General features: G+C 47.0%; 2 protein-coding genes and 1 pseudogene across 4 annotated transcripts; all 3 read left to right on the top strand.

Annotated features, from left to right (window-relative positions):
• Positions 1–14,971: 14,971 nt before the first annotated feature.
• Positions 14,972–24,888, top strand: LOC136466815 (sterol 3-beta-glucosyltransferase UGT80B1-like). Its single transcript, XM_066465334.1, has 15 exons — positions 14,972–15,116; positions 15,300–15,371; positions 15,451–15,544; positions 15,635–15,795; positions 16,089–16,159; positions 16,328–16,409; positions 16,916–17,017; positions 17,112–17,167; positions 17,386–17,420; positions 17,527–17,737; positions 18,335–18,556; positions 18,632–18,691; positions 18,800–18,839; positions 24,238–24,459; positions 24,584–24,888. Exons 1-15 carry the CDS (start codon positions 15,078–15,080, stop codon positions 24,644–24,646), a joined length of 1,530 nt encoding a protein of 509 aa, XP_066321431.1. The 5' UTR covers positions 14,972–15,077; the 3' UTR covers positions 24,647–24,888.
• A 782-nt stretch (positions 24,889–25,670) lies between these two features.
• On the top strand, positions 25,671–26,159 carry LOC136466821 (uncharacterized; annotated as a pseudogene).
• A 1,183-nt stretch (positions 26,160–27,342) lies between these two features.
• On the top strand, positions 27,343–67,038 carry LOC136466808 (ABC transporter A family member 10-like). Of its 3 annotated transcripts, XM_066465326.1 has the most exons (19): positions 27,343–27,502; positions 27,824–28,217; positions 28,317–28,399; positions 28,479–28,572; positions 28,828–28,947; positions 29,036–29,205; positions 29,420–29,447; positions 29,547–29,587; positions 29,734–29,896; positions 30,230–30,355; positions 30,456–30,539; positions 30,673–31,040; positions 31,729–31,929; positions 32,175–32,284; positions 32,395–32,479; positions 59,814–59,942; positions 60,040–60,145; positions 60,227–60,315; positions 66,403–67,038. In XM_066465326.1, the coding sequence occupies exons 1-19, from the start codon at positions 27,443–27,445 to the stop codon at positions 66,697–66,699; spliced, it is 2,748 nt and encodes a 915-aa protein (XP_066321423.1). In that variant the 5' UTR covers positions 27,343–27,442; the 3' UTR covers positions 66,700–67,038. The 3 variants fall into 3 exon arrangements, with proteins under 3 accessions (XP_066321423.1, XP_066321422.1, XP_066321424.1); XM_066465325.1 differs by having other exon boundaries at positions 29,420–29,587; XM_066465327.1 differs by lacking the exon at positions 30,230–30,355 and having other exon boundaries at positions 29,420–29,587.
• Positions 67,039–71,107: the final 4,069 nt, after the last annotated feature.

Here is a 71,107-nt window from a genome sequence, read left to right as displayed (position 1 = left end):
CGCTAATTGGCATCACACGCCAAACCCTCAATAGGGTGCCACACAACCAACACAAGATGAGGATCACACAAGCAACGAGCAATCCACTAGAGTACATTTTGGCTCTCCACTGGGAAAAGATCAAGAACCCCTCATAATCATCACGATCGGAGCCGGAGACAATCACCAACCTCCGCTCAACGATCCTCGCTGCTCTAAGCCGTCTAGGTGGCGGCAACCACCAAAAGTAACAAGCGAATCCCGCAGCGAAACACGAACACCAAGTGCCTCTAGATGCAAACACTCAAGCAATGCACTTGGATTCTCTCCCAATCTCACAAAGATGTTGAATCAATGATGGAGATGAGTGGGAGGGCTTTGGCTAAGCTCACAAGGTTGCTATATCAATGCAAATGACCAAGAGGGTGAGCTTGAGCCGACCATAGGGCTTAAATAGAAGCCCTAACGAAATAGAGCCGTTGTACCCCTTCACTGGGCACTGCTCAGGGTGATTAGACGCTCCGGTCAGATCGACCAGATGCATGACCCCAGTGTCCGGTCGTGCGATGCACGCCACATGTCCCCTCTCTTCAAATACCGAGCGCCCGATCCCAATGGTCAAGTGATGACTGGACGTGCTGCTGCGAAGTGACTGGATGCTGGACCTCAGCGTCCGGTCATTTCTAGTAAGCATCTAGAAGCGAGAAATCATGACCGGACGCGTCCGGTCATGCTCGACCAGACTCACCCAGTGTCCGATCACTCGACGTCTCCTCTGTACGATACCACGTTAGCAGGATCGGACGCACCCCATCAGCGTCCGGTCACTAAGTGACCCAGCGTCCGGTCGCGGACTGACGCCAGCGTCTTCACGCATCCACTGATCGGACGTGCCGGTTCTACCGAGACCAGTGTCCGGTCACTTACAGTGACCTTCGTCTTTTCTGTATAGAGCGTCGGTGGCACCGTCGAACTGTCCGCACTCTATGGGCAGACACTCCACCGGTAAAGTTCCTAACCCTTGCTCAAATGTGCCAACCACCAAGTGTATCACCTTGTGCACATGTGTTAGCATATTTTTACAAAAATTTTCAAGGGTGCTAGTACTCCACTAGATCCTAAATGCATATGCAATGAGTTAGAGCATCTAGTGGCATTTTGATAACCGCATTTCGATACAAGTTTCACCCCTCTTGATAGTACGGCTATCGATCCTAAATGTGATAACACTCACTAAGTGTCTCGATCACCAAAACAAAATAGCTCCTACCATTTATACCTTTGCCTAGAGCCTTTTGTTTTTCTCTTTCTTCTTTTCAAGTCCAAGCACTTGATCATCACCATGGCATCACCATCATCATGTCATGATCTTCATTTGCTTCGCCACTTGGAATGTGCTACCTATGTCATGATGACTTGATAAACTAGGTTAGCACTTAGGGTTTCATCAATTCACCAAAATTAAACTAGAGCTTTCAATCTCCCCCATTTTGGTAATTGATGACAACCCTTTCACAAGATATGAATTGAAATTCAATTCAATCCATGTTGCTTGTCCAAGCATATTTACCATGTGTAAAGGATATAGACAAGTTTTATGAACCCTAAATGGTAGCAATTGCTCCCCCTACATATGTGCTAAGAGTTTGGATTGTAGCTTGCACATATGCTTGGATAGAAAATATAGGAGACAATGTCTACCAAATGGTGCTAAGGTATAAAAGATGGACCTTTGAAGCGTGATACCAATCGGAGTGCACCAATATACCATCTTTAGCACCATGGTTAGCTTGATACCACTTGGAAATAAAATCACTAGATAACGTATGCATGCTAGTTTTTCATTTCATCATTTAAACCTACAACTAGCATATACCACACAAGCATGGATATTAAAATTTAAAACTTGTGCCATGTAAGTAAACATATAAAATGCATATTCAAATACACCATACAAGTTCATGAGATTGCTCCCCCTACTTGTGTGCTCAAAATTTTAATTGATTCCTTTCCTTCGTCATATCTCTCCCCCTATGTCAAGTTTTCCCCCTTTGTTGTCTTTTCATAATCTTAATACACTAATATCTTTGTTTTTCTCCCCACGTACTAATATCTTTGTTTTTCTCCCCCTTTAAAATCAATGACCACAAAGGTTCAAAATATAGATAGGTTGAGATTATTGATGTCAATCAATGGGGTGAGGATCATTTTCCCAAATTTGGTCCAATCTAGATCAATTGCCAAAGATATTTAACTCAGTTTGATCCAAGGACAAGCTTCTTCACATATCCAAATAAGGGTTATCTTGTACCATGTTGAGTTAAACACTTAGAGCTCATTTTCTAGATCAAACACTAGGTTATAGGCCCACAAACATGTCATATGCTACCACTAGATCAAAATAAGCATAGAAGCATTAGTGGTACTATACAATCATCAAAATCATTTGATTTTCATAAATGAGCTTATTAAATGTGAAAGATGTCTAGATACACTAAACATGTCCTTAGTAAGGATGTATGCCATGCCAATCAACTTTTACCTTAGATTGCTCGAAGGAGAGGCATGTCATAAACATGTGGGGGGGTGCATCAACACATATTTGAGAAATCCAATATGTTCAACTCATTCCTTAGCTTGTAAAATCTTTTCTCATCCAATGGCTTGGTAAATATATCGGCAAGTTGATCCTCGGTGCCTACACTCTCAATGTAAATGTTCCTTTTTTATTGGTGATCTCTTATGAAATGGTGGCGGACATCAATATGTTTTGTTCTTACATGTTGAACCGGATTGTTGGTCAACTTGATTAAACTCTCATTATCATATAGCAATGGCACTTTCTTGAACTTGATTCCAAAGTCACTCAAAGTGGCCTTCATCCAAAGTATTTGTGCACAACAACTACCGGTGGATATGTATTCGACTTCGACGGTTGATAATGCAATACTATTTTGCTTTTTTGATGACCATGAAACAAGTGATCTTCTCAACAATTGACATGTGCCCGAGGTGCTCTTCCTTTCAACCTTGCATCCCGTATAATCTGAGTTGGAGTAACCAACTAGCTCAAACTTTGCTCCTTTGGGATACCATAAACCAATATTTGGTGTATGCTTCAAGTATCTCAATATTCTCTTTGTAGCCTTCAAATGACTTTCTATTGGCGAGGCTTGAAATCTTGCACACATGCATACACTAAACATGACATCCGGCCTTGATGCGGTCACATAGAGTAGGCTTCCAATCATAGACCGATACAATTTTTGATCTATCATATTTCCACTTGCATCACAATCCAAGTTGTCATTTGTTCTCATTGGTGTGCTAATGGCTTTACTATCATTCATGCCAAACTTCTTAATCATATCCTTGATATACTTGCCTTGACTCACAAATGTATCATTCTTCAATTGCTTGATTTAAAGACTAATGAAGTAACTTAACTCTTCAATCATGGACATCTCAAACTCATTAGCCATCATTTTTCTAAACTCTTCACAAAAGTCTTGATTGGTTGATCCAAATATGATGTCATTAATATAGATTTGCAACACAAAAAAGTCTTTGCCAATCTTCTTGATGAAAAGAGTGATGTCAACTTTGCCCATTATGAACCCTTTAGAGAGGAGGAAGTCCCTCAATCTCTCATACCATGATCTAGGTGCTTACTTCAAGCCATACAATGCCTTCTTCAACTTGTACACAAGGTCGGGGTTCTTGTCATCTTCAAAACCGGAAGGTTGCTCAATATATACTTCTTCATTGACGTAACCATTGAGAAATGCACTCTTGACATCCATTTTGTAGAGTTTGATGTTGTGGGCACAAGCATAGGCTAGCAAGATTCTAATTGCTTTCAATCTAGCAACCGGAGCATATGTTTCTCCAAAGTCAAGACCTTCAACTTGTATATATCCTTAAGCTACCAATCTTGCTTTGTTTCTTACTACTATCTCATCTTGATCTTGCTTGTTTCTAAAGACTCATTTGGTTCCAATCACATTGTCTCTTTGGTCTCTCTATTAATTTCCATACTTGATTTCTTGTGAAGTTATTCAATTCTTCATGCATAGTATTTACCCAATCAATATCCTTCAATGCTTCATCTATCTTTTTTGGTTCAATGGATGACATAAATAATAAATGCTCACAAAATGAAGCTAATCTTGATCTAGTTTGCACACATCTTGAAATATCACCAATGATAGTGTCCAATGGATGATCCCTTACAACATTAGTTGGTTGGAGGATTGAAACTTGATTGCTTGCACTTGCTTGATCATTGGATTGTAATGATGTACTAGCCATTTGATCTTGTTCATTATCATGAGAGCCACTTGTACTAGCTTGATTTGTATCATCTTACACATTTGAGTTAGAGAATACTATTACTTGATCATCTTCATCATAATTTAGTTGCCTAGGCCTCAATTCACCAACATCTATGTTTTTCATGGCATTTGAAAGTTGAATGCCTCTAACATCTTCTAAGTTCTCATTCTCTTCTTGTGAACCCTTGGTTTCATCAAATTCAACATCATGAACTTCCTCAAGAGTACCACTATCTAAATTCCAAACTCTATATGCTTTGCTTGTAGTGGAATAACCAAGTAGGAATCCTTCATCATATTTCTTGTCAAACTTACCCAATCTAGTGCTTTTCTTCAAGATATAGCATTTGCAACCAAAAACCCAAAAATATGCAATGTTAGGCTTTCTTCCATTCAAGAGTTCATATGGTGTCTTCTCTTTCAATGGGTGATAATAGAGGCGGTTGCTACAATAGCAAGCCGTATTGATAGCTTCGGCCCAAAAAGATTGACTCACATTGTACTCACTAAACATAGACCTTGCCATATCAATGAGTGTTCTATTCTTTCTCACAATAAGGTCATTTGATTATGGAGTGTACATGGCCGAGAATTAATGTCTAATTCTAAATTCATCACATAACTCATCAATTCTAGTGTTTTTGAACTCACTACCATTGTCACTTCTAACTCTCTTGATGGTTATTTCAAACTCATTGTGAATGCCCTTAACAAATAATTTGAATGTTGCAAACACATTACTTTTGTCCACTAAAAAGAATACACATGTGTATCTAGTATAATCATCCACTATCACAAAGCCATATTTATTTCCACCAATGCTAGTGTATTGTGTTGGCCCAAACAAGTCCATATGCAATAACTCAAATGCTTTACTAGTGCTCATCATGCTTTTCTTAGGATGGATGTTTCCAACTTGTTTTCTGGCTTGACAAGAGCTACAAAGCTTATCCTTTTCAAACACATCTTTCAAACCTCTAACCAAGTCATGCTTAACCAATCTATTCAATTGTTTCATTCCAACATGACCAAGCCTTCTATGCCATAACCAACCCATGCTAGACTTAGTGAACAAGCATGTAGATAATTTAGCTTCACTAGCATTAAAATCAACTAAGTATAGATTCTCATATCTAAAGCCTTTGAAAATCAAATTAGAGTCATCTACACTTATGATCTCTACATCATCTACCCCAAATATGTATTTAAATCCAAGATCACACAATTGAGTCATGGATAGCAAGTTGAAATTTAAGCTCTCTACTAGCAACACATTGGAAATGCTCATGTCATTGAATATTGCAATCTTACCGAGCCCTTTGACCTTGCCTTTGCCATTGTCACCAAATGTGATACTATCATAACCATCATTTCCATTGGTGTTGATTGAGTTGAACATTCTTGCATCACTGATCATGTGTTGAGTGCACCCACTATCAAGAACCCAATGCCTTCCTCCGGCTTTGTAATTTACCTACAAAAGAAGATAAATTCTTTTTAGGTACCCAAACTTGCTTAGGTCCTTAAAGGTTAGTGACCAAGCTCTTTGGCACCCAAATAGCTTTCTTCTTTGAGCCTATCCATGGTTTACCAATGAACTTAGCCTTTACACCATTTGCACCCTTGGTAAGCATATAGAAAGAATCAAGTTTAATGGAGGATACATTAGCATTTTTCTCTTGTTTTTTGCATTCATGCTCTTTATGACCAACTTGCTTGCAACTAGTGCAAAACCGATCATTGTTCTTCATAAAACTAGTTTTGTGAGAAGCAAAGGCTGTCTTGCCTTTTTTGAGGGTATAATCCAATCCCTCTTTATAGAGAGAAACTCTTTGGCTACCTAAGCATATAAGCAAGCGGTCCTCACCACCATAGGTCTTAGCCAAGGTGTGAGTGAGCTTATTGACCTCCTTCTTGAGGGTCTCATTCTCAACCATTAGTGAGGCATCACAAGTAAAACCATCACTACTAGATGAGGTGGGAGTAGAAGTAATACAAGAAGGGCTAGCGGGAGGAATAATGATAGGCATAGATAATGATTCATCAATTATATCACAATTTAAGCCTACATTGCAAGTTTCAACATGCTTCTTTTTATTTTGCTCATCAAGCAAAGAGGAATGAGACTTTTCAAGCTTTTTATGAGCCTTGCCAAGCTTCTCATGGGCTTCCTCTAGCCTCTTATGAGATGCATTGAGCTCATCAAAGGTTTGCTTAAGGGCTTTTAGTTCCTTACGCAAGCTTTTGCATTCCCTTCTTTTAATGTTAAAGTGTTTTTTGTATCTTCTAGCATGTCAAATAGTTCATCCTTAGTAGGTTTATCATCATCACTATCACTTTCATTTTTATTTTTATTTTCATTATCATGTTCTTCATCACTTCCATCATCATAAATTTGTACCTTAGTGGCATTAGCCATGAAGCATGATGGAGTGTCGAAGAGAGAAGGCTTCTTATTGATAGCAATGCTTGCAAGTGCCTTCTTCTTGGTGGTCTTGTCATCATCACTATCATCATCATCATCACTTGAGGAAGCATCACTATCCCAAGTGACCACATATGAATCACCTTTCTTCTTCTTGAAGGTCATCTTGTCCTTCTTCTCTTTCTTTTCCTTCTTGTCCTTCTTCTTGTCATCATCTTTGTTGCTATTGTATGGGCATTGAGCAACAAGATGATCTTTGCTTCCACAATTGAAGCACCTTCTTGACTCTTCCTTATTCTTGGATGAAGACTTCTTTCTTCTAGCATGATAGCCCTTCTTCATCATGAGCTTGCCAAATCTCTTGACAAAGAGAGCCATCTTCTCATCATCATCATCATCATTCCATGAACCATCATCTTCACTTGATGTATCTTGCTTTGCCTTGCCCTTGGATGATGTGGCCTTGAATGCCACACTCTTCTTCTTCTCATCCTTCTTCTCATCTTTCTTCTCCTTTTTTTCTTCCTTCTCATCATCATCTCTATATGTATCATCGGTCATTATATCTCCTAATGCTTGGTTTGGTGTCATGGTGTCCAAACCACTCCTCACTAGAATAGTGACCAATGTGCCAAATCTTGAAGGCAAGCATCTCAAGAACTTGTGGGAGAAGTTCTTGTCCTTCACCTCTTCTCCAAGTGCTTTGAGATCATTGACAAGCACTTGAAGCCTATAAAACATCTCTGACATACTCTCATCCTCCTTCATCTTGAAGCTTGCAAACTTCTCTTTGAGAATATATGCCTTTGCACCTTTCACGGCTTGAGTGTCCTTAAATGAGTCTTCCAACTTCTTCCAAGCCTCATGAGCCATCTCAATGTTCTTCATTTGCTCAAATGTTCTCTCATCTAAAGCATCATGGATGGCACTAAGAGCAATATCATTATTTTGGAGTAGTATTTCTTCGGCGGCGGTGGGAGCCTCTTCATCTTCAATCTCAATCTTTGTCTCTACCACCTTCCAAACTTTTCTATTGATTGACTTAATATAAGTTGTCATCTTAGCTTTCCAATAGGGATAATTTAAGCCATCGAATTAGGGTGGCTTCTTGGTATTGTTGATTTGAGCTATTTTTACACCGAAGGTTGTTATGCCTCAAATCGCGGTGACCTCAGCTCTGAAACCACTTGAAAGATCCTAATGCCTAGAGGGGGTGAATAGCCTATTAAAAATTTCTACAACAATACTTAACAAACTGGTTAGACAATTTTGAGGCGAAGCAAGTATTGCGCTAGCCTACTAAAATAGCAAGTCACCTACCACAATTCTAGTTTATATAGTTTCTACCCACACAACAGCTATGACACTACACTAAGTTAGTGTGCTCTCAAAAACTAACTAAAGAGCCACACTAACCAAACTAACAAGCTCTCACAACTAGCTACACTAAAGAGCTTGACAACTAGTTTACGGTAATGTAAAGAGAGTGAGCAAGATGGTTATACCGTCGTGTCGAGGAAGGAGCCAATCAATCACAAGAATGAATAACAATGAAGACCAGTCACCTCAGAATCAAATGATGACACAATGATTTTTTACCGAGGTTCACTTGCTTGTCGGTAAGCTAGTCCTCGTTGTGGCGATTCACTCACTTAGAGGTTCACGCGTTAATTGGCATCACACACCAAACCCTCAATAGGGTGCCGCACAACCAACATAAGATAAGGATCACATAAGCCACGAGCAATCCACTAGAGTACATTTTGGCTCTCCACCGGGGAAAGGTCAAGAACCCCTCACAATCACCACGATCGGAGCCAGAGATAATCACCAACCTCCGCTCAATGATCCTTGCTGCTCTAAGCCATTTAGGTGACGGCAACCACCAAGAGTAACAAGCGAATCCTATAGTAAAATACGAACACCAAGTGCCTCTAGATGCAAACACTCAAGCAATGCACTTGGATTCTCTCCCAATCTCACAAAGATATTAAATCAATGATGGAGATAAGTGGGAGAGTTTTGGCTAAGCTCACAAGGTTGCTATATCAATGCAAATGGCCAAGAGAGTGAGCTTCAGCCGGCCATAGGGCTTAAATAGAAGCCCTAATGAAATAGAGCCGTTGTACCCCTTCACTAGTCACTGCTCAGGGTGACCGGATGCTCTGGTCAGATCGACCGGACACATGACCCTAGCGTCTGGTCGTGCGATGCACGCCACATGTCCCCTCTCTTCAAATACTGAGCACCCGATCCCAACGGTCAAGTGATGACTGGATGCGCTGCTGTGAAGTGACCGGACACTCCGGTCATTTCCAGTAAGCATCTAGAAGCGAGAAATCATGACCAGATGTGTCCGGTCATGCTCAACCAGACTCACCCAGCGTCCGATCACTCGACGTCTCCTCTGTGTGTTGCCACGTCAGCAGGACCGGATGCACCCCGTCAACATCTGGTCACTAAGTGACCTAGCGTCTGGTCGCGGACTGACGCCAGCGTCTTCACGCATCCACTGACTAGACACGCTGGTCCTATTGAGACCAGTGTCTGGTCACTTATAGTGATCTCTGTTTTTTCTGTATAGAGCGCCGGTGGCACCGTCGAACTGTTCGCACTCTACAGGCAGACACTCCACCGGTGAAGTTCCTAACCCTTGCTCAAATGTGCCAACCACCAAGTGTATCACCTTGTGCACATGTGTTAGCATATTTTCACAAAAGTTTTCAAGGGTGTTAGCACTCCACTAGATCCTAAATGCATATGCAATGAGTTAGAGCATCTAGTGGCACTTTGATAACCGCATTTCGATACAAGTTTCACCCCTCTTGATAGTATGACTATCGATCCTAAATGTGATAACACTCACTAAGTGTCTCGATCACCAAAATAAAATAGCTCCTACCATTTATATATTTGCCTTGAGCCTTTTGTTTTTCTCTTTCTTCTTTTCAAGTCCAAGCACTTGATCATCACCATGGCAGCACCATCATCATGTCATGATCTTCATTTGCTTTGCCACTTGAAATGTGCTACCTATGTCATGATCACTTGGTAAACTTGGTTAGCACTTAGGGTTTCATCAATTCACCAAAACCAAACTAGAGCTTTTAGCACCTACGCGGTGGTGCTCTTGGAGTTCGCTGGCGGCATGTGGCAGAAGGTGGTTACGATGCCACCATTCATGTCGCACGCCTCTGGTGGTGCAGGGTGCCAATTGCGGCGCTCGATGATGTGCAGGGTCCGCTGATGCCAATGCACAATGTCACCGCGTCGATGTTGCACACCTCCATGCTCGGGCTTAAGCCAGTATGAGCCAGGGCTCCCTATGGGACGACCAATCATGGAGAAGCCAGCGCACGCCTCTGTCGGTACGAGCTGTCGACGGCGCTAGCACACGCCTCCGCCCGCCTAGATTCTCTGCGTGGGGGAACGAAGACACGCGCATCTTTACGCGGAAGGAGGCTTTTTTCCTAAGTCCTAAAAAAGATTAGGAGGTGGTATTGGAAGTTGTTGGAGATGGTTTTTTCCTTATCCTGCTAAAAATCCTAGATAAGGAGAGTGTTTTGGGTACTCTTGGAGATGCTCTTAGGCACGTAGAAGTAGCAGACGCGTGTAGTAGGCGAGGCAGGCAGCAACATCATGCGCATTAGGTAGGCAAACATAAGCGTACCAACAGGGGCCAATATCCGGCTATCTGGATGGTAGCCACAGATGTGCATTATTCTATTTTCCTTCCACTCCTATAGGTGGACTAGGCAGACACACATCTTCCACCTCTCCTTACACTCCCATCTCTCACAATTTTGAGGAGAGATTTGCTAATATGACAAGCTCAAAGCAAATAAAGCATGCTGCTGTTGCCTACCCCTGCATGTTGCATGCGCCTGCATGCTCCTGCTACACGTGCCACATTCTCTTGCTACATGCGCCCACATGCGCTGTTGCTGCGCGCCTACGCATGCCTGTTGCTGTGCATGCACTCCATGTTGTTGGGCATGCACATGGGGACTACCTCTGTCTACGCTTGCTTTCTATGACTACTAATGAAAATACTTGCAACATGAAACACTTACAACAATATACGTCTAAAATAGATGAAACATTTAGAATCATAAGCTTGCAACATATGTGTATATGCACTGCAACATCTAGATAAAATACTTACAACATACTTCTGCCTGCGCTCGCTTCCTATGCCTGCTATTGAAAACACTTGCAACATAAAGCACTTGCCGCAACATACGTCTAAAACAAATGAAATATTTGAAAACATATGCTTGCAACATATATGTATAGGCACTACAACATATGCAACATTTAGATAAAATACTTGCAACATACTTCTGAAAACAACTGTAACATTTGAAACATACACTTGAACATACATGTATAGCCATTGCAATATATGCAACTTCTAGATAAATACTTACAACTTGCAACATGAAAACAACTGCTGCAATATAAGGCTGAAATATTTAGAACATACTCTTGCAACATATGTGTGCATATGCAACATCCAGATCAAAATGCTTGCAAACATACGTCTAAAATAAATAAAACATTTTAAACAAATGCTTGCAACATTCACCTGAAACACTTACAACATATAGCAATATGTGCAACATCCCGATTTACTTTTGCAACATCCATATGAAGCACTTGTAACATACCTCTGAAACATCTAAAACACTTAAAATATTACGCTTACAACATGCGTTTTTAGCGCAACGCAACATCTCCATGCTGCTTGGGAGAATAGAGGCTCGTTGACGTATGGAGTTCACCTGAGGCAGCGCCCGCACGACATGGAGAGGGAGCCAGATCCACCGGGGAGCCCCTTGTGCTGGCCCTGTGAAAGCTCTAGTTTGGTTTTGGTGAATTGATGAAACCCTTAGTGCTAACCTAGTTCATCAAGTGATCATGAGATAGGTAGCACACTTCAAATAGAGAAGCAAATGAAGATCATAACATGACAATGGTGATAGCATGGAGATGATCAAGGGCTTAAACTTGAAAAGAAGAAAGAGAAAAACAAAAAGCTCAAGGCAAAGGTATAACTTGTAGGAGCTATTTTGTTTTGGTGATCAAGACACTTAGAGAGTGTGATCATATTTAGGTTTGATAGCCATACTATTAAGAGGGGTGAAACTCGTATCAGAACGCGGTTATCAAAGTGCCACTAGATGCTCTAACTTATTGCATATGCATTTATGATCTAGTGGAGTGCTAACACCCTTGAAAATATTTGTGAAAATATGCTAACACATGTGCACAAGGTGTGAAAATTCGGTGCTTTTGGAAAAATGAAATGTCTATTTTCTATTGCGCCGGATGCAAAATTCTTGGTGATTGGCACATTTGAAAAAGGGTGAAGAAGTTAGAGTTGAAATAGAGTTGGTCGAAATGATGCTGGCGTCGGTCTACTGACTAGACGCTGGGTCACTCAGCAACCGGACGCTGAAAGGCTGCGTCCGGTCGAGCTGTCAGACGACACAGTAGGCTAGGGTTGAGCATCGGACGCTGGTCTGCGTCCGGTCAAGGTGGACCGGACGTGTCTGGTCGAAAAAACATGCCTCGGGGAGCTTACTGGAAACGACCGGACGCTGGGGCTTCAGCGTCCGGTCAGTTTTGACCGGAGCGTCCGGTCAGCTTCGTAGCCGTTGGAATCTGACGTACAGCGTTTGAAGCTGATGACGCGTGGCGTCCATCGGGCAATCGGACGCTGAGAGCCAGCGTCTGGTCAGTATGACCGGAGCGTCCGGTCAGAGCGTGTTTTGCCCAGTGAAGGGGTATAACGGCTCTATTTGATTGGGGCTCTATTTATAGCCCCATGGCCGGCTGTGGCTCACATCTTTGGCCATTTTCATTGACATAGCAACCTTGTGAGCTAAGCCAAAGCCCTCCCACTCATCTACATCATTGATTCATCATTGTAGTGAGATTGGAAGTGATCCAAGTGCATTGCTTGAGTGATTGCATCTAGAGGCACTTAGTGATCATATTTCGCTGCGGGTTTTGCTTGTTACTCTTGGTGGTTGCCGCCACCTAGACGGCTTGGAGCAGCGAGGATCGTCGAGCAGAGGTGGTGATTGTCTCCGGCTCTGATCGTGGTGATTGTGAGGGGTTCTTGACATTTCTCCGGCGGAACGCCAAAAGGTACTCTAGTGGATTGCTCGTGGCTTGTGTGATCCTCATCTTGTGTTGGTTGTGCGGCACCCTATTGAGGGTTTGGCGTGTGAAGCCAATTAGCGCGTGAACCTCCAAGTGAGTGAATCGCCACAACGAGGACTAGCTTGTCGGCAAGCAAGTGAACCTCGGTAAAAATCATTGTGTTCATCATTGATTCCGAGGTGATTGGTCATCATTGTTATTCATCTTCGTGATTGATTGGTTCATTCATCTACATGGCGGTATAACCCTCTTGATCACTCTCTTTACTCTACCGCAAACTAGTTGACAAGCTCTTTAGTATAGCTAGTTGTGAGAGCTTGCATGCTTGGTTGGTGTGTCTCTTTAGTTAGCCTTTGAGAGCACACTAACATAGGGTAGTGTCATTGATCTTGTGTGAATTGACACTATCTAAATTAGAATTGTGGTAGGTGGCTTGCATTTTGAGTAGGCTAGCGCAACACTCGCTTCGCCTCATAATTATCTAACCATTTGGTTAAGTGTTGTTGTAGAAATTTTTATTAGGCTATTCACCCCCCTCTAGCCATTAGGACCTTTCACCCTGCTGCGTTGGTCCACCCGTGACTAGGGCCATCGGTGTCGTTGCACCGCCGTATCGAGGGCTGCTCGAGCCTGCCTCCTCGTCATGGCCCGCTCACGACGAGGCCGTTGCGCCACCATATCGAGACGCTCGCCTACACCGCAGAGAGGGGGGAGGGAGGGAGTGGCGCTGGAGGCATTATAGAGGAGTGCTGGGCTGATAAGGCACTCATACTGGCGCAGATGTGTCAGGGTCGGGGTAAAGGCGTGGGCATGTCGAGTCTAGGTACAAGCGTGGCGCGGGTTGGGGTCCGTCCGGATGTCCTCTCATCCTATCATTATCGCTATTGTTAGGGGCATATGCCGATCCTCCCACATGGATGACCCCTTGCATTTTCCGTAGTAGGAAAGATTGTTGTTATAATAATTTGTAATTTTTTCACTTCTATATTTTAGTCAAGCATTTGCAGTTTTGCATACGACTCCTTTTTTCTCGAGCAGAAGGCCAATTAAGGCTTTTGGTTGGGTTTTTTATTTAAGGAAAATGTCCACATTACCTTTCTCAAATTTTGTGAAAGTCTGTTTTTCTCCTGAACTCTAAAATCGGATAAACCACCTCCTTAAACTTTTAAAACCGTTCATTTTACCTCCCTGACAGGTTATAAGCGGTTTTCAACGGCGGTTTTGTCTTTTTTCTTTTTTATTTATTTCGGTTGAATCTTTGAAAATCATAGTAAATAAAAAATTATAAAATAGAAAATCTAATTTTGTTGGACTCCACATGTGTAGATCTATACAATGAGCATATAATATGGTATGTATTAGTATATATTTTTTGCTATAGCTTTAGATCTGTGCTATTCTGTAATTAATTCGTAGCTGTAGTTTCTATGGTCCAACTGTGGTAAAATTTTTATGGTGGACTAATTACTGTATGTTTAAACTATAGTAAAATTTCATACTCATTGAATTAGATTTATAAATAAATCTATAACTAAGTTCTACATGATCCAATGAGTATAAAATTTTTACTATAGTTCAAGCATACAATAATTAGCCCACTATAACAATTTCACCACAATTGAACTATAGAAACTGCAGTTATGAATTAATTATAGAAAAATATAGATCTAAGCTACAACAAAAAATTTGTATTAAAACATACTATATCATATATTCTATGTGTAGATCTACTCATATGGAGTCCAAAAAAATTGAATTTTTCATTTTATAATTTTTCTGTGATTTACTATGATTTTTCAATGATTCAGCCAAAATAAATAAAAAAGAAAAAGACAAAACTGCCTTTGAAAATCGCTTATAACTTGTCAGGGAGGTAAAACGAACAGTTTTAAAAGCTTAGGGAGATAATTTATCTGATTGTAGAGTTTGGAGAGGGAAGTTGACTTTCGCAAAAGTTAAGACAACTAACCTGGACTTTTTTTCTTTATTTAATAAAAAAATTCAAATTCGGCTGAAAGGTGGATCGGCCCATCAGTAGCCCACAGACAGCGCCCGCCTACGGCCTATCCGCGTCAGCCCGCCGGCGAGGCAACGCACGAGACCCCCAAATTCGCGAGACGACCAAGGCAGGCCGCGCCGGCGGCGGCCGCCGGCCACGCGCCGTCTTCATGGCGTTCGGCACTCAAGGCGACGTCTTCCCCATCGCAGTATGCTTCTCTTCCTTCACCTCCCCCGCTCCCCCTCTCGCAGCTGACTTCTGGAGACAATTTTGCTTCCTTTTGCTCCACCTGTTACTAAGCCGTCAGAATACACCAGAATTAAGCTCAGGGACTCGATTTAGTTTGGAGGGCTGTGCTTTCAATTTGATTCCATCCGCATTCGTTCTGTAGGCGCTTGCTGCAGCTTTTGGGCGTGACCAGCAGGAGTATGCTGTGGTGTTCATCACTCATTCCGCGCACCGGGTAAGAAGGATTGCTAAAGGGGAACAGTTTTCATACTCCGGTTTACTTCATGTGCCATAATGTAATGAACTTGGTGCAGAGTTTGTCAGCACATCTAGCGCCCAGCAATGTCAGATACATGCCTGTGTCAAGCCCGCCTGTCCTCGCTGCCGAACAGGTAGAGAATATCTCAAGTAAGTGCCACTGCCAGGAGGCTAATTGAATCACATGTGGTCCAGTTATTTCCTGGAAAAAACGATTATTCATGCAACTATCTTTCTTAGGCGATTCTATTCAATCAAATCATGAGCGTGAGTCCTTTTCAATGCGGAAAAAAGCCATTCAGATGGAGCACAGGAAAGAATGCTTGTCTTCAATTGAAGAAGTTTTTGGAAACGATCCAAGCATCAGTGGGGATTTTATTGTGATCAATTTCTTTGCTTTGGTAAGTAACTAAGTAGTATCTTTGTTCATGTATAAGTTAGAACTTGGTTTTGTTATTTTCTTCAAAATATTCTGTTCAGTTATTAAAAGTGGTGGTAATGATATGAAAACCCTGATTCACAACACATGTTGAAAATTGAAATAATGGATTTTATCACACATGACAGAGGACATATCCACGATATTTTTAACCAATCAGTTCTATATTTAGGAAATCAGAATCATTTCTAATAACCTAATTCAGCAACAAAATGCTTTTTATGCTATCATAATATGGGTCATCTCATGATTTAGGAAGGTTGGCACCTCGCAGAACTATTCCAAGTAAAGTGTGTCATTGCTGCTCCCTATTTTGTTCCGTATAGGTACTTGGGCTATATTGATTTCGATTTCACATATGCATTTTAAATTATTTCATTAGGGGGTTATCTAATCTTCTACAGTATTACTCTATTAGATATGTATCAGTAATTTTAGTGTGTTTATGCCTCATTTTCAATAATTTAATATTCTGGCACTTGTTTTTTTTTCAGTGCTCCTACATCATTTGAACGTCAATTTAAACAAAATTTTCCTCTACTGTACAAGTACTTCCAAGAAGCTCCTGCAAACATGGTACAGAATAATGCCTCATAACAATGTTTTCTCTCTCAAATCTTCTTTGTCATTGGATTTATCAGTTTCGGATTGGCAAACATATCTTTTAAAGTAGCTACTCTATTTAACTTATCTGCATGGCGTGCAGATAAATTGGGTCGTCTTCTAGAGACATAGTCTCATGACTATTACCATTTTATGTATTTCACACAGTGCCCATTATTATTATTATATAAGAGGAAACAATAGAGCACTTCATTCTGTAGACACCAAGCCCTGTAGAGCAGTTGGGATATCCGTTAGATCCTTGAGGCTGAACACTTTTACCATTCTATGTAATTATCAGGTTTGCCATAGTGCCATACACCATACTTATGCTATGTGATTTTTATTCTATCTCTACCTCTGTGACACAGACATTGCAGATTCTCATATGTTAGCATCTGAAATGTATGAGAAATGTTGTATGCCTCTTAAGCATTGAGGGGGAAAAATGCTACATTAATGTTGTAAAGCAATGGTAGGTCTGCTGGACTGACATTATCGACTGGATGTGGGCACTCTTCACGGAAAGTTGGGGATCATGGAGAAATGATTGTCTGAATCTTAGCCCTATTCCTTTCACAGTGGGTATTATCTATAATTGTTTTTGTTTGTATGTTTGCAGTCCTGTTTAAGCTGTTGGAACATTACTGAGGTCAGGTTTTCTGATAACTGCAGGATCCAGTAACCAATCTTCCTTTGTGGCATGTGCGAGAGGAGTCACCTTTATTACTGTTAGTATCATGCCTTTGATATATGAAGCCTATGCCTTATATGAGAACAATCAAGTTAATACACCTTCATATTCTATATTCTGTGAGCTACTGCTTTGACAACGGAAAACTTAGGAAATGAAATATTGTGATTGATTGATGGTAATTAATTGTACAATGATAAACCACCCTTGTATTAGTTTATACTGGATAAATGATTATTAGTTTTGTTTTTCCAGGTATGGTTTTAGCAAAGAAATTGTGGAGTGCCCAGGTGAGCTCTGGTGCCCCCACATTTTTTTAAAATCATTTTAGATGTTTATATTTCTTCACATTTCATGTACCTAATTTCAGTAATACTTTACATAACATCATGGTAGGATATTGGCCATTCAATGCTCATGCTTGTGGCTTTTGGTTTCTTCCTATGGCTTGGCAATTTTCTTGTGACAAATGCATGGAGTTGTCTGGAAATACCAATTCTTCATCTAGCGGTATGTTGTGTGCAAACCATTTTTCCCTGGAACACTTCCTGACAAGGAATGCTTATTCATCAAGACCTATATTTGTAGGATTAAGTTCCATTGGTAGGTGTGTTCTCATCCAATATTACTCGTATTGTTATTTTTACTCTTTCTATCCTGGTGCTTGTGCATTGCAATGGATCTCCAACAAATATTGAAATTATGTCTCTACTCATGGAGCTATTCATCGTTCACAAATATTATTTTTTAACCTTGAAGCTACATAGATTTTCTGACCTATCATTAATCCATAACCTCAAAGAAATTCAGTACAGCTGTGCACAAAGGATTCACTGAGCATACACATATGCATGAACAAATCAATGCACAAAAGTCCTCGGAGTTAAGGCATAGTAGAACTTTAGAACTAACCACCACCACCAACTAATCTTTTTAAGTAGTGTATATCAGAGTATGTAGATTGTAGAACCTAAGTTGATCAGCTCTCATTGCCTTATTTTGCTCTAAATGTAGCTGTTAGTAGAAAGTTATGGACATGGCTTTGCACTTTGCAAAACATTCTACGTTCTAGGTCTAGCTTCATTTTACATATCTATGTTCTATGTTTTTAGGAGTTTTTTTTCCTCTTGTCATTCCAAATCTTCTTAGAAATTTGCCAGATTTTTTTTCTTACATATTTTCTTTTATGACCAATCTGGTGCAGAATGGGCTTTCTTAGAAATCCTAAAGTGTTTTTAATGGTGCTTAAGGCTGCCATAGAGTCATCAGACTATAGATTCATCCTTTTTTCATCTGGATACAAGCCATTGGATTCTGCAATCCAATCCATTGCTTCATCAGAAAATGAATCAAGAGGTGTGGAGTCACCTTCTCTTGGTGGTGACAGCACTCTCCTTTTTAATGGCCATCTTTTCTGCTTTTTAGGGTGAGTACTAGATTGATGTTATATATGCTTGTCCTGCCATGTGGAATTGGTTGTGAGTAATATTACAATTTTCAGATCAATACCGTACAGTTGGCTTTTTCCTAGATGTGCAGCTGCTATTCACCATGCTGGCAGGTAAGAGAGCACTCATTTTTTCTCTCATTGGCAAGTGTCTGATTCATAATCTTGCACGATACTGGTACTTCCGCAAACGATTTTATGTTTTTACTGCTTTGATAACAGTGGATCTACAGCTGCAGCACTACTTGCTGGAATCCCTCAGGTGACAGCAGTTTCTATAGCTTCGTCATGTTTGAGGCTGTCTTTCTGCTGCTCTTTTCTTGTCCTTTACTAAACTTGTGATACTTGGATGTGTAAGAAGCATCGAGCCTAGTAATTCTATAACAAAAAATTGAAGTTCTGATACCGATTCAAACAAATACGTCATCTGTCAAGGGCACTGTAGTTTAAGGTAGCTGGCCCTCGACTACGAAGCTCGTAGTCTCCGGCTGAGTCTTCCAGGGCGGAGGTTATACCCCTCTCAACCGGCTGGGCTTAGAAGGCGTGGAGGAAGAAGAGAATAGGAGATTAATCTTGCTTAATTCATTCTTCCCTGCTTACAGGAATAAATAGCCAATGGCTCAACCAACTATGGAAGGAATTCCCCTAATTATAGGACTAACCAAAACAGCCTCTAATCCAATCCCTGATTTCTAGCCACTGGAAGTTGCCCCTTCGGGCTGGTGGACCGCGCGCTCTGCGCGCTCAGCCGCGCGGCGTACGTCGCGGGCGCGCCTGTGCCTTGCGTACGTCCGTCCACACATGACATCTCTCCCCGCCTCGAAGTCCAGCTCGTCCTCGAGCTGAAAAGCCGAAAACCGAGAGCGGAAGTCATCCAGATCCTCCCAGGTAGCAGCAGATGGTGGCTCGCCCTGCCATTCGACGAGCAGCTGGCGCACGCCCCTGGCGATCCGGGCCTTGGCGACCTTGGCTGGTGCAGGAACAGCAGCCCCGTGCCGTAGTGGGGGTAGTGGTGGAGGGGTAGCCGGCGGTGTGCCGACGAACTTCCTGAGGACGCCGATGTGGAACACGTCGTGCAGCCGTGCTCCGGGGGGCAGCTGGAGGCGGACAGCCACCTCGTTGATCAACTCCAGGACCTGATACGGCCCGATATAGCGAGGCTTGAGCTTCCCCTTGGGCGCGTTGGGGAGGGACGCCGCAGCGCGTTGCCGAAGGCGCAGCCAAGCCCAGTCGCCGACCTGGAAGGACACCGGGCGATGGTGCCGGTCGTAGATGCGCTTCTGTGCCGCCTGAGCCTGCTCCAGGCGATAGCGGACGTCGTCGAGGAAGGCAGCGCGCTCCTCCATCTCCTGAGCCACCGCGGCCACCCGGGTCTCGCCCGGCTCATAGGAGCGAATGGCCGGGGGATCCCAGCCGTAGACCACCCGGAACGGCGTGTCGCGGAGAGAGGACTGGTAGGCGGTGTTGTAGATGTACTCCGCCCATGGCAGCCACCTGAGCCACTGGCGCGGACAGTCACCGGAGAAACAGCGCAAGTACATGACGATGACGCGGTTGGCGGCCTCGGTCTGTCCGTTCGTCTGCGGATGGAAGGCGGATGACATGAAGAGCTTTGTCCCGGTGAGCCGCATAAGCTCCTGCCAGAACGCCGACGTAAACACCGGATCGTGGTCCGAGACAATGGACTGTGGGACACCATAGAGGCGAACGATGTCGGCGAAGAAAGCCTGGGCGACGGACTCCGCGGTGTAGGGGTGTGCCAACGGGATGAAGTGGCAGTACTTGCTGAAACGGTCCACCACGGAGAGGATGACTGTCTTGCCCTGCACCTTGGGTAGCGCCTCGGGCAGCGCCTCGATGAAGTCGATGCCGATGTCGGCCCAGACCGCGGATGGCAATGGTAGCGGCTGCAGCAGCCCCGTCGGCCGGAGGTGGTCCGACTTGAACTGCTGGCAGGTACGGCAGGCCTGCACGAACTCCTGCACGATGCGGCGCATGTTGGGGAAGTGGAAATCTCGCCGAAGGCGATGGAGAGTGCGGTGGATGCCTTCGTGGCCATCGTTGTGGACGGCTGCCATGACCTCCTGGAGTAGCGGCGACGCGGGTGGGATGTAGAGGCGGCCGTCGTAGGTGACCATGCCATCCACCAGTGCCCAGGGGGCAGCGCGGGCGCCCGCACGGACCTCGGTGTAGAGGGCGACCAGGGCCGGGTCGGTGGCCTGGGCATGGCGCAGACGGTCGACGAGGTCGAAGCGGGGCGCCGAGATCGCCATGACCTCCCCCTGTTCGGTGTAGCGGCGGGAGAGGGCGTCAGCGACGATGTTTGTGGCGCCGGAGCGGTACTCCACCGAGAAATCGAAGCCCAAGAGCTTGCCGACCCAGTGGTGCTGAGGGATCGTGGCGAGGCGCTGGTCGAGGAGATACTTCAGGCTGTAGTGGTCCGTCTTGACGATGAAGCGCCGCCCCCAGAGATACGGCCGCCAGTGCCGTACGGCCTGGACGAGGCCGATAAGTTCGCGCTCGTAGGCGGCCAGCGCGCGGTGGCGGGGCGCCACTGGTCGGCTGAAGAAGGCGACCGGGTGGCCTTCCTGAGTCAGGACCACCCCAAACCCGACGGTCGACGCGTCGCACTCGACGGTGAACAGCTTGGTGAAGTCCGGCATGGCGAGGACGGGGGGCGGCCGTGATGGCGGCTTTGAGAGCCGCGAACGCCGAGGCTGCCGCGTCGTCCCAGGAGAAGCCCTCCTTCTTGAGGAGCGCCGACAGTGGTGCAGCAAGTGCCCCGTAGCTGTGGACGAACTTGCGGTAGTAGCCTGCCAGACCGAGGAAGCCGCGTACTGCCCGCACCGAGCGCGGAGCCGGCCAGTCGTGGATCGCCTGCACCTTGGCCGGGTCCATGGCCACCCCCTGCGCGGAGATGATGTGGCCGAGGTAGGCGACGGAGGGGGCTCCAAAGGAACATTTGGAGCGCTTGACGAAGAGCTGGTGGCGTCGCAGTTCGTCGAGGACGGCCCGAAGATGACGGAGGTGATCTGCCCATGTCCTGCTGTAGATGAGAATATCATCAAAAAATACCAGGACGAAACGACGGAGAAACGGCCGGAGCACGTCATTCATCAGGCTCTGGAACGTTGCCGGAGCATTGCATAGCCCGAATGCCATCACCAGGAACTCGTAGAGGCCATCGTGGGTGCGGAACGCCGTCTTGTGAACATCTTCCGGCCGCATCCGCACCTGATGGTACCCGGACCTGAGGTCCAGCTTGGTGAAGAACTTAGCGCCATGGAGCTCGTCGAGGAGCTCGTCAACCACCAGAATCGGAAAGGCGTCCTTGACGGTGAGCGCATTGAGCGCCCTGTAGTCGACGCAGAAACGCCACGAACCGTTCGGCTTTTTGACGAGGAGGACCGGCGACGAGAAGGGCGAGTCGCTGCGGCGGACGATCCCCTGCTCGATCATAGCGGCGCACTGCCGCTCCAACTCGTCCTTGTGTGCCGCCGGGTACCGATAGGGCCGTACGGCGACGGGCTGGGCGCCGGGCTTCAGGGTGATGCGGTGGTCGTGCGCGCGTTTGGGGGGTAGACCCGCCGGGTCCGCGAAGAGTCCCCCGTACGCGTGCAGCGGTGCGTCGAGGAGAGGGGCGGCCTCCGAGGTGGCGCCTAGGGACGGTGCTGAGGGGCAGGCGACGCCTGTCCAGGAGACTGGGCGCCCCTGGTGCTGGAACGTCATGCGCCGGCGGCCGAGGTACCAGACGATGGCCCCCCGCGTGCCCAGCCACCGTGTCCCCAGGACGACGTCGTACCCTGCCAGCGGCATGACGAAGAGGTCAGCCGGGAACGCGACGCCGTCGATGAGCAGGGGGGCGTCGCGGATGACGCCGTCGCAGGTGACGCGCTCGCCGTTCGCGACCAAGGCGGTGAGGCGGGGGCGCTGGCGCAGAGGAAGGCCGGAACGCCGGGCCGCTGCCTCCGAGATGAAATTATGCGTGCTGCCGGAGTCGAGGAGAGCGACGAGGGCTGTGGCGCCGAGGGCCACGCGGATCTGCATGGTACCCGCCACAGGGACCCCAGCCACGGCCTGAAGGGAAAAGCAGGGGGCCTCGGCGTCGGGCGCGGCCGTCGCCGCCTCGTTCGCGACGTCGTCAATCTCGACACCCTCCAGGAAGAAGATGCGCCTGCAAAAACGGTTATGGCCGCGAGTGTATTTCTCGTTGCAGTTGAAACAGAGACCGAGACGGCGGCGCTCAGCCATCTCCTCGGGCGAGAGGCGGCGATTTCCGTCACCGCGGCCCGGCTGCGCGGCCGCCGGGGGTGCAGGCAGTGCCAGCGGCTGTGGTGGTGGCGGCAGGGCGGCCCGGGGAGCGGGCGCAGGAAGGATGCCCCGCGCAGGCGCGCGTGGCGCAGGCGGCGTCGGGCGCTCGGCCTCCATCAGCTCGATCTGGCGTGCGATGCTCATGGCAGCGGCGAGCGAGTCGGGGTTGTGGAGGCGAACGGCATGGCTGAACGGTGCCAGCAGACCGCCGGTGTAGAGCTGGACGCGCTGCTCCTCGTCCAGCCGACCCGCACGAGGCAGGAGCGCCTGAAAACGGTTGGAGTACTCCTCGACGGTGCCCGTGCGCCGGCACTCGGTGAGTTCGAACAGCGGCGCCGACCGGAGCGGCGGCCCGAACCGCAGGTTGAGGAACTCCTTGAAGCGCGCCCAGGTGGGCGTGCCGGAGTTCTCCTCGAGCTGGGTATACCACAGCTGCGCGACGCCGTCGAGGTGGTAGGAAGCCTGCCACACGCGTTCCTCCGCCATGGTACGGTGTTGGCGGAAGTAGGAGCCTCATTTGTTGAGGAAGAGCATGGGGTCGGTGGTGCCGTCGAAGCGTGGGAAATCCCACTTCTTATGCTTTGGCGGGTAGTCAGGGTGCTGACCTTCCGCGCGCCGATCGCCACCGCCGCCGCCGGCGGACGACTCGGACTTCTCCTTCTTCAGCGAGGCCATATCGGCCTTCATGGTAGCCATGTCGTCGGTGAGGGCCTTGATGGCTGCCATGAGGTCGGCTGCGGAGGGCTCGGCCATGATTGGCGCGAGGGAGACGGACGCGGCTGAGGAGGGCGATGGGGGTGCGGCGGAATCGGGCTGGGCGGCTGCGGAAGAGGAACGGGAGGAGCGGGTGGGAGAGGATCGACGAGACCGTGATACCAGGTTGTCAAGGGCACTGTAGTTTAAGGTAGCTGGCCCTCGACTACGAAGCTCGTAGTCTCCGGCTGAGTCTTCCAGGGCGGAGGTTATACCCCTCTCAACCGGCTGGGCTTAGGAGGCGTGGAGGAAGAAGAGAATAGGAGATTAATCTTGCTTAATTCATTCTTCCCTGCTTATAGGAATAAATAGCCAATGGCTCAACCAACTATGGAAGGAATTCCCCTAATTATAGGACTAACCAAAACAGCCTCTAATCCATCCCTGATTTCTAGCCACTGGAAGTTGCCCCTTCGGGCTGGTGGACCGCGCGCTCTGCGCGCTCAGCCGCGCGGCGTACGTCGCGGGCGCGCCTGCGCCTTGCGTACGTCCGTCCACACATGACATCATCTTCAAGATTCTGCATTTTCTTGACCATTTAATGATATGGCTACCTGCTTTGGGATTGACCCATTGTACTAAATCTTTTCATGCAGGTAACATGTCCTTTCCTGCTGGACCAATTTTACTGGGCAGAGAGGCTACATTGGTTAGGAGTGGTGCCTGAACCCCTACAAAGACAAAATCTAGTCCCAGATAATGATGACGCCTTGAGCATCCACAATGCTGCCGATGTGCTAGTTGGAGCTATCAGATCAGCTTTATCACCGGAAATCAAAACTCAGGCGGCCAAAATTGCTGATAGGCTTTCTTTTGAGGTGCGTTGTCTCGATGGAACTCTACAATCATTGTATCAAGGGTATAGCCATATAGACCAATGCTTATTATTTTCAAAAAAAGATTGAAAACTTACTACTTTTCACTTTGTTATATTGTGCACAGGATGGGATTGGAGAAGCCCTCAGGATCTTGAAGGATAGAGTGTTGACTCAGAACAAAACCTGAGCCATGATATCTGTGTGGCAGTAGGAATCAGGACCAGAAACATCTAAAATTACTGATCATAATACTCTTAGAAAACAATGCACGCAATTATTGTGTCAGTTTTTGTGTGTGTTTGTGTGTTGGGGTTGGGGGTTGGGGGATTGAGTTGCTTTGTTTCTTGATGGGAAGACGGAATAAAAGGCTGATGCCTCTGCCAATAGAGATTGTAAAAAGAAAGAAAAAAAAATGCAATTCTCAATTCCCAAAGAGAGAAACAATTTTAACTTTGACCACCTCTATAGGAAAAAAGTATTAATCAAATAAGTATCGTTATATTGATTATGAAATATATTTTCATAGTAAAACTATTTAGAGACATAAATATTGATATTTTTTCTATAAAATAAGTCAAACTTGAGAAAATTGCATTGTTTTTGGGACAGAGGGAGTAGTAGCATAATTGGCAACATATTGTTTTATCTCGTCATGTAAAGTGACCCAAACTGAGATATTTTCCATCCTTACATATCACAAACAAAAACATAATAAATATTGATTTGAGCAATATGTCTGTTAGAAGCTGCAGTCAATTTTTTAGGCCTTTTAAAGCTTCAAATTACTACTTTAAAATAGCTGAATTTTGGAAAGGTTCGAAACAGAATGGTTCAGTTAGCACTCAAGAGTCAATGCCTGGGCAAGTTGGAACATGCAGAGCTAGCAAACCACTCTCCAGTCTTGGCTCCACCACCAGCCCCATGCAGCTCTTTCACAGGCAGAGCAAGCAAACTACTCCACGCACGAAAAAGCACGGCAAATCTGGCTTCGGTGGCTTGCCGCTATAAATTCATAAAATCCAGCGCGCTCCAACGCCGCAGGATTTAGCCATTCACCACGTTCGTTTCGCTTTTCGGCTAATTTGTTGTGAGAGAAAAATACTATGAAAAAACAAGTTGAAAAAGACGAATTACAAGAGAAACGAACAGAGTTTCCACTCCAGAAAAAACAAGCTAAAAAAGAAAAAAGACGGATTATAAGGAGCCAGCACACCACACCTGACCGAGTGACCGCTCAGAGTCAGAGAAAACACTTCTGGATTCCACTCCAGAAATTAATGCAAGCATGCCGCGCCACCTCGCGCTCCACGCGATCGCCGCCGCGCTGCCGGCGGCGTCAGGGCCAGGCAGCCACCTCGGCCCTGCGGTGTCCGCCGCGGCAGCTTTCCTGGCCGTGTGCGCGCTGGCGCTGGCGCTGTGCGCGTCGCACTCGGCGCCGGGGCCTGGCGGGCGGCTGCGGCGCGCCCTGGCCAGCGTGAGCCGGCGGCGGACGGAGCCAGCCATCGCGGCCGTGCACCAGGTGCAGCCCGGCGGCCTGGAGGCGTCGCCGTGCGTCTGGCAGAAGGGCATCCTCATGGGCGGCAAGTGCCAGCTCCCCGACTTCTCCGGCGTCATCAACTACGACCCCGCCGGCAACCTCGTCGCGCCCGCCCGCCCGCCCTGGCCGCCCCGTGCCCGCCGCCATTGGGCTTGGCTGGTGAAAGACTGAAGAGGATTGATCGATCAAGCAGTATATTATAGGAGTCCAAAAAATTCGTGTGTCCATTTCTGTTTGGAGTTCGAATTTCACTGTTCCTGATATTTTGCACTACATTTTGGTGGCTAATAACTGAAGTTGCCACCTGAATCTTGTTCTTCAGTTTGACACATCTGGTGTGCCAACATGTACGTGTTGCACTGCTCCGTAATAAAGAAAAAGTTTGGTAAACCGACATTGTTCACCCATCAAACTTCTTAACTGGGATTATCAATATATAAAATGTTACGTAGGTTGATAACACATGATTGACGTTGCTAGATTAATCACATATGGAAAATCCTTTCATAGCATACAATACAACTTGATCTATAGTACTAACTCTGTTCCAAATTATAATTCGTTTGATTTTTTTTTGGCTCCAAGTTTGACCACTTGTCTTATTAAAAAATTTATGCAAAATATCACATCTTTTGTTGTGGCTTGCTTTATTAACAAAAGTTCTTCAAGAATAACTTAAATTTTTTACTATGTTTGCACAAATTTTTTGAATAAGACGAGTGATCAAACTTGGGGTTAAAAAAGTCAAACGAATTATAATTTGGAATTGAGGGAGTATATATTTATACAAGTTGCATGTTAAATGTCGTATTCGAGATCATGCCAATGTCCTAAAAATGACTTATATTTAGGATAAGAGACAATGCGAAGAGAATGTTCTCTTAATTTGCGACAAATGCCAAAAGTTATTTGACAATGTGATGCGATGTGGTTCTTGCGGCTGCGGTGGCACGCCTGCAGGTGGAAGAATCGGGTGTTCGCGTCTCCCTCGGCGAGGAACAGCAGACGTGAGCGCTGACGGGCGATTGCCAGGCAAGGACGTCAAGAATCCAAGACATTTGCGTTTTAGCTCTTTGCGAAGCGCCACTTCCTCAGGTGACAGCGACCTGGTTTCCTGCGTGTTAAATGTCGTCTTGGAGATCAGGTCAATGTCCTACATTTGTACTGTGGTTTGCAGGACAGAAAAAAAATCACTCCAGCCTAATCTTAAGTAGGAGTTGGTCTACGAGTCCACGGGAAGACCGAAGGCGAGTGTCCTGTCCGTGACGGCCACGACAAACTCCAATCGCAAATAAAAGCTGGCATATTCCATACGCTCGGTGCTAATACTGCTAGTGCTAGCTTTTTAAACCGCCAAGCTCAAAACCAGTATCCTCCGCAGAGGAGAGTGCAGCATCAGAGCATCTCTTCTCGGCTTCTCCAAGGGCAAACAAGAACAAGAGAGCCATGGGCGCGAGCCATCTTGAGCAAACCAATGCTCTCTTCAGGAAAAATCTTGTAATCCAGGTGACCCCCGCCTTGATCTCCCTCTTGTTTTGGATTTTTTCCAATCAAGGTTGCATCTTTCAAGTTCTTGCGTCGAATGGATGAAATTGATCCTTTGGTGATTCCATCACTGACTGACAGAATTTGGTGCAGTTGCAGCATGAATAATATACCAAGATTCAATTTTGCTCTCACTAGTCACTAGTATAGATGCAAATTCCCTGCACTGACGCTACTTTGAATTTCGACTCGTTTTTGAATCTGCGGCTCCATGAACAATACACCAAGATCACTCATCATGACACTGAATTTCAACTCGTTTATTTCACTCCCGATCCGCAGAGGCGCGCCTGCAAGACGAACTGCTGTCTGATCTCGTTCCCGCTGCTCCTCTGCTCCGTCATCGGCGGCCTACAGATCGCCATCAACCACGCATCGTCGTCGCAGGGAGAGGGAGGTGCTATTCCTGCTACCCATCTCGACTGCAGCTGCAGCAACGTCAGCGTAGACGAGAACGCGATGGGAGGCATAGAATGCCCTTACCAGTACGAGTACGAGTGCCCGTTGCCTCGCGCGCCCAAACAGCCCCCTTTCCTCAAGATCCCAAATCCCAAGTACAGCGCGGTTCAAGATGGCCTCTTCCCGTACACTGATCTCCCAGATGCGTCGTGCAGAGTCAATGGGTCTTGCGCGGCAACATTCCTTGTCACTGGCGACAACCACTCTTTTGTAGAAAGTAGGTTTTTTTTGCTGTTCAATTGTCCATTCTGACAGAGTGCAGTGCAGTGCGAGCTTTCTGTGAGTGGTTTCTGAAATAGCCTTTTTCTCCTTGCAGGTGTGATAGATAACATTTTCACTGCTCATAGTTCTTCAGTGAACTTGTCGGCAGATGTTTCTGCGTTGTCTGATTTTGTTCTGGTAGGCTGCTTCATTCTTTGAGTTCTCTGTGTATGATCCTTATTGGCAGGGCAATTTTGTGATGTTTGAATATCTGCAGGCAGATTATGGAGAATCTTTTCTTCAGAACAAGTGCTTCCCTAACTTGACACTTTCTTATCCAGTTCAACATGGCAATCGTACCGTGAGTCAAGGTAACTATTATCCCCATGTAAGATCAAATGCTGCATTGCTCACTGACGATAAAAATTTCGGTTCAACTAAATAAAAGGTCGCAGTGCCAATGGCTTCAGCTGTTGCTGACACTGGTAAAGATATTTGGGATTAGTACGGTCTTTTAGCACATGGCAAAATGATAAATAAATCCACAAGCAATTCTCCTGTCTTACTATTTAGCAATGTTACTACATTTTGCCTATTACTCATGCTTACCGGAACTCTTGGAGTAGATGTACAATGCACAGAAGGATTAGTGCTCTGGCGTGACAGTTCAAGGCTAATTAATGATGAATTATATAGAGGTTATTACCAAGGGAATAATAACCATAAGACCGACGCAATTGCTGCAGGTCATATTTTTGAATCTTTGTGCTTTCAATCAGCTATTCTAACTGCTGCTCATTGGCATCTAATATGTGGTTCATCTACGTGATGCAGCATATGATTTCTTAAGTTCTGATCAGGGCGAATTCAACCTGATCATCTCATACAACTCCACAAACTATGGTTTTTATGATGAATCAGAACAATCTGTCCCTGTGCTTAATAATCAAGAACGTCCAGTGCAAAAAGCTAATTCGGATCAAGTCCCACGATTAGCTAATATGGTATCGCTTTTCCTAGTTGAGATAAATAATAGTATATCTCTTTGGAAAACTTTTCTTTAGTTTCTTTCATTGGAACCCCTTTGTTCTCTAAACATTTTGTTCATTCTCATATGCTTCTTGATTGACTTCGTTCATGCACTACTACTCTCTTTGTTGTCAAACTATTTGTGGCACCCTTTCATCATTGTTTTACACTTCAGTTTCAATTTTTCAGGCCTCAAATGCATACCTTCATTTAAAGGGTAATGGTCTCAAGGTGTCATTTCAATTTGTTAAAGACATGCCTAGAGCAGCTATACCAGCTGTACACAATGACCGGTTTGATCTGGCTCCATATATAGGGCAGCTACCTTTTGTATGGACTATGGAGCTTCTTTTTCCGGTACGACAAGCCTTTGTAGATTCCTTTTGTATAGCCAATATGAATTGGATGATCTGATATGTTTTGGTGTCACTAGAAGAAGCATACAAATGTGGTTACATTATAAATATTTTCATATCTCGTGAACCGGTGAGTTGGTTCTGCAGGTAATTTTGACAAACCTTGTATATGAGAGACAAAATAGGCTAAAGATAATGATGAAGATGCATGGTCTTGGAGATTTACCGTATTGGACTATATCCTATTGCTATTTTCTACTATTGTCGCTGCTTTATGTGCTGTCCTTCATGCTATTTGGTTCTGCCCTTGGTAAGATACATTACTTTTAATACTAGGAATGTACTTTATAATAATCAAAATGAGGGAAGGGTGTCAGGCTTGCCACTAACACCCTTCCCCAGACTCCGCACAGAGCGGGAGCTCTCTGCACTGGGTACGCCCTTTAAACATAGGATGAACTTATAGTGGTTCTGATCATGAGGGAATTGACGCAAGCACCGATATAATTGCAGTTAGATCTTGGCTTCTCTTTATACGAAATTATTTTACTTTTTATGCTAATTTTAATGAAAGGGAAAGGAGCCTCATGGTACTATTATAAATTGGAAGCAAACCTAATGATACTTCAATTTCTATGTTCAGGATTAACATTCTTCCGCCAGAACAACTATGGCGTGCAGTTTGTATTCTTTTTTGCTTACATGAACTTGCAAATTTCATTTGCATTTCTTATGACAACATACTTCTCTAGTGTGAGGACAGCTACTGGTATGCTTCTGTTAATGTGTGCATTATATCCATTTTATCAGATAGTATGAAGTATCTGTAGTTCTTTACTGAACTGATTATCTGGCATCTCTTCATGCAGTGACAGGATATTTGTACATATTTGTGTCTGGCCTTTTGTCACAATTTATATTCAGATCCTATGTTGAAGATGCTAACATCTCAAGTATGTACAAAGTTCACTAGCTATATCTTTAATGAAGTCGATAAGCACGATGTTAGTCATCTTCTTTTTTATGTAAGTTTTTTTCGTTAATTCTAATAAGTTGCTTGGAAATTTTGTGTTTTCTCATTTCAAGGAAGCTGGATCACACTTATGGAACTTTTACCTGCATTTTCCTTATACCGCATTGTCTATGAATTCTCACGATTTGAACTGCTTGGAAATTATATGGCCTTCTCGGGGATTCAGTGGACTGATATGACTAATCCAGAAAATGGATTGGCAGGTGTGCTTACCATTATGGTACTAGAATGGTTCGTATTCCTTTTACTTACATTCTATTTGGACCGTTTTCATTCCTTCAAAGACGGAATGAAAAAAGCAGCAGTATTTGTTCGCTCCCGCATAAATGGGAACCATGTTGAAACTGCTCAGCAGCAGAACATACAACTTCAGGAATTCAGAGCTTCCGTTGAATTGGAGAGAACAGATGTCATCAAAGAGGTGTGCTCTGCTCTATTCTTTGGTACACTCCCATCCTTTTTTCTTGTTTTTTTAGAAAGAGCTTCAGGAGTCTGTTTAGATAATTAGAGAGGAGTTTAAACTACACAATGTACTACCTAAAAAGTTACACTAAACATTATTTTCAGGTTAGTTATTATTAAAGTAACCTTATGAAGCATTGGATTTTAGCAAGTCCCATATTTTTTTGAACATACCTGGTATTTTAATGAGTTCTAGTGTTTTCTGCTTCATACAATGGTTATTGTATATATTTTATACTAAAATTACAGCTTTAGTTCATTGCAATTTATGAATGCATAATCTGCAATTTTCGGTTCAAAAAAAAAAACCTTTACACAAAACCACAAGCTCGACAAAATTTGGTCTTTGTTGGCATAAAGATAATTAACAATTTACAAGTGTTTCTATAGTCAGACAAGGACAAAATTTTGATATATTACCATACAAAGACAAATAACAAATCACAAAAATAACAATTTAGTTACTTGTACTAGTTGATTGTACAAGAATATTGCCTAAAATCATTTTAAAATTTAGGCACCTGAAATATAGAAGTGAAAAATATATTAAAATACCAGAGCTTGAAATATAGAATCAGATTAATCTATATTCTTAGTCACTTGTGAAGTAGTGCACATCAATTTATCATTTTCATCTTTCTTTTCAGAGAGAGATAGTTGAACAGATATCAGAAGAATCTCGCAGAAGCTATTCAGTCATATGCGACAATCTTGAGAAAGTGTACCGTGGAAAAGATGGAAATGCAGATAAAATTGCAGTTAGAGGGATATCCATTTCTATGTCACGTGGACAGTGTTTTGGTGTTCTTGGTCCAAATGGTGCGGGAAAGACCACTCTTATTAACATGGTAAGTTCAAATATAGATTTGGATACAATAGGTTATGGTATGTAAGTACAGGTCAATCTCTCTATTGAGAGAAGGTGGTTAATGACTCAATTATGCGTTCTTTCAAATCTAAGAAAAAAAAAGTTTGGGTGTTCGTGTAGTATAAAACTGAACTCCAGAGTTTGCCTCCTATATATTTTAGCTTTTGCAAATATCCATCAGCTATACTGATTATCATGTTTTGAGTAATCTTAACCTGTCAACAGCTGACTGGATTTTGTAAACCTACCTCTGGCACTGCATACATTGAAGGGATGGACATACGCTTCGACATGGACAGAATATATACAGGAATTGGTGTTTGTCCACAGGATGAGTAAACTACTCTATCTCACTCAGATGTTTCGTCTGAACCAGTTTTTCAGGTTAGCTTATTTAGTTGCGAACTTGTGATGACTTTCCTCTTTCCTGGTTGACTTGATGCAGCCTGCTATGGGAGAACCTGACTGGTCGCGAGCATTTGTTGTTCTATGGCAGGCTTAAGAAATTAAAGGGTGCAGCATTAGCTGAGGTATTGTTTGACCTGACTGCTCTAATATTGTGATGGGTTATTTTGATGTTTTTCTTTCTGTCATTATTGATCACTTGAAGTACTATCAAGGGTAGATGAATGGAATTAAAATACTAGTCACTGTAGTCTGTAGGGTTCTTTCCAGGCAAGAATCATCTCTTGTTTGTGGGCTCTGTTGGCCCTGGGATTACCGGAACGGGTAAGCCGATCGTTCACCGACGTTGCCAATCAGACACTATGGCTAGAGGTAGAAGAAAGGAGTGAGAATAGAGCACACACACAGCACAAGCACCAACGTTGGCCGGAGCTCTGCAGAGGAGATGGTAAAATTGAACTCGCTCTCTTTACTGAGTTGCAGTGGGAAGATATATATACAACTCTACCCATCTAATCCTAGTACACAGATATATCAGGCTGCCATGCTGCTACAGTGCCTAGATATGACAGCAGGGCTGACTTTGGCGCCTGTCCCTGCTATGGCTACAGTGTAGCCGGGGAGCCTTTTAGCGTCTACCCCTGCAACGGCTACAGTACAGCAGCAGGGGGCCTTTCGACGCCTGTCCCTGCCACGCGTTCATACAGGGTAGCAGCATGTTACTTAACAATTCTTCCCATAATCCTACTGCTAACCCTAGAACCCCCTCCATGCCGATCATCTTCTTCAGCTCCGTGAACTGAAGACGGCCGAGTGGCTTGGTGAGGACGTCTACGAGTTGCCGACTAGTTTCGACGAACTCGATGACGATCTGCCCTCCATCGACACAGTCCCTAAGGAAGTGCAACTTGACGTCGATGTGTTTGCTCTAGTCGTGGAGAACTGGATTCTTCACGAGCGCGATGATGGGCTGGTTGCCTACCATCAGTGCTGGTGGGTGAGCCTCCACACCGGTCAGCTCGCCCAGCAGCCGGCACAGCCACACAGCTCAGCACGACGCTGTGGCCGCCGCCACGTACTCTGCCTCACACGTGGACAACGCCACCACCTTCTGTTTCAGCAACAACCATGAGATTGGAGCCGACCCGAGAAAAACGAGCACGCTAGAGGTGCTCCGCCGTCCGTTGATGTCTGCCACCATGTCTGCGCTGAATACAGTGAGCTGCAGCCCACTTCCACCGGTCTTGGGGAAAACAATCCCCTGATCTACCGCCCCCTTGACGTAGCGCAGCAGCCGCTTCACCGTAGCCCAGTGATCCTCTTGGGGATCCTCCATGAAGTGGCTAACGTAGCCCACGGCGAATGCAATGTCCAGCCTCATGTGGACTAGGTAGCACAGATCGCCGACGATGCTCCGGTAGAGTGTTGCATCTACCTTCGCCGTGGTACTGGCCTTCGTCAACTTTAGCCGCTCCTCCATGGGAGTCACGCATAGCTTGCACTCAGCCATGCCGTTCCTCTCCAACAACTTTGAGGCATACGCGCTCTAACCGAGCATGAGTGTCTCCTTCCCCTACCTCACCTTGATGCCAAGGTAGTAGGAGAGCGCGCTGAGATCGCTCATTCGAAAACGAGCCACCATCTCACGCTTGAAGCTGTTGATGTCCTCCGTATGCGCGCCAGTGACAATCAAGTCGTCCACATACACGCCGACGATGAGCTCCTCCTTCCCCCATCGCCGCGTGTAGAGCGCATGCTCGGTTGCGCACCATGTGAACCCAAGCTCGCCCAGCGTGTCATCTAGCTTGGCGTTCCACGCTCGCGGGGCCTGCCGCAGCCCGTAGAGCGCCTTGCATAGTCAGAGCACCCTGTGCTCTGCCACATTGATGGCAAAACCTAGAGGTTGTATGATGAAGACTATCTCTGCCAGCTCGCCGTTGAGGAAGGTGGATTTTACGTCCAAGTGATGGACGCGCCAATCCTTCGTTGTTGCCAAAGCCAGCAGCAGTCGGATAAACTCCATGCGCACTACCAGCACAAAGACTTCCTCGAAGTTGATGCCCTCATGCTGAACAAAGCCTCGGGCGATGAGGCGCGCCTTGTGCTTGACAATGGCGCTGCGCTTGTCCCGCTTTACCTTGTACACCCACATCAGGCCGATCGGATGGCATCCTGGAGGTGGATCGACGAGCTCCCAAGTCTCGCTTTCCTCTATCGCCTTCATCTCCTCTAGCATCGCCCGTCACCAATTTACATCACGCTCGGCCAGCGCGAATGTGGGTGGTTCCTCTACACTGACGAGAAATAGCTCTAGGTCATTGAGCAGTCGATCCGCCAGGCCTAAGGGCCCAGTGCCACCGATGATGTCGTCCAGTCTGCAAAACCGCACCTCCTAACCATCGTGGAAGGCATCCACGAACTCAGTGATGTCGCTTGGAGGTGAGGCGAACTCGATCGACGTCGATGGAGTCCCCTATTCCATCGAAGTGGTCAGCACAGCATCTAGAGTGCTCGGCACCCCGGCTACAGTGCTTGGCACTACTCCTGGACCGCTTGTCACCACTCCTAGAGTGGTCGGTACCACTGCAGGAGTGCTCGACACCAGTCTTGGAGTGGTCGGTACCACTGTAAGACCTCTTAGCTCTGCCATGGGAGCGTTCGACACCCGTCCTAAAGTGGTCGGCACCACCGCAGGACCACTCGCCACCACTCTTGGAGTGCTCGGCACCCCTCTCGAAGTGCTCGGCACCCCTCTCGGAGTGCTTGGCACCGTCCCAGGAGTGCTCGGCTCTGTTGCTGGAGTGGTCGGCACCTCCTCTCTAGCATCTCCACCACCATGGATGACCAAGTGCTCGACGATGAAGGTGCTGGAGAAGCCACCAGCTTCCCCTGTGCCCGGACTGTTCCAGTCCTAGGCCGCCTTCTCGTCGAACACGACGTCGCGCGAGACAACCACCTTGCCTCCGTGTGGGTCATATAGCCAGTACGCCTTGGTACCTTTGAAAGGTCCTAATGGCTAGAGGGGGGTTGAATAGGCTATTAAAAAATTCTACAACAACACTTAACAAACCGGTTAGACAATTATGAGGCGAAGCGAGTGTTGCGCTAACCTACTAAAAATGCAAGCCACCTACCATAATTATAGATTATATAGTTTTTATCCACACAATAGCTATGACACTACACTAATTTAGTGTGCTCTCAAAGACTAACTAAAGAGCTACACTAACCAAACTAACAAGCTCTTATAACTAGCTACGCTAAAGAGCTTGGTAACTAGTTTGTGATAATATAAAGAGAGTGAGCAAGATGGTATACCGCTAAGTCGAGGAGTGAACCAATCAATCACAAGAATAAATACCAATGAAGACCAATCAGCTCGGAATCAAATGATGACACAATGATTTTTTTACCGAGGTTCACTTGCTTGCCGGCAAGCTAGTCCTCGTTGTGGCGATTCACTCACTTGAAGGTTCACGCGCTAATTGGCATCACACACCAAACCCTCAATAGGGTGCCACACAACCAACACAAAATGAGGATCACACAAGACACGAGTAATTTACTAAAGTACCTTTTGGCTCTCCGCCGGAGAAAGGTCAAGAACCCCTCACAATCACCACGATTGGAGCCGAAGACAATCACCACCCTCTGCTCGACGATTCTCGCTGCTCCAAGCTGTCTAGGTGGCGGTAACCACCAAGAGTAATAAGCGAATCCCACAGTGAAACATGAACACCAAGTGCCTCTAGATGCAATCACTCAAGCAATGCACTTTGTGGGGGTATTAACCCCTATACCCTTACGACTAGGCTTGGGCCAGCCCGGACCAGGGGGTCTGGCCCACTAGAAGACGACGCGTGGCCTGACCAATCTATTTAGAGTCCCACGCATGGAATCAAGATAGATTTGGAGATCGAGCAAGATCCTGGTCGGTTAGAGTAGGAATCCTTATCTGGCCACCTATGGCAATTGTAACTGGTTAGGATTAGTTTCCAGATCTGTAACCCTACCCCTCGGATTATATAAGGTGGGCAGGGGACCCCTCTAAAAAATATCTCTTATTGACATACAGCAATACAATCAGACGCATGACGTAGGTATTACGCCTTCACGGCGGCCAAACCTAGATAAAACCTCGTGTCTGTCTTGTGTCACCATCTTGTTTGTAGCTTGCGCATCTATCTGCCGACAATCTACTATCTTGGGCATACCCCTAGGTAGTCTGCCGATCATATTTCATCAATAGTGGCATGCCAGGTAGGGGGTGTGCGTACTGCTCTCTAGGCAAACAAGATGGTCATCATCCTCGGTTCCATGGCTACGCCTAACGGCCTCACGTTCACCATTGACCAGATCACCTAGACCACTGGCTCCGATGACTTCATCGCCATGACCACGGAGGAGGCGCGGATTCAATCAACGTCGACCACTGCTTCACCTGCATCGGCTACAGCTCTGACCATGGTGGATCTAGCTCCAGCCATGCCAACATCGTCTTTAGCCATGCCGACAACCCGTCGTCCGCTTCCTCGCTACAAAGGGAGACAGATCGACAACATCGATCTGCTCGACTCCATCGATCGGGTCGGCACCACACTTGCTGAAACCCTAGCTCTGGTAAGTTCGATTCAAAGTCAACCTAATGAGCAGGTAACCACTACCCACAATAGATCCACCCGACCAGCTCGAACCAGTCGTCTTGCATGACTTGGTACGGATCTTGTGGTCACATCTACTCCTAAAAGGCGCTCCATTCGTCTCTGGCTAGCCCCCGTGACGGGTCTCTGGCTCTCCGAGTACGAAGCCTCGATGGAGAACTACCAGGCCTAGCCCTACGGCCTGCGCAACTTCATCAACATGGTCTAGATTGAGGATTATCAAGAAGGATAGGTCCACACAGTTCAAGAGGGTGGCTTGAGCTCCTCGTCTGGCATCGCATCTAATGCCTCCGTCCACACCGAGCTCTAGCATCATGACGATGAAGGCATTGAATATGATCTGGATATCCCAGACCATGCCCCGGGGTTCCCATGATTCCCATCCTTCCCACCAAGGCGAGGAGACTTGATCAATGTTGTCAGTAATGACGAACCACCGACAATTGGTGAAACAGAACAAGAAAGGCTAGCATGCGAAGCACGCAATATTGACCAGTTTAATCGCTGACAAATCAAAGTCGAGGCAGAAGAGGAGGCCCGACGCATAAGGGTCCAGCCATGCGACCTTAACAATGCCTTTGACAGGGTGGGGGACAAGTAGGTCTTTAGGACTCCAAGCGCCAACGTAGCGGTTGCTATGGCGACAATGCAACGAGTACCCAGTACCCCGAAAACCCAGGCAGTTCATGATGATATACAAGCTTACCTAACGGCTACTATGGCCCAGACCGCAGAGATTATAAATCAAGCCCGAGCTCCATCCATCTCAGTTGAATCAAGCCACAACCGCCAGTACTCAAGTCGCTCACAGCCACCCAACCAACGTGGCTCGCGCAACAATGACCCTTCAAACAACCGTCAAGGCAGAAACAGTGGCCGTGATGGTGGTCGGGATGACAACCGCCATGACTATCGGGACGACAACGGCCAAGACAACCGTGACAATCGCCGTGATAACCACGGTCGTAGGGTTAACTAGGGTGGCAACCGGGATCGCTGTGATAGCAATAACAATCTCCGCCATTACCTCGAAGAACGTGATCTGCGCGATCGCATTAACCAAAGAGCCAACGATCGTGTATCCCATGAAAGTTATCGCCGTATGGAATATGATACTACCCATGGCTCTCTAGGTTTGAAGCAGTTTACTCCACACCTTCGCCAAGTCATATGGCCCAAGAACTTCAAGCTCAAAAAACTTTAGAAGTACGACGGCAAGGAGAACCCCGAATTATGGGTCATGCTCTACGAGTCTGCGTGTAGATCAGCCATGGCTGATGAGCACGTCATGTCTAATTACTTCCCAGTCGCCGTTAGCCATGTAGGCCACTAATGGCTAGTCAGCTTGCCAACAAACTACTTTGATTCTTGGCAAGAGCTCAAGCAAGCATTCATCGACAACTTCATTGCTACTTGTGAGCAACCCGGCAACAAATATGATCCGCAACAGATTCGAGATTGCAAAGATGAGCCACTGCGCGAGTACGTCCGATGCTTCTCGGAGATGCGCATCAAGGTCCCGTCAATCTTCGACAATGAGGCAATCGAAGCTTTCATCACTGGTCTCCGCTTCCATGATGCCCTAAGGGACAAGCTACTCCGCAAGAGACCTAAATCAGTCACAACACTCCTGGCCACTGCTAAAAAATATGCGGATGCCGATGATGCTAATAAGATAATCATCGAAGAAGCAGCAAGGGTTCTGCGCTCCGACCACCCCCCACACCACGACGATTACCACGGCAACCATGGTCGGAACGACAATTTTGATCGCCGTAACCAGCACAACGATTCCCGCGACCACCGCGACTAGCGTAATTAGCGGCGTAATCACCGTGACGATTACAGGGGCAAGCATGCTCGGGAAGACGACGGCGAGGTCAACACCGTTAAAAAAGGTGGTAGACGTCGCAACTACAAAGAAGACTATGCCAAAGCATTGAAAGGACCCTGCCAGCTCCATCCCAAGTCAAACCATACCATGGAGAATTGCCGTATTCTCAAATCTATCTACACGCGCCAATAGGCTCCAGATACATCCAACATGCCTAATGATGCAAGGGAGCAGCGTAACGAGAACAACGACGATGAAGATGCAGATCCCTGTCACAAGTATGTCAAGCCAACCGATCGCGTCCACACCATCATTGGAGGCAAAGTGTCCATCGAGACCAAACGAGAACACAAGCTGCTCGCCCGCGCTTGCTTGAACGTGGCCAACACCGACAACCTCATCGCTGATCCGTGGCTCCCTCCTTGGTCTCACCGCAAGATCTCCTTCAGCAGAAAGGACCAATGGGCTACAATACCTGAGCCAGGACATTTTCCTCTGGTCCTCGATCCTTGTATCAACAAGGTTTAGTTTGATAGAGTGCTGATTGACGGCGGCAGTTCCATCAATATACTGTTCAAGAATAGTTTGCCAGCCCTAAAGATAACCTAGGCGGATCTCAAGCCATACGAGGCATAGTTCTAGGGTGTTCTCCCCGGACAGAGCTCTACACCTCTCGGGCAGATCACGCTACCTGTGCAATTTGGTACCCCGGACCACTTCCGCACCGACTATGTCAACTTCGTGGTCGCTGACTTCGACGGCACCTACCATGCTATCCTTGGTCGACCATCGCTCACCAAATTCATGGCCATACCTCACTACAGGTATTTGGTGCTCAAGATGCCTACCGAGAAAGGGGTTCTAACTCTCAGGGGCAACGTATACGCAGCTTATACCTGCGAGGACAATAGCTTCAAAATAGCAGAGGCTCATGACCTCTCTATTCACATGGCTGAGATCACGCTCGATGCCAAGAAGACCTCAGCCGACCACCTAGAGATTCCAGAGCTCAAGGCTCCACGCAAGAACATCAAGTCCAAAGAGCACAAAGCGATCCAGCTGGTTGATGGTGATCCTAGCAAAACAACCCTTATCAGGGCCAACCTGGATCCTAAATAGGAAGACGCGCTCGTCAGGTTCTTGAGGAGCAACGTGAGTGTGTTCGCATGGAAACCCGCTGACATGCCCGGTGTACCTTAGAACTTGATCGAGCACTCCTTAAATGTCGATGGCAAGGCCAAACCTATCAAGCAGAAGCTATGACGGTTCACTCACGACAAAAAGGAGGCTATTAGGGTAGAAGTTACACGGTTTTTGGTAGCCAGATTTATCAAAGAAGTGTATCATCCAGAGTGGTTAGCCAACTCGTTCTTGTACGCAAAAAGAATAATGAATGGAGAATGTGCGTTGATTACACTGATCTCAATAAACACTGCCCTAAAGACCCCTTTGGCTTACCTCGCATAGACAAGGTCATAGATTCAACTGCCGGTTGTGAGTTGCTTTCCTTTCTCGATTGCTACTCTGGTTATCACTAGATCGCTCTTAAAAAGGATGACCAGATCAAGACATCCTTCATCACGCCCTTCGGCGCTTACTAATACATGACCATGTCCTTCGGGCTCAAGAACGCCAGGGCTACCTACCAACGCGCCATACAGGCCTGCCTCAAAGACAAGATAAAAGACGACCTGGTCGAGGCTTATGTTGACGATGTAGTTGTTAAAACCAAGGAAGCATACACCCTTGTTGACAACCTCGAACGTACCTTTGCAGCTCTTAACACATTCTAATGGAAACTAAACCCAAAGAAGTGTATCTTTGGTGTTCCATCTGGTATATTGCTCGGCAACGTCGTCAGTCATGACGGCATAAGCCCTAACCTAGAGAAGGTAAAAGCTATTTTGGACATGAAGCCACCCAAAAAGGTGAAGGATGTTCAGAAGCTTATTGGATGCATGGCTGCCCTAAGTCGTTTCATATCAAGATTAGGCAAAAAAGGACTACCGTTTTTCAAGCTGCTCAAAGCATCCGAGAAGTTTGAGTGGTCGGAGGAAGCAGACGCTGCCTTTACATAGCTAAAACAATTCCTCACATCACCTCCGGTCCTCACTGCTCCCAGAGAAGATGAAACCCTCCTGCTTTACATTGCAGCAACCAATCAAGTGGTCTCCACTGCCATGGTGGTCGAGCACGACGAGCCTAGCCACGTCTACAAGGTACAGTAGCCAATCTATTTCATCAGTGAGGTGCTCAATGAATCCAAGACCAGGTACCCATAGATTCAGAAACTAATCTGCGCCATACTGATTACATCCTAAAAGTTGAAACATTACTTTGATAGATATCGTGTGGTAGTCATGACTGAGTACCCATTGGGAGACATTATTCGCAACAAGGATGCTAATGGGTGCATCATCAAATGGGTAATGGAGCTATGCCCTTTCTCCTTGGAATTTGCAAGCCGTACTACAATCAAGTCTTAGGCACTTGTCGATTTCATCATCGAGTGGACAGACTTAAGTACGCCTGCCTCTCTAGGACCCATTGAGTATTGGAAGATGTACTTCAATGGCTCTCTAAACATCGATAGTGCAGGAGCAGGAGTCCTTTTCATATCACTATCCAAGGAGCAGCTCCGATATGTCCTCAGGATTTATTTCCCAGCGTCTAATAACGCTGCCGAGTACGAAGCATGCCTACATGGTCTACGCATTGTGGTCAAGCTCAGTGTCAAACATCTTTATGTCTATGGAGACTCTGCTCTGGTCATCAACCAACTCAACAAGGACTGGGATACGACCAGCGAAAAGATGGACGCATACTGCAAATCAATCAAAAAGCTAGAAGGAAAGTTCTATGGCATCGAGTACATACATGTGGTCTGGGACAAAAATCAAGCAGCAGATGCACTGTCAAAGTTAGGATCATCCTGAGCCAAAGTCCCACATGGCGTATTTGTTCAAGACCTGCTCACACCTTCCATCAAAGAAGAAGATCCCACGGTTGACAAGCCTCCAAACCAGCTATTGGTGGCTACGGTTCTGGCGTCAAACACCACCGAACCACCTCTGACCACTAAGGAGCCTGACTAGAGAGTACCTTTCATCAAGTACCTGACAGATGGTAGCGGTTACACTAATCGGATAGAAAACAAATGCCTGATGCGTCGCAGTAAGCAGTATCTGCTCGTCGATGGCAAATTGTGGCACAAGAATGCAAAGGAGGAAATCTTGATAAAGTGTATAACCTAGGAGGATGGTGAACATCTCCTGGACCAAATCCACTCTAGCTCTTGCGGCAACCACGTGGCCTCAAGAACACTAGTTGGCAAGGCTTTCCGAGCAGGGTTCTATTGGCCATCAGCTGTAGCTGATGCAGAGAAGCTAGTCCACCATTGTGAAGGTTGTCAGTTCTTTGCCAAGAGAATCCATGTGCCAGCACACGAGATTCAGACAATACCAGCCTCTTGGCCCTTCGCATGTTGGGGACTGGATATGATCAGGCCTTTCAAACCGGCCCCTGGGAAATTTACATGCATCTTTGTGCTGATCGACAAATTTTCCAAGTGGATAGAGTATATGCCCTTGGTCCAGGCATCTTCAGAAAAGGCTGTCACATTCACCGACTAGGTCATCCACCGCTTTGGCATACCCAACAACATCATCATTGATCTGGGTACTCAGTTCATCGGGAACGCTTTTTGGGACTTCTATAATGAAAGGAGCATAGTAGTAAAATACGTCTCGGTGGCGCACCCTAGAGCTAATGGACAGGTGAAGCGGGCAAATGGTATGATCTTGGACGCACTTAAGAAGAGGATGTATAGAGAAAATGACAAGGCTCTCAGAAGATGGCTCAAAGAGTTACCAGCCATGGTCTAGGGTCTCAGAACCTAGCCCAGTCACAATACCGACGTATCACCATACTTTATGGTTTATGGCGCTGAAGCAGTGCTCCCAGCAGATATAGCTTTCAGATCATCACGGGTAGAAAACTTCGACGAAGACAAGGCCAATGAAGTACGGGAGCTAGAAGTGAATAGTGTAGAAGAGAAGCGGCTCGATTTTTATGTACGTACAGCCAAATACCTTGCTGTTTTGCGCAGGTACTACAACAAGAACATCAAGGAGCGGTTCTTCATGGTTGGGGACCTGGTCCTAAAGTGGAAGATGAATCAGGCTAGCGTCCACAAACTCGTAACCCCATGGGAAGGGCCCTTCATGGTCAAGGAGGTTACACGACCAACGTCTTATAGGTTAGCTCACCTGGACGGTACAGACATACCCAATTCATGGCACATCGACAAGCTTAGGCATTTCTATGCTTAACTACTAAGATATGTACTCCTCTTGTATTTTTATTTTATTCAATAAAGCTATTATGATTTCTCCGACCACTCTAATGTGTCACTTTGAAGTCCATTATTAATCTAACTCAACTAGTTAAAACCAACCACCATCCCTTCTTGGGTTTTCAGAGCAGGCCCTGTCTCCGGTTCCTCCCAACACATGCATGAGATCTGCTCTCTACACTACGGGTGATCGGCAGGTGCTCTCTGGTTTGACTTGTGTGTGTCTACATGTGCATAGGCTATGCACCTCACACTCCAACCATAAGACAAACCAGGGCCATACAAGCCTTTTAGGATGACATGTCGATTAAACTGGTACAACTAAACAGAACACTAACATGTTCTCACTTAGTTACACCAACACGATATTCAAGCTTAAATACATTTTATACAAAACAAACAAGCTTATGCTGATATACAGTTACGTTATTACAAGCTTGCCTGAAAGGGTCCAAGTTTACAATAACACAACTACATCTTCTTCCACAGCTATAGCCTATACTATTGGCTGGTCGGGGCACACGGCACCTACTGCTCGCTGGACCTAACATCATGCAAGGGTCTCGAGGACTCTAGCATTGTTCAAGCTGAAGAAGATGGCCCCACCGATGCCTGGCTGGTCGAGACCGCAGGCTTTGCCAGCTGGCTTAAAAATGACAGCGCTTCCAGCTGACTTGTTGATGGTGTTCCCTATATAGGTGCTGTCATGCCTCCACACAGGTTAATGTCGCCAATTATTTTCACCGACAAGTCTAGCTGGGTCATTCGTAGCTCCTCAGCCTTGTCTAGATCTACCTCCTTCGGGTATCCAACCTCCAGGCGCTTGAGGTCAATTAGGGGGTAGAGAGCATGTACCGTGCTTAGCACATGTGCGCCTGTGTACTCACCCGCCTCCTTCATGAACTCCTAGAACCATCCCCATGCCTTTTGGCATCTCTTGATCAGTCCCAGCTACGGCATCCTTGGCACGTCCTCTGTTAGCACTGGATCGATGAGGTTAAGGATCGGCAAAATACCCGTTGCCACCTCCTGGCACTGGCTTTTCCAGGTGTCACGATCCTTGGTGATCTCTAGGCACTGCGTCTGCCAACCATCATAGTCTTTTATCATGGCCTCCAGATGCTTCTTTGCATTGATTTTTATAACTACAAACCGTACATGCTGTTAAGACGCTATATTACGCCAAACTACGGTAGGCAACAAAAATGAGCAAAGGGGTTTGGAAAACTTACTTTTCAGCTCCTCTGTCATCTTGGTCATGTGGTCCTAGAGCTACAACTGGTCTTGCACTAGTTTTTTGTTGTCCTATTTTAGGCGATCACACTCCACGACCACATGACTGTTCTCCTCTCGGAGACGGACCATTTCGGCTTCTAAGCCTACACAACAGCTATTACTACCAACAATGCAACAACACTGACAGTATTCGTTATGATAAAGTGGCTACTTACTTATTCTTTCCTGCTCTTTATTACTGAGTTAGATGACCAGGTTCTGGTTCTGGGACTCTTGCTCCACCTTCTCATGGTTGGTGGCTTCAAGTTGGTGGCGTAGGCGTTCCACCTCCGCCGTCAGCTCCTTGTTGCTTGCAGTGATCCCCTCGATATGGTCGAAGCATTTCTTGCGGTACCTTGTGGTCTTCATTAAGTTATGTATGCAGATTGCTATGTAAGACAGCTGCGACTAGACAGCGAGGTTAGGGGGTGAAGCGAAGCTTACTTGCACTTCCGTCACCAGTCGCTTCGCCGCCCGTTCAACTTTTTTGGTCTCTTCGACCTCCGGGATTTCCTCATGAACAATCCATTGGTCGTTCCACCAACGCGACACATATACATGTTGTCGCTTGTCCTGCGGGTGGCCCAGGACCTCCTCCACTTCGTCCTCTTTGGGCTCTTCTTCGGGTCTCGGTGCTGGTCCAGCGTCAGTAGCTTCTGTGATCACCAAAGCCTTCCCACGGGCTTCAGCGTCGATGAATGAGGGTTGTGCTCTCACCTCTAGTTGTTGCTCCTCAGTCTGCTCCATCACCCTCGATGCTGAAGTGTTGCCCTCAGCAGGTCTAGTGCTCGGGGCACTCATGCCCGGCTCAGTTGGTCCCTCGACCACCTGCTCGGGGACTATTATCTGACTACTCCCTTGCTGAGGCCCCGATGGATCTTCTGCTGTGGCTTCCTCGGTGACTGGCTGCTGGGCAGTCTGTTCTAAACTTATTGGTGGAGCCACGAAACTTCTACCTAGCTGGTCCAGACTTTCGGTGGACGCCGAACTAGTACATCCGAGATAAGTTCAGAAGGCAACCATATTCAATACAATTTGCTAGCTTACATCAAGGTTACAAATACTTGCATGTTGGAAGCGCGGAATGATGTGGCGAAGGCGCGTCTCTTCAGCCATGCTTGCTCCACGTGCTGTGCGGGTGACTCCTGGTCTCCCTCTATAGCCAGCACTGTCGCTGGGCCTTGGTGCTCGACCCCTCCGCTACTTGTCCTTCGTACTGCAGTGGTCGACAATGTAGGTCCCACTAGCACGGAGGAGCCACCTTGCTCCATCGACTCCAGTTGCCTCCTCCTCTTTCGAGGGATGAGTCGAAAGGTGTCTTCATCCTCTCCCTCCTCTGCGTCATCGTCCGACAAAGTCAAAAATCACCTGACAATGCTTGTTGGTTACCGGCCGCTTACCAGCAGCTTTGGTTGCTACCTCCTCTCTAGCTTCGAGCACCGCCCAGTCGATGTCTTTGATCCTGACACTGGTCTAGGTGGTTGGGTCAGCTCCTTGTGGCCAATCTACACTAGGGGGTGGCGACACAAACACTGTCGCTCTATCCTGACCATTAATCTGGGATACAAATGGGAGTGAACACAGTGAGTTTCTACCATAGTATAAGACTACAGGTACAAGGCAAGATGAGTTACCTTTGGGGGAGGTCGGGCGAGCTTGAAAGCATGCTCGATGTCACTCAATCTGACATAATTTGGATCAGCTAAGTTAAATAGCTCTCCAATTCTGGCTCTGACTTCGTTCTTGTCAAGCGCCCCCTGCCTCGTCCTCGTCGGGTCTGCGCTACCTTGATACCCGTAGCTAGGATGTACCCTCTTCTGGCAGGGCTAGATCCGTCGGCTGATGAAGCTCCCGACCATGCTTGGACCGTCCAGTTTTTTTTCCATGGAATCATCCCAAATATTTCTGGAATCTATTCTAGGTGCTCGGGCTTCTCTAACCAGCTTGTCCTCTTCTCTAGAATGTACCCCACGTCACACAGCATGATCGTGTTCGGCTCTTCATGGATGTAGAACCATTTCTTGTACTAGTCGTCAAGCGACGTGTTCCATGGGCAGTGCAGGTACTGGGCTTTCATGCCATCATGGAGGTTGAGGTACACACCTCCGGCAATCTTCGATCCACCACTTCCTTTCTTCCGTAGACAGAAAAGATGGCGGAAAAAATCGAAATGGGGCTGGAAGCTGCCATATGCTTCGCAAAGATAATGAAAGTGGCGACAAGGAGGATCGAGTTGGGATGCAGATTGCAAATCCCAATCTCGTAGTAAAGACAGAGCCCCTGAAGAAAAGGATAAACAAGAACCCCAAATCCCCGCTTAAAGAAGTCTTCGAACACCATGATCTCACCTGGTTGTGGATCGGGATACCCCTCACCCTCCGACACACTCCATCCTATGAGCTCCTTGTTGTGGAGTACCCCCATGGTGACGAGGTCTTCAATGGTCTGCTCGTTGCTTCTCAATTTCCACCACTCCTTTGCCACGACTCTGGCTTTCTTCTGCACATCGCTTTTCGCCATGAATCTGGCCTTGTTGATGAACAAGGAACTAGCGGAGGATTGATTGGTATTAGGGTTGGCGAGAGGAAGAAGATGGCTGTGGCTGCGAATGGCAATGGGGTGCAGTAAAAAGTAACTTACCTATCCTATACTGTAGTTAACCCAAGAGTTATGCCATTTTGTCTGCCCAAGATTCTTGGGAGATGTGCGCACGCACCACAGACGGTTGTTTTCACAGCCTCAAGATCTATGCCAATATATGGGCCTCTTCGTTGCCAGTGTATGCACCTCTTCGTTGCCAGTGTAAGAGGGCCCACGCCGATGCACCTACTTATAGGTGTCATGCAACTATTTGATTGAAAAGACAAGAAGGCAGTATGACGTGTTATACCCATCTACTTTTTTGACCAGACATGTCAGATTGGACTTGAGATAAAAAAATAGTACAAGTGGCATATGGTTTTTCGCTGCACATCTTGTGCTCGGGGACTGTCCAGACCACCATCGTGCTCGGGGACTGTCCAGGCCACCATCGTGCTTGGGGACTGTCTAGACCACTATCATGCTCGGGGTCTGTCCAGACCACCATCATGCACGGGGACTGTCTAGACCACCATCATGCTCGGGGACTATTCCGACCACTATCATGCTCGAGGACTGCCCTGACCACTCTCCGAACATTGCTCGGAGACTGCTCTCCTTGGCTACATGTGATTTGTACTCACATACAGTTGAGAGGCATTTATTTAGACCTTGCTACAAGGCTGATACCTAGCCTTCTAGCAAGTTTGGGGACTACATCAGTATGATGCACCTGCCGGTGCATCTCGTATTGCTTGTACGGCGATTGGATTCTCAACTTCAGTGGGAATTCTTTTTAGACCCTGGCACAACGTGCCTACATCACCTACTACCAGGCTTGGGGACTAAGTGGGCACACATCACCTTGCGGTGAATGTGCTTATTTTATCGACCCCTACGCTTTGACTGTTGGCTAGAATTACTATTATCCAAGGGTCACTTACATTTCTTTTTAGAAATACAAGTGGGCACACTTGATAAGGAAAGAAATCTTTTTCTTTTTTCTTTAGAGCACCATGCATTCTTCGGACAACCAGAATCTTCAGCTATAATCATGGTCTACTGCTCTCTGTTCTGACCAGAATACTGGCACATTCGATTGGTCAATGTTTCAACCAGTTGGAGATGACATGAAGACGAATCGCATTAGCCGAAGGAGATCGAATGGCGTGTCACAGCATAATACATGGTGCTCGTGGACTAGCCGTGGGGGTATTAACCCCTATACCCTTACGGCTAGGCTTGGGCTAGCCCGGACCAGGGGGTCTGGCCCACTAGAAGACGACGCGTGGCCTATCCAATCTGTTCGGAGTCCCGCGCAAGGAATCAAGACAGATTTGGAGATCGAGCAAGATCCTAGTCGGTTAGAGTAGGAATCCTTATCCGGTCACCTATGGCAATTGTAACTGGTTAGGATTAGTTTCTAGATCTGTAACCCTGCCCCTCGGATTCTGCCTTCATGGCGGCCGAACCCCTCTAAAAACATCTCTCATTGACATACAACAATACAATCAGACACAGGACATAGGTATTATGCCTTCATGGCGGCCGAACCTAGATAAAACCTCGTGTCTGTCTTGCGTCACCATCTTGTTTGTAGCTTGCGTATCTATCTGCCGACAATCTACTACTTTGGGCATACCCCTAGGTAGACTGCCGACCATATTTCATCGACACACTTGGATTCTCTTCCAATCTCACAAAGATGATGAATCTATGATGGAGATGAGTGGGAGGGCTTTGGCTAAGCTCACAAGGTTGCTATGTCAATGCAAATGGCCAAGAGAGTGAGCTTGAGCTGGCCATGGGGCTTAAATAGAAGCCCCCACAAAATAGAGCCGTTGTACCCTTTCACTAGGCATAACACGGGGTGACCGGACGCTTCGGTCATATTGACCGGATGCTGGACCTCAGCATCCGGTCACGCGATGCGTGCCATGTGTCCCCTCTCTTCAAATGTTGATCGCCCAATCTCAACGGTCAAGTGATGACCGGACGAACTGCTGCAATGTGATCGGACGTTGGACCACACCGTCCGGTCGTTTCCAGTAAGCATCCAGAAATGATTTTTCACGACCGAACGCGTGAAAGGTCCTAATATGGCTAGAGGGGGGGAGGGTGAATAGCCTATTTAAAAATATATAAATCAACTAGAGCAATTTGATCAGTATGACAAATAGCGAAATGCAAACTTGCTCTATCTCTACAAGGGTAGCAAGCCACCTATCCAACAAATCTAGTTGCAATGATTACTAGGCACACAACTAGCAAAGTTACTACTCACTAAGAGCTCTCAATCTTGCTACTCTAAAGAGCTCCACTAGATGAACTTAAAATTACAAAGCAAGCTCTCAATTCTAATTACACTAAAGAGCTTGCCACAACTAGTTTGCAAGAATATAAATGAGTGAGTAGGGTGATTATACCACCATGTAGAGGAGTGAACCAATCACAAGATGAATACTAAATCAATCACTGGGAGAATACCAAAGGGCAAAAGACAACCAATTTTTCTCCCGAGGTTCACGTGCTTGCTGGCACGCTAGTCCCTGTTGTGTCGACCAACACTTGGTGGTTCGATGGCTAAGAGGTGTTGCACGAACCTCGTCCACACAATTGGACACCGCAAGAACCTACCCACAAGTGAGATAACTCAATGACACGAGCAATCCACTAGAGTTACCTTTCGGCTCTCCGCCGAGGAAGGCACAAGACCCCTTACAATCACCACGGTCGGAGCCGAAGACAATCACCAACCTCCGCTCAATGATCCTTGCTGCTCCAAGCCATCTAGGTGGCGGCAACCACCAAGAGTAACAAGTGAATCCCACAGTGAAACATGAATGCCAAGTGCCACTAGATGCATTCACTCAAGTAATGCACTTGGATTCTCTCCCAATCTCACAATGATGACGAAACAATGATTGAGATGAGTGGGAGGGCTTTGGCTAAGCTCACAAGGTTGTTATGTCAATGCAAATGGCCAAGAGAATGAGCTTGAGCCGGTCATGGGGCTTAAATAAAAGCCCCCATGAAATAGAGCCGTTGTACCCCTTCACTAGGCACAACACGGGGTGACTAGACGCTCTGGTCAATTCGACCGGACGTAGGACCCCAGCGTCCGGTCACTCGATGCTTGCCACATGTCATCGGCTTCAAACACCGATCGCCCAATCTCAACAGTCAAGTGATGACCGGACGTGTCAGTTAGAAAGTGACCGGACGTAGGACCCCAGCGTCCGGTCGTTTTCAGTAAGGTTCCAAACGCGAAATTTCATGACCGGACACGTCTGGTCATGCTCAACCAGACTCACCCGGCGTCCGGTCACTCAACGTTTCCTCTGTGCGCCTCACGTCAGCATACGTCAGCACTGATCGGATGCACTCTGCCAGCGTCCGGTCACTCTTCGCGCCAGCGTCCGATCACAAGACTGAGACGCGTGCTCACTGCTGCTACTGACCGGACTCAAGACCCCAGCGTCCGGTCACTGCTCCACCAGCGTTCAGTCACTCTATGAACCCCTGTCTTTTCTGTATAGGGCGCTAGTGAAGTTTCTAACCCTTGCTCAAATGTGCCAACCACCAAGTGTATCACCTTGTGCACATGTGTTAGCATATTTTCACAAATACTTTCAAGGGTGTTAGCACTCCACTAGATCCTAGATGCATATGCATTGAATTAGAGCATCTAGTGGCAGTTTGATAATCGCATTTCAATATGAGTTTCACCCCTCTTAATAGTATGGCTATCTACCCTAAATGTGATCACACTCGCTAAGTTTCTTGATCACCAAAACAAAATGGCTCCTACTATTTATACCTTTGCCTTGAGCCTTTTGTTTTTCTCTTTCTTCTTTTCAAGTTCAAGCATTTGATCATCACCATGCCATCACCATCGTCATGATCTTCGCCATTGCTTCATCACTTGGAGTAGTGCTACCTATCTCATAATCACTTTGATAAACTAGGTTAGTACTTAGGGTTTCATCAATTAACCAAAATCAAACTAGAGATTTCAATGCATCCGTGTAAGGTCCTAATGGCTAGAGGGGGGTGAATAGCCTATTAAAAATTCTACAACAACACTTAACAATCCGGTTAGACAATTATGAGGCAAAACAAGTGTTGCGCTAGCCTACTAAAAATGACAGCCACCAACCACAATTCTAGTTTGTATAGTTTCTATCCACACAATAGCTATGACACTACACTAAGTTAGTAGTGCTCTCAAAGGCTAACTAAAGAGCCACACTAACCAAACTAACAAGCTCTCACAACTAGCTACACTAAAGAGCTTGACAACTAGTTTGCGGTAAAGTAAAGAGAGTGAGCAATTTGTTTATACCACCGTGTTGAGGAAGGAGCCAATCAATCACAAGAATGAATACCAATGAAGACCAATCACCTTAGAATCAAATAATGAACACAATGATTTTTTTACCGAGGTTCACTTGTTTGCCGGCAAGCTACTCGTTGTGGTGATTCACTCACTTGGAGGTTCACGTGCTAATTGGCATCACACATCAAACCCTTGATAGGGTGCCGCACAACCAACACAAGATGAGGATCACACAAGCCACGAGCAATCCACTAGAGTACCTTTTGGCTCTCCATCGAGGAAAGGTCAAGAACCCCTCACAATCACCATGATCGGAGCCGGAGACAATCACCAACCTCCGCTCAACGATCCTCACTGCTCCAAGCCATCTAGGTGGCGGCAACCACCAAGAGTAACAAGCGAATTCCATAGTGAAACACGAACACCAAGTGCCTCTAGATGCAAACTCTCAAGCAATGCACTTGGATTCTCTCCCAATCACACAAAGATGATGAATCTATGATGGAGATGAGTGGGAGGGCTTTGGCTAAGCTCACAAGGTTGCTATGTCAATGCAAATGGCCAAGAGAGTGAGCTTGAGCCAGCCATGGGGCTTAAATAGAAGCCCCCATGAAATAGAGCCGTTGTACCCCTTCACTAGGCACAACACAGGGTGATTGGACGCTCCATTCATATCGACCGGATGCTGGACCTCAGCGTCCGGTCACACGATGCGTGCCACGTGTCTCCTCTCTTCAAATGTTGATCGCCTAATCTCAATGGTCAAGTCATGACCGGACGAACTGCTGCAATGTGACTGGACGTTGGGCCACAACGTCCGGTCGTTTCCAGTAAGCATCCAAAAACGATTTTTCACGATCAGACACGTCCGTGTAAGGTCCTCATGGCTAGAGGGGGGGGGGGGGGTGAATAGCCTATTAAAAATTCTACAACAACACTTAACAATCTGGTTGGACAATTATGAGGCAAAATAAGTGTTGCACTAGCCTACTAAAAAGCAAACCACCAACCACCAACCACAATTCTAGTTTATATAGTTTCTATCCACACAATAGCTATGACACTACACTAAGTTAATGTGCTCTCAAAGGCTAACTAAAGAGCCACACTAACTAAACTAACAAGCTCTCAAAACTAGCTACACTAAAGAGCTTGGCAACTAGTTTGCGGTAAAGTAAAGAGAGTGAGCAATTTGTTTATACCGACGTGTCGAGGAAGGAGCCAATCAATCACAAGAATGAATACCAATGAAGACCAATCACATCAGAATGAAATGATGAACACAATAATTTTTTACCAAGGTTCACTTGCTTGCTGGTAAGCTACTCCTCGTTGTGGCGATTCACTCACTTGGAGGTTCACGTGCTAATTGGCATCACACGCCAAACCCTCGATAGGGTGCCGCACAACCAATACAAGATAAGGATCACACAAGCCATGAGCAATCCACTAGAGTACCTTTTAGCTCTACGCTGGGGAAAGGTCAAGAACCCCTCACAATCACCATGATCAGAGCCGGAGACAATCACCAACCTCCACTCAAGGATCCTCGCTGCTCCAAGCCGTCTAGGTGGCGGTAACCACCAAGAGTAATAAGTGAATCCCGCGCCATTATCATGTTCCTCATCACTTCCATCATCACTATCACTTTCATTTTCGTTTTCATTATCATGTTCCTCATCACTTCCATCATCACAAATTTGTACCTTAGTGGCCTTAGCCATGAAGCATGATGGAGTGTCGAAGAGAGAAGACTTCTCATTGATAGCAATACTTGCAAGTGCCTTCTTCTTGGTGGTCTTGTCATCATCACTATCATCATCATCACTTGAGGAAGCATCACTATCCCAAGTGACCACATATGAACTATCCTTCTTCTTCTTGAAGGTCATCTTATCCTTCTTATCTTTCTTTTTCTTCTTGTCCTTCTTCTTGTCATCATCATTGTCGCTATTGTATGGACATTGAGCAACAAGATGATCTTTGCTTCCACATTTGAAGCACCTTCTTGACTCTTCCTTGTTCTTGGATGAAGATTTCTTTCTTCTAGCATGGTACCCTTTCTTCATCATGAACTTGCCAAATTTCTTAACAAAGAGAGCCATCTTCTCATCATCATCATCATCCCATGAGCCATCATCTTCACTTAATGTTTCTTGCTTTGCCTTGCCCTTGGATGACTGTGGCCTTGAATGACCACACTCTTCTTCTTCTCATCTTTCTTCTCCTTCTTTTCTTCCTTCTCATCATCATCTCTATATGTATCATCGGTCATTATATCTCCCAACACTTAGTTTGGTGTCATGGTGTCCAAACCACTCCTCACTAGAATAGTGACCAATAGTGCCAAATCTTGAAGGCAAACATCTCAAGAACTTGTGGGAGAAGTCCTTGTCCTTCACCTCTTCTCCAAGTGCTTTGAGATCATTGATAAGTACTTGAAGCCTATGGAACATCTCCGACACACTCTCATCCTCCTTCATCTTGAAGCTTGCAAACTTCTCTTTGAGAATGTATGCCTTTGCACCCTTCACTGGCTTGAGTGCCCTCAAATGATTCTTCCAACTTCTACCAAGCCTCATGAGCCATCTCAATATTCTTGATTTGCTCAAATGTTCTCTCATCAATTGCATCATGAATGGCACTTAGAGAAATATTATTATTTTGGAGAAGCACTTCTTCGGCAGGCGGTGGGATTCTCTAGATCACCAATCTCAATTTTGGTTTCTACCACCTTCCACACTTTTCTATTGATTGACTTGATATGTGTGGTCATCTTTGATTTCCAATATGGATAATTTATGCCATCAAATTAGGGTGGACTTCTTAGGTATTGTTGATTTGAGCCATTTTTACACCGAAGGTTGTTAAACCTCAAATCACTGGTGACCTCGTCTCTTGATACCACTTGTAAGGTCCTAATGACTAGAGGGGGGTGAATAGCCTATTAAAAATTCTACAACAACACTTAACAATCTAGTTAGACAATTATGAGATGCAAAGCAAGTGTTGCACTAGCCTACTAAAAATGCAAGCCACCAACCACAATTCTACTTTATATAGTTTCTATCCACAGAATAGCTATGACACTACACTAAGTTAATGTGCTCTCAAAGGCTAACTAAAGAGCCACACTAACCAAACTAACAAGCTCTCACAACTAGCTACACTAAAGAGCTTGACAACTAGTTTGTGGTAAAGTAAAGAGAGTGAGCAATTTGTTTATACCGCCGTGTCGAGGAAGGAGCCAATCAATCACAAGAATGAATACCAATGAAGACCAATCACCTCAGAATCAAATGATGAACACAATGATTTTTTACCGAGGTTCACTTGCTTGCCAGCATGCTACTCCTCGTTGTGGCGATTCACTCACTTGGAGGTTCACATGCTAATTGGCATCACACACCAAACCCTCAATAGGGTGCCACACAACCAACACAAGATGAGGATCACACAATGCCACGAGCAATTCACTAGAGTACCCTTTGGTTCTTCCGCCGTGGAAAGGTCAAGAACCCCTCACAATCACCATGATCAGAGCCGGAGACAATCACCAACCTCCGCTCAATGATCCTCACTGCTCCAAGCCATCTAGGTGGTGGCAACCATCAAGAGTAACAAACGAATCCCACAGCAAAACATGAGCACCAAGTGCCTCTAGATGCAAACTCTCAAGCAATGCACTTGGATTCTCTCCCAATCTCACAAAGATGATGAATCTATAATGGAGATGAGTAGGAGGGCTTTGGATAAGCTCACAAGGTTGCTATGTCAATGCAAATGGCCAAGACAGTGAGCTTGAGCCAGCCATGGGGCTTAAATAGAAGCCCCCCACAAAATAGAGCCATTGTACCCCTTCACTGGGCACAACACGGGGTGACCGGATGCTCTGGTCATATCGACTGGATGCTAGACCTCAGCGTTCGGTCACGCGATGCATGCCACGTGTCCCCTCTCTTCAAATATTGAGCGCTTGATTCCAATAGTCAAGTGATGATCGGACGCAACAACTCAAAGTGACCGGACACTGGACCTCAACGTCCGGTCATTTGTAGTAAGCATCCAGAAATGAATTTTCACGACCGAACACGTCCGGTCATGCTCGACCGGACTCACCCAGTGTCCGGTCACTCGGCGTCTCCTCTGTGCACTACCACGTCAGCAAGACCGGACATAGCCCTCCAGTGTCTGGTCACTAAGTGACCTAGCATCCGGTCATAGACCGATGCCAGTGTCTTCGCTGCTTCTACTGACCGGACGCGCTGGTCCTTCCGAGACCAGCGTCCGGTCACTTACAGTGACCTCCATCTTTTCTATATAGGACACCGGTGGCACCATCGGACTGTCTGCACTCTACGGGCGAACACTCCACTAGTGAAGTTCCTAACCCTTGCTCAAATGTGCCAACCACCAAGTGCATCACCTTGTGCACATGTGTTAGCATATTTTCGTAAACATTTTCAAGGGTGTTAGCACTCTACTATATCCTAAATGCATATGCAATAAGTTAGAGCATCTAGTGGCACTTTGATAACCTGCATTTCAATACAAGTTTCACCCCTCTTAATAGTATGACTATCGGTCCTAAATGTGATCACACTCACTAAGTGTCTCGATCACCAAAACAAAATGGCTTCTACAATTTATACCCTTGCCTTGAGCCTTTTGTTTTTCTCTTTCTTCTTTTCATGTCCAAGCACTTGATCATCACCATGACATCACCATTATCATGTCATGATCTTCATTTGCTTCACCACTTGGAAATGTGCTACCTCTCTCATAATCACTTTGATAAACTAGGTTAGCACTTAGGGTTTCATCAATTCCACCAAAACCAAACTAGAGCTTTCAGTCCGGATCATGCTCGACCGGACCCACCCAACATCCTGGTTACTTGGTGTCTCCTTATGCACTGCCATGTCAATCGGGATCAGAATGCAGCCCTCTAGCGTCCGGTCACTAAGTGATCCTAGGGTCTAGGTCAGAGACCGACACCAGCGTCTTTGCTGCTTCTACTGATCGGACGCGCCGGTCCTTTCGAGACCAGCGTCTGGTCACTTACAGTGACCTCTGTCTTTTCTGTATAGGGTGCATCGGTGGCATCATCGGACTGTCTTGCACTCTACTGGGCGAACACTCCGCCTGGTGAAGTTCCTAACCCTTGCTCAAATGTGCCAACCACCAAGTGTATCACCTTGTGCACATGTATTAGCATATTTTCATAAACATTTTCAAAGGGTGTTAGCACTCCACTAGATCCTAAATGCATATGCAATGAGTTAGAGCATCTAGTGGCACTTTGATAACCGCATTTCGATACGAGTTTCACCCCTCTTAATAGTACTGACTATCAATCCTAAATGTGATCATACTCACTAAGTGTCTCGATCACCAAAACAAAATGGCTCCTACCTATTTATACCTTTGCCTTGAGCCTTTTGTTTTTCTCTTTCTTCCTTTTCAAGTCCAAACGCTTAATCATCACCATGGCATCACCATCATCATGTCATGGTCTTCATTTGCTTCATCACTTAGAATGTGCTACCTTTCTCATAATCACTTGATAAACTAGGCTAGCACTTAGGGTTTCATCAATTCACCAAAACCAAACTAGAGCATTCAACCTTCCTTATAGCCTAGGAGCACCATCGATGTGCTCCTATCCTCTAGCTTGGTGAGGACCAGCGTCGTGTTCCTGACATGGCTGATGCAGCCGAATGTCCGGAGGAAGGACACGCTTGGCTTGCGCCCATACCAAGCTTCGAATGATGTCTTGCCCTTTAGGGCCTTGGTTGGCGCGTGGTTGAGGATGAACACCGCCATGGTCACCGCCTCACCCCACAACCTTGCCGGCATGCTCTTGGCCTTCATCATGGATCAAGCCATGCCGACCACCGCCTGGTTCTGCCACTCCACCACGCCATTCTACTGCGGCGAGTACAGCGCGGTGTGGTGTCACACCACACCCTAATCCACGTAGTATGCAGCAAACTCCACCGAAGTGAATTCGCCACCGTGATCAGTCTGCAGCACGCATAGCTTCTTGCCACTCTCCGCCTCCGCACGCGCCTTGAACTTCTTGATCACCTCCGCTGCCTCGTCCTTGCTCGTTAGGAGTTGCAGCCACATATAGCGACAACAATCATCCATGAGCAGGAGGAGTATCGCCGACCACCATTTGTGGCTGGCGTGATTGGCCAGCAGAGATCGCCGTGGACGAGCTCGAGGACGTCCACCATGCGATACTTGGCCGCCTTTGGGAACGACGGCCTCCTCTGCTTTTCAGCCAGGCAGCTGTCACACAGCTCGCCTACGTGCTTGATGTGGGGCAGCCCTCGGACCATCTTCTCCAGCTGACCGAGCACATTGAGCTAAGATGGCCGAACTAGGCATGCCACAGCCATGGCTCCTCGGTGTACCATGCTGCCATGCACACCGGCTGCTCCACCTTCAAGTCGAGTAGGTACAACCAGTTCTAGGACCTTGTCACCTTGGGAAGGAGGTGCTCCTCCTGGCCTCTTATCCTAAGGATGTCATCCTTGATCAGTACCTCGCTACCACGCTCATCCAGCTAGCCAATTCTGATGATGCTTGAACGCAGTTGTGGGATGTAATATACATCTGTCAGCGCGCGGTGCTCGCCGTTCTGGCACCTGAAGATGATGGTGTCGCGCCCTCGGATCGCCACCCTTGAGCTGCCACCGAACTTCACTGTGCCGGTCACGTCGCCGTTGAGATCAGAGAAGGCTACCTTAGAGCCCGTCATGTGGTTGCTGGCACCGAAGTCTAGGTACCACCGCTGCTCCTGCTCACCGCCCACACATCCGAGGTGGACTTGGGCACGTGGTTCATCGAGGTTGACAGCCTTCAGAGCCTTCCTAGGCCCATTCACCGCCATCACCTCTCCCTTCTCCTTGGCCTCAACATCGTGCAGTGCATAGAACGTCGCCATCAGGAGAGTGGCCTCATCATCATCATCATCCTGCGCCAGATGAGCAGCGCCGGCAGACGTTGGGGTCAACCTTCTTCTTCTTCTCCGAAGAAGCCTTGCAGCGGCGCTTGCCATCGCCACCGCGGCTGGAAGAGGCTTCCCCGGACTTCTTCCTTCGGGCCGACCACTCCTCCTCTGTCAGCAGCAGCTTGCCGCTATCCGTCGTTGTTGTGGCTTGCTCCATGCGCTCTTTCACTGCCCGTAGATGGCCTGTCACATCCTCAATGGTGAGGGTGGACAGGTCCAGCATTGTCTCTATGGAGAGAGCGATCTAGATGTACTTCACTGGCATGGAGTGGAGGTGCTTGGAGACCGCCTCCTCTTTGTCGATGGTGATGTCGTGGCTCCTCAGCTTGCTGATGAGCGACTGCAGGCGGAGGGAGAAGTCCTCCATCGATTCACCATTCTTGAACTTGAGGTTGGCGTACTCCTACTTCCGTAGCTGAGCCATCATCTTCTTTACGTGGTCGGAACCGACGTGCATCGCTGCAATGGCCTCCCACGCCTCCTTAGCAGAGCTCTTCGCCCCCAACAGCTCCCTGTAATCCGCTGCCACAGCAACGAGGATAGCATCCAACACTAGCATGTCGTCTTCTTCGTTGTCGGTGCCCTTGTCAATAGCATTCCAGAGCCATCGGGCTTTGAGCTTGACCTTCATGGTCACTGCCCACTCGCCATAGTTGGTGCGAGTCAGCGTCGGCCAACTGGTGCCGCTGACCTCCCGCACCGTGCGCACGATGATCTTCTGTCGTGGCTGGACAGCCACAGCAGCGTCGCTGCTGTCGCACATCTCCAAACTGTCTGTCATCGCCAGTGGTTAGTCCAGTGACGACACTTGTATGGCTCTGATACCGCTTGTTGGCCCTAGGATCACCGGAATGGGTGAGCCGACCGCTCACCGGCGTTGCCGACCAAACACTATGGCTAGAGCTAGAAGAAGTTAGGGAGAACAGAGTACACATAAAGCATAAGCACCAGCGTTGGCCGGAGCTCTGCAGAGGAGATGACAAAACTGAATCCGTTCTCTTTACTGAGTTACAGTGGGAAGATATATATACAATTCTACCCATTTAATCCTAGTACACAAACATGCCAGGCTGTCTTGTTACTACAGTAACTAGATGTAACAGCAGTGCTGACTTTGGCGCCTACCCCTGCTGTGGCTACATTGCGACAGGGGAGCCTTTCGACGCCTGCCCCTGTAGCGGCTACAGTGCAGCAGGGAGCCTTTCAACGCATGTCCCTGCCACACGTTCATACAGGGGAGCAGTAGGTTATTTAAGAGGCTCTACTACTCTTGTACAAATCATTCAAGCTTGATCTACAATCCAATAAAAATTTATCTGGTTGGTTGCAAAATAAACCAAATCATGGTACACTAGAAGCTACTAAAAACATCATACGGTGATCTCTTACTTCCAGGCTATTGAACAATCTTTGAGAAGTATGCACTTGCTTGCCGGTGGTGTTCCTGATAAACTCGTGGGGAAATACAGTGGTGGTATGAAACGTCGTCTCAGTGTTGCTATCTCTCTAATTGGTGATCCTAAGGTATTTTTATTGATCAACTGAAATCATGATTTAAGGAACACCTGATATTCGTGCACGTATAAGTATAAATAGATATGTTGGTGGAATGCTTTTATAGGTTGTTTATATGGATGAACCAAGCTCTGGCTTGGATCCAGCATCAAGGAAAAACTTGTGGAAGGCTGTCAAGTCTGCGAAACAGGATAGGACAATAATTCTCACAAGTACAGTATTTGACTCTCACCTGTCATCATGAGATTGACAATCAGATGGTGAAAACATTGCTTGAATCTATCTATTTTCAGCACACTCGATGGAAGAGGCTGATGTTTTGTGCGACCGGATCGGAATCATCGCAAATGGTAGCCTGCAGTGCATTGGGAGCTCCAAAGAGGTACACTACACACTCAATCAAATTTTCAGATGGTAGTAGCCAGTGATCCGTGTTAGGATCGATATCGTGTGAGTACCTCTGTGTGTAAACCGTAGGATCAGGGTAGGCTCCTCGCCCTTTTGGTAGATACTCCGTAGCCGGTGCCGCGGTGTAGAAGAAGTCCAGTAGCGCCGGCGGTGACCCGCAGGGGCGAGGCAGAGGCGGAGTCGGTGGGCCATCCCGTCGCTGGCAGCACGGCTTTAGATCGGTATTAGGGTTTCTGTAGGTGGGTGTAGCGGCTCCAGTCAACCTCGTAGTCCGAGCCCTCACGCCCACCTTCCTTTAATGTGTGCTGTGCGACAGGGGCCCTTCAACCGAATTAGGGTTGGGCTCCCCCGATCAGGGAGTAGAGATAGGGCCCAATAGACCGTTGGGCCTATTGGTGGAGATCAACTAACATTCTCCCCCTTGATCTCATTCCATCTTTCACTTTCATATCATTTGCTTTTGTTCATTCCATTACAGATTAGCTCATAGAGCATGTCTCATCGTCACGGTCCATTGCCGATAGACTTAACAGCTACAACTCACTACTCTGTTCTGAAATAGATACTTATCTTTGGGCCTTCTTTTGTCCAGGAATATTTTAGGCTTTCCCTTAAACCCAAGCTAGCTACATGTTCTCTGAACACCATGTCCTCTGAACATGTTGGGTGGTAAGCCTTTTGTAAGCGGATCCGCGAGCATCCTTTCTGTTCTTATATGCTCAAGACTTATGACTTGATCCCGGACTTTATCTTTCACAACATAATACTCTATGTCAATGTGTTTGGCAGCTCCACTTGACTTATGTTGTGAGCATCCTGTACTGCCAGATTATAATCGCAGTTTTACTTTAGTGGTCTATAGATGTCGTCAACCACCTTCAAAACCGGGTATGAACTTCGTTAGTTAGTTCACCTGCCCGTTGCCTCATAGCACGCTACAAACCGTCATACATTGTGGACGATGTAGTGACAGTTTGTTTTGAGCTTTTCCATGAAATAGCTCCCCTTTGCGAGATGATAGAAAATCCACGTCTGGATATGCATTCACTCTCACATAATCAGAATCTGAATATCCCACCATGTGGAGTGAATCAGATCTTCCATATGTCATCATGAGGCCTTTCGTTCCTTGCAAATAATGCAAGACTTTCTTTACTAATTTCAGTGTTCTATTCCAGAATTACTCTGGAATCTGCCAAGTAAAACCCGGTAACAAATGCAAAGTCAGGGCGCGTACATACTTGAGCATGTTGCAAGCTTCCGACAGCTGAAGCATATGGAACCACTTTCACTTTGTCGATTGAGCTCATATTGGTTCCTGGGGCATTGAAAATCCCCACATCTATCGCCCTTGACTATAGGAGCAGGTGAGAGACTACATTTGTGCATACTGAATTTCTTTAAGATCTTTTCCATGTATGCCTTTTGTGACAGTCCTTATACCCTTTTCCTTCTATCTTGGTGAATCTCGATCCCTAGAACGAACGAGACTTCCTCAAGATCTTTCATATCAAGTTTTGAGAACAAAACTTCTTTGTCTCCTGTAGTAGACTGACATCACTACTAGCAAGTAAGATATCATTTACATATAGGATAAGGAAGATAAACTTCCCAATCTTAAAGTTTGCATAGACACAATTGTCCTCTATATTCTCTTTAAAACCCAAAATTCTTTATTGACTGATCAAACTTCAAGTACCACTGTCTTGAAGCTTGCTTTAATCCATAAATGGATTTCTTTAGGCGACATCCCATTCGTTCTTTTCCTTCCATGACAAAACCTTTCGGTTGTGCCATGTAAACATTTTCCTCCAAGTCTTCGTTGAGAAATGTCGTCTTTACATCCATCTGATGTAATTTTCAATCGTAATGTGCCACTAATGCCATTATGATTCTGAAGGAAACTTTACATGAGACTGAAGAAAATATCTCATTGTAATCAATCTCTTCTCTTTGCTCAAAACCTTTTGCCACAAGTCGAGCTTTATATCTCTCTATATTCCCTTGAGAGTCATGTTTAGTCTTGTAGACCCATTTATAGCCTACTGTTTTGACTCTTTTAGGAATTATTTCCAAGTCCCAAACTTTATTAGCATTCAATGATTTTATTTCATCTTCCATGGCCTCAAGCCACTTTGATGACTGATCACTACTCATGGCTTCTTCAAACGAGGCGGGATCATCCTCCATTTGAAATTCTTTAGTGTTGTACACTTCATAATCAGCAGAAATAGCTGATTTTCTAACTTTTTGAGACCTTTTAGGGGCCTCCTCTTTTGGCACATCTTCTGTTTGAGGCTGTTGTTGCTCCCCCTCATGTGTGGCAATAGGTTCTATAGAATCCTGAAGAACAGGTTCCTCATTTTCATTCATTGTTGCCACAGGTGAAATAACAACAGGTGCTGGCACCATAGCATCTAGCACTGTCGGTGCAGCTACAACAGGTAGTGAGAAAATTGGCTCATGAATCATTGGAGTGGGCGCTTACACCCGCTTCACTTCAAGGTCAATTTCTCGAGCTACCATGCTCCCCTTCATCAATTCGTCCTCTAGGAAGACAGCATGTCTTATTTTCACAAACTTTGTATATCTCTTTGAACAGTAGAAACGAAAACCTTTTAACTTTTCTATGTAGCCAAATAAATGACAACTTACTGTTTTGGGATATAACTTCCCAATGTTTGGGTTAAACACTTTAGCCTCAGCAGGGCTCCCCCACACACACGCAAGTGGTTAAGTGAGGGTGTTCTCTCTGTCCACAACTCATACAGTGTTTTGAGCACCGACTTTCTTGATACTCTATTGAGAATATGAATGGAGGTTTTAATGCCTCCATCCACAGGCTCAACTATAAGGTGGAGTAAATTATTATACTGCCCACCATATCCATCAGGGTACGATTGATTCTTTTAGCTACTTTATTCTGCTGAGGTTCACCCGGTATAGAATACTGGGCTACTATACTATTCTTTTAGGGTATGCCGATCGTAGTACTCCACCACGGTCAAACCTGACTGTCTTTAATCTTTAATATCTTAAATTTATCCAATACATCTTTTCTTTCTTTGATTGGATAAATATAGTCATAATGGGAGTAATCATCTGTGAATGTTATGAACGAATCATAACCACCCACACTCTTTACAGGAAAGCTGATCACAGATGTCTGTGTGAATAATCTATAAAATTCCTGCGCTTCTTTACATACTTTTTCTTTTATGCATTCTCTGTATTGTTCTACATCTGAGAGCTCTATAATGGGAGGAAGAATATCATTCTTAACTTTTCTTTCTATTCTCCCCCTCGAAATATGGCCTAAACGACATTGCCATAATTTCGACAACGCATCGTGAGCTTTCTTATGCCACCACTTCAGCTGAGTAGCATATGTCTTTGAAGAGCCAGTGAACTGACTCTTTATTCTATCGAGGTACTCGGTGACCGTGTCACACTCTAGGATTTAGCCTACAATTGCAGGTTCAATCATGTTCTTTATCACAGCCAAACTTTTTCTTGTTGGTAGTGATTCATTTCCTATGCCCAAGGAGTCATAGGATATCTTTTGGGATTCAAAATCCCTCTCTTTAGTTGCCCAAATGGCATCATTCACTTTTGTCTCCCTTACCGGTGCCACAAACTCAGTGGAACACGGTGAGGTGACTACCCAGTCCACCTCAAACAAGATGAAAAACCAGGTTAAAACTTTTCTTAACATAGCAATAACATCATTTGCATGCCTTGATTCCAACGTTGGTCAAAATCAAAACATACAATTATTCTTATACACTAATTCTACATCACCGTTGGGCAGAAATAGAATTAATGCATAACTCTTTAACATTCACAACTGTTCTTACACACTAATTCTACATCACCGTTGGGCAGAAGTAGAATTAATGCATAAATCTTTAACATTAACAACTGTTCTTATACACTAATTCTACATCACCGTTGGGCAGAAGTAGAATTAATGCATAAATCATTAACATTACGATATTGTTATTATCAACGTTGGTCAGAAAATAACAACATCATAATTATGTCAAATCTCTTTTTCTCTCCAATTAAATATCACATTGGTTCAAAATAACTGGAGAATCAACGTTTTCTTTAGCAGCGGAAAAATCTCTTTTTCTCCAATTAAATACCACATTGGTTCAAAATAACTGGAGTATGAACTACTTTTCTTTGACTGTGGAAAAACTCTCTTTTTCTTGAATTTTACTCACAGGGAAAATTGTAATTTTCTATTTCCTTTAATCCATTAATCAATTTCCAGGAAATAAAGATTTACTGGAAAAACTTTTCTTTTCTCCAGTTAAATACCACATTGGTACAAATAAACTGGAGAATATACTTTTTCTTTAGCAGCGGAAAAAACTTTCAATCAATTTCTTGAATTTTACCCACAGGTAAAATACCTTTTTTCTATTTTTCTTTTGAGCCAATTTGTATTTTCAATTTTCCAGGAAAAAGAAAAAACCGAAACTGGCTCTTGCTTTTCCTGTGTCGGCCCAAAATGGCAAGGCGGCCCACGGCCCATGGCCGTTTGCGCCCTTTCCCGCGCGCTCCCCCGCGCCCAGGCCGCAACCTGGGCCTGGGCCGGGAATTCGGCCTGGCGCGCGCACCCGCCTGGGCTGAAAGCCGGCCCGGTGAATCTGCGCCGTCTGTCTGATCGGACGGTCGCGCGCGCGGATAGGGCGAACAAAAACCCCCCCGCGGCCGCGCCCTCCAAAACCCTAACTCATTCTTTCTTCGCCGCTCTCTCTCTCTCTCTTTCTGCGCCGCTCTCTCCTCTCTCTCTTGCTCTCTCTTCTCAGCCGCATCGGAACCGAGCCAGACGAGAGCGAGTGGTGGAGCGAGGCGGGCATCCATGGCACCGCCGCCGGCCCCCTCGCCTGCGTGCGCGCTCCCCAGCGGGTGAGCGCGCCGCCGTCGAGCGGCCTGGCCGCGGTGACCCCTTTGCCGAGCCCGGCGAGCAGCAGCACCGGTTCGGCGGCCTTTCTTCTCCCGCGCCGGCGAAAGGCCGTCGCGGCTCTTCTTTTCCCGCGCCGGCGAGGGTGGATCCGTTAGGGTTAGGTTTTAGGGTTCGTATGCCGACCCTGTTCTTTTCCTCTTTCTTTTCTGTTTTTCCTTTCTTTCTTTGACATCCGAATGTATCTAGGGTTAAATTCTGTTTTCTTTTATTTCTCTTCTTTCTTTTGATTCGACCGATTCGGTTTTTCCCTTTGGAGTTCATCCGAATCGAATCGGGATCTAGGGTTAGGGTTCGATTCCAGCCCCTGTTCTTTTGCTCTTCTTTGGATTTTTCTTTTCTTTTCGGATTAAGGTTAATCCGAGACTGATTCTTTCCCTAGTTCCGAACTAGATCTGTTCAGTTCTTGGGTTAGGGTTCGGCTGGAGTGCCGAGAGCCCTCTCTGTTCTCTGATCCGAATGGATCTTGTTCTCTTTTCTTCTTCTTCTCTGATCCGAACACGGATCTTTTCTTTTCTTGCCGTGTCAGTGCGGCACTTTTCCCGCGCGGTGGCGGTGGTGACCGGGTTCCAGTGACATCCGTCACCCCCGGTCCCTTTTCTTTACTTTTTCCCGGTTAGGGTTAGGATTACACAGGCTCTGGTACCATTGTTAGGATCGATATCGTGTGAGTACCTCTGTGTGTAAACCGTAGGATCAGGGTAGGCTCCTCGCCCTTTTGGTAGATACTCCGTAGCCGGTGCCGCGGTGTAGAAGAAGTCCAGTAGCGCCGGCGGTGACCCGCAGGGGCGAGGCAGAGGCGGAGTCGGTGGGCCATCCCGTCGCTGGCAGCACGGCTTTAGATCGGTATTAGGGTTTCTGTAGGTGGGTGTAGCGGCTCCAGTCAACCTCGTAGTCCGAGCCCTCACGCCCACCTTCCTTTAATGTGTGCTGTGCGACAGGGGCCCTTCAACCGAATTAGGGTTGGGCTCCCCCGATCAGGGAGTAGAGATAGGGCCCAATAGACCGTTGGGCCTATTGGTGGAGATCAACTAACAATCCGAAACTCTGACATGGCCATCCATCCCATTTCTTTCTTGTTTCCAGCTGAAAGACAGGTACGGAGGCTCATGCGTGCTGACAGTAACAACTCCGGTCGGCGAAGAGGAAGAGATCGAGAGGCTGGTCCAGTCCATCTCGCCCGCGGCCAACAGGGTGTACCGCGTCTCGGGAACGCAGAAGTTCGAGATGCCGAAGCAGGGGATGAAGATCTCCGTGGTTTTCGGGGCCATGGAGCAGGCGAAGAGCAGCCTGCACATCCTTGCCTGGGGCCTGGCTGATACGACGCTGGAAGACGTCTTCGTCAGAGTGGCCAAGCAGAGTGACATGTCCACTGTGACCTGATGACTGATCCTGCCCTGGTGCATATATATATATATATATATATATATATATATATAAATGCGCTGTCTGAATTCTCTGAAATGAAACCGGTGTGGTAACTCATGCATGAAGCCATGAACATGAGGGAGATGCAGTCATGCAGATTCAGAATATATCTATGAACCACTATGGCAGTCCACTGAGCCTTGTTTGTAAGTCTTGAATGAAATTGGTTCAGTTTAGGTGATGAACGCGACACAGTTTAGGTGATGACTTTTGTAAAACCTCGCTAAATGCGCTCAGTGGAGTTTTGGATCCCGCGCGCCTGCGCGCGCTGTGGGCCGTGGCAGGCGCAAGCAAGCGGATTCCACGGCCGGGGGTCCACGACACGATTGAGCGCCTGCCACTCTTGGTGGCGCCGGAAACGGTTGAGCGTGCGCGTGACGAGGCAGGAGCTAATCTGCTGCTTCCTTGTACGCGTGGCAGGGGCAGATGTAGAAAGAGCTTTCTTGCTGCTGCACTATAGCCGCGGCAGGGGCAGACGTTAAAGTCAGTCCTGCTGTCATATCTAGTCACTGTAACAGCATGACAGTCTAGCATGTTTGTATACTGAGATTAGATGTATAGAGTTGTATATATAGCTTTCTACTACGACTTAGTAAAGTTCATCGAGTTCAATTTTGTCATCTCCTCTGTAGAGCTTCGACCAACGCTGGTGCTTGTGCTGTGTGTGTCCGCTCTATTCTTCCTCCCTTCTTCTACCTCTAGCCATAGTACGTGAGAATGCCGGTGACCGGTCGGCTCACCCGTGCGGGAGATCTCGGGACCAACAAGTGGTATTGGAGCCGTACAAGCGCCATCGCCAGACTAACCGCTGGCGATGACAGATGGTTTGGAGATGGGCGACAACAGAGACACTGTTGTTGCTTCCCAGCCACGACACGAGGTCGTCGTGCGCACGGTGCAGGAGGACAGCGGCACCAGTTGACCGACGCTGACTCGCACCAATTATGGGGAGTGGACGGTGTCCATGAAGATCAAGCTTAGAGCCCGATGACTCTAGAATGCCATTGACAAAAGCACCGACAACAAAGAAGACGACATGTCAGCGTTGGAGGCTATCCTCGCTGCTATGCCAACGGAGTACAGGGAGTCGTTGGGGTCGAAGAACTCTGCTAAGGAAGTGTGGAAGGCCATTGCAGCGATGCGCGTCGGCTCCAACCACGTAAAGAAGGCGACGACCCGGCTGCTGAAGCAGAAGTACGACAACCTCAAGTTCAAGGATGGTGAGTCGGTGGAGGACTTCTCCCTCTGCCTGCAGTCGCTCATCAGCAAGCTAAGGAGCCACGACATCACCATTGACGAAGAAGAGACGATCTCCAAGTACCTTCACTCCATGCCGGTGAAGTACATTCATATCACTCTCTCCATAGAGACGATGCTGGACTTGTCTACCCTCACCATTAAGGATATGACAGGCCATCTGCGGGCGGTGGACGAGTGCATGGAGCAGGCCATAACAACGATGAACAGCGGCAAGCTGCTGCTAACAGAGGAGGAGTGGGCTGCCCGGATGGAGAAGAAGTCCGAGGAAGCCACCTCCAGCCACGGTGGCGATGGCAAGCGCTGCGGCAAGGCTTCTTCAGAGATGAAGAAGAAGGTCGACCCCAACGTTTGCCGACGCTGCAGGAAGACGGGTCATTGGGCAAAGGAGTGCCCAAATCGCAAGTAGGAGAAGAAGGCTAAGACTCATTTAGCGCAGGCTGATGAGAATGATGAGGCCACTCTCCTGATGGCCATGTTCTGTGCATTGCACGACGTTGAGACCAAGAAGGGAGAGGTGATGGCGGTGGAAGGGCACAACAAGGCTCTGAAGGCTGTCAACCTCGACGAACCACGCACCCAAGTCCACCTTAGACATGTGGGCGGCGAGTAGAAGCAGCGGTGGTACCTGGACTCCGGCGCCAGCAACCACATAACGGGCTCCAAGGAAGCCTTCTTCGAGCTCGACGACAACATGACCGGCACGGTGAAGTTTGGTGATGGCCCAAGGGTGGCGATCCGAGGGCATGGCACCATCATTTTTAGGTGCCAGAACAACAAGCACCGCGTGCTGATGAATGTATATTACATCCCACAGCTACGTTCAAGCATCATCAGCATTGACCAGCTGGATGAGCGTGGCGGCGAGGTACTAATCAAGGACGGCGTCCTCAGGATCAGGGACCGAGAGCAATGGCTTCTTGCTAAGGTGAAGAGGTCCCGGAACCGGCTGCATCTACTCGACTTGAAGGTGAAGCAGCCAATGTGCTTGGCAGCATAGCACATCAAGGAGCCATGGCTGTGGTATGCCCGATTCAGCCATCTCATCTTCGACGTGCTCGGTCGGCTGAAGAAGATGGTCTGAGGGCTGCTCCACATCAAGTACGCAGGCGAGCTGTGTGATAGCTGCCTAGCCAGAAAGCAGAGGAGGCTGTCGTTCCCAAAGGCGGCCAAGTATCGCGCGGCGGACGCTCTCAAGCTCATCCATGACGATCTCTATGGGCTAATCACACCAGCCACAAGCGGTGGTTGGCGGTACTTCCTCCTGCTCATGGATGATTGTAGCCACTATATGTGGCTACAACTCCTAACGAGCAAGGACAAGGTGTCGGAGGTGATCAAGAAGTTCAAGGCATGCGTAGAGGCGGAGAGCGGCAAGAAGCTGCACGTGCTGAGGACTGATCGCGGCGGCGAATTCACTTTGGTGGAGTTCGCTGCGTACTACGCAGATCAGGGTGTGGTGCGACACAACACCACGCTATAGTCGCCGCAGCAGAATGGCATGGTGGAGTGGAGGAACCAAATGATGGTCGGCATGGATCGATCCATGATGAAGGTCAAAAGCATGCCGGCAAGGTTCTGGGGTGAGGCGGTGACCACAGCAGTGTTCATCCTCAACCGCACGCCCACAAAGGCCCTGAAGGACATGATGCCTTTCGAAGCTTGGTATAGGCGCAAGCCGAGCATGTCCTTCCTCCAGATATTCGGCTGCATCAGCCACGTCAGGAAGACAAAGCTGGTCTCACCAAGCTGGAGGACAGGAGCATACCGATGATGCTCCTGGGCTACGAGGAAGGTACCAAGACATATCGGCTCTACGATCCACGCGGAGGCAAGGTGGTTGTCTCGCACGACGTCGTGTTCGACGAGAAGGCATCCTGGGACTAGGATAGTCTAAGAATGGGGGAAGTTGGTGGCTTCACCAGCACCTTTGTTGTCGAGCACTTGGTCATCCACGGTGGTGGAGACGCTGGAGAGGAGGTGTCGACAACTCCAGCAACAGAGTCGAACACTCCTGGGGCCATGCCGAGCACTCCGAGAGGGGTGCCGAGCACTCTAGGAGTGGTGCCAAACTGTCCTACAGTGGTGCCAACCACTCCAGGATGGATGCTGAACGCAGCCATAGCGGTGCCGAGCGGTCCTGTAGTGGTACCGACCACTCCAGGATGGGTGTCGAACGCTCCCATAGTGGAACCGAGAGGTCTTGCAGTGGTGACAACCACTCCAAGACTGGTGCTGAGCACTCTTGCAGTGGTGCCAACCACTTCAGGAGTGGTGACGAGCGGTCCAAGAGTAGTGCCGAGCACTGCAGCTAGGGTGCCGAGCACTCCAGGTGCTGTGCCGAGTACTCCAGCAGAATAGGGGACTCCATCGACGCCGATCAAGTTTGCCTCGCCTCCAAACGACATCACCGAGTTCGTGGATGCCTTCCACGACGGTGAGGAGGTGTGGTTCCATAGGCTGGATGACATCGGCAGTGGCACAGGGTCCTCAGGCCTGGCGGGTCAGCTGCTCAATGACCCAGAGCTGCTTCTCATCAGTGTAGAGGAACCATCCACGTTCGCGCTGGCCGAGCGTGATGCAAATTGGTGACAGGCGATACTAGAGGAGATGAAGGCGATTGAGGAAAACAAGACTTGGGAGCTCGTCGATCCACCTCCAGGATGCCGTCTGATCGGCCTAAAGTGGGTGTACAAGGTCAAGCATGATGAGCATGGTGCCATTGTCAAGCACAAGGCATGCCTCGTCACCCAAGGCTTTGTCTAGCGTGAGGGCATCGACTTCAAGGAAGTCTTTGCATTGGTAGCACGCATGGAGTCTATCCGACTGTTGCTGGCTTTGGTTGCAGCGAAGGACTAACGCGTCCATCTCCTAGACGTAAAATTGGCCTTCCTCAATGGCGAGCTGGCGGAGATGGTCTTCGTCAGGCAACCTCTGGGTTTCGCCATCAAGGGAGCGGAGCATAGGGTGCTCAGGCTACGCAATGCGCTCTACGGGCTATGGTAGGATCCACAAGCATGGAACGCTAAGCTTGACTCCATGCTAGATGAGCTAGAGTTCATGAGGTGCGCAACTGAGCATGTGTTCTACATGTGGTGATGGGGGA

Source organism: Miscanthus floridulus, chromosome 7 (assembly GCF_019320115.1).
Source record: "Miscanthus floridulus cultivar M001 chromosome 7, ASM1932011v1, whole genome shotgun sequence".
Lineage (NCBI taxonomy): Eukaryota > Viridiplantae > Streptophyta > Magnoliopsida > Poales > Poaceae > Miscanthus > Miscanthus floridulus.
This window is presented reverse-complemented; position numbering and strand designations above follow the sequence as displayed.

What these genes read in the sequence shown, in the direction of transcription:
- LOC136466815 (XM_066465334.1), top strand. Translation starts at nt 15,078, where the DNA reads ATGGCGTTCGGCACTCAAGGCGACGTCTTCCCCATCGCA. An exon ending in AGAAATTGTGGAGTGCCCAG is followed by an intron (nt 17,421 to 17,526) that starts GTGAGCTCTGGT and finishes ACATCATGGTAG; the next exon opens with GATATTGGCCATTCAATGCT. An exon ending in CATCTTTTCTGCTTTTTAGG is followed by an intron (nt 18,557 to 18,631) that starts GTGAGTACTAGA and finishes TACAATTTTCAG; the next exon opens with ATCAATACCGTACAGTTGGC.
- LOC136466808 (XM_066465325.1), top strand. Translation starts at nt 27,443, where the DNA reads ATGGGCGCGAGCCATCTTGAGCAAACCAATGCTCTCTTCAGGAAAAAT. An exon ending in TCCCACGATTAGCTAATATG is followed by an intron (nt 29,206 to 29,419) that starts GTATCGCTTTTC and finishes TCAATTTTTCAG; the next exon opens with GCCTCAAATGCATACCTTCA. An exon ending in GCATTGGGAGCTCCAAAGAG is followed by an intron (nt 60,316 to 66,402) that starts GTACACTACACA and finishes TCTTGTTTCCAG; the next exon opens with CTGAAAGACAGGTACGGAGG.